We start from the raw sequence: 72,089 nt of genomic DNA on the forward strand, positions 1-72,089 counted from the left end.
GAATGATTGTATGGTTGTTGTTCGAATGGGTATGATTGATTTTTAATATAACTGGGGAATATAGATAGTTTATCTATAGTGATGGGTGAACTGAACCCACACAATTCGGGTCCGTACTGAATTTTGCGGTGTTTGGTATGCTGAACACGAACCTGAAATTTTTTCAAACTTCGGGCAAAGTTCAGGGTCTTGTTCGGCGTTCGGAGTTTTGACATCACTGGCAGGTTGCTAAGGATGCCAAGGTGATCTCTTCCTGGATTCCATGGAATCCAGGAAATGATCACCTTGGTGTCCTTAGCAACCTGCCAGTGACATCAAAGCTCTGCCCCCGGAATCTCTTCGTGGGAGGGATTCCCCGTTCGGGTTCGGGTTCGAGTTGGGGTTCGGTTCGGGTTTGGCCGAATTTTGCGTAAAGTTTGTCCGAACTTGCCAAACCCGATCACCGTTGGGTTCGCCCATCACTATTTATGTAGTTTTAATTAATTGGATTTATCTTATTGTATTCTACTGTTTCTTTTATATGCTGTAAGCTGCCCTGAGTCCTTGGAGAGGGGCGGCATATAAATCCAATTAATAATAAATAAATAAATAAATAAATAAATGTGTATTTATATGCTGCTCACTCCAAAAAAGACTCAGAGTGGCTAATATGACTAGAACTCACACAACTTTTAATCTGGGGCTTTAGCCCCTACACCAAACTGGCTCTTTAAGTACTGATAAAAATAAAAAGTTTGAAAACCCAGAAAATGGGGTCAATAATTTAGTTAATAATAGTGAATGAAGAAGCATGAGATGGTAAGGTCCTTCTTAGCTAACTTCTTATACTATATTTTCTGTCTCTTCAAACTTTTTCTTTGTATCAGTGCTACCCACTTAGAGACCCACTTTGGTGTGGTATTTAAAGGACCAGGCTAGAAACTGGGAGACCATGAGTTCTAGTCCTATTTTAGACACAAAGCCAGGCAGGGTAACCTTGGCCCAAATTACCTATGTTAATTTAATTGTTTAATGTATATTAAATACTAAATTCTGACTAGAATATGCTGATTATCATTTTCTCAGGATCCTCCATAGCTAAAGTTCTACCATCATTTCCAAAATCTTCAAGAAGATTGAGCAGAATTGTCCAACATGACTGGAATAGGAGGGAGTCCTTTCAGGAGGACATGCACCATTACCTCCTTCAATGCAGGTTGCAACTTTCCCTCACAGAAGCACTTCCTAATTCCAACTTGCCTGACCACCCAAAAATCTAAGTGGAAATGGATCCTGTTGATGTGTCACAGTTCATACCATAGAAATCCTACTTCCTCAATTTTACAATATATATCATTTCCCAACAAAATCTGTGTTAAAAAACATATACTGGAAAGATACTACTAGTAGTCTATGGAGATTCTTGGTCATCCAGGTCATGTTTGTCCCAAATGTGCTTTTTCAGTAGCAATTGGACTTTTTTTTTCCTTTGAAGATACTTTGCTTCTTATCCAAGAAGCTTCTTTGGCTCTGACTGGATGGTGGGGAATGGAAGGATTTATATTCCTTGCAGACAACTGGCCACTTGCATTCTTTTAGAGAATTGTTGAGGCCACTTGGACACAGATAAACCTAGAAGTTTATCACCTTCACTGTTACATAGAATAATTGCCCATAAGACTGCATTTCACATTCAAAATTTTATTCTATCAGGAGGCAATTCATAGTTATGCAGAGAGGGTGGTAAATTGCTGTTAATGCCATGTTTCTAGTATTTTATCAACACAGAAAAATCATCCTGAACATGAGAAAAATAATTGCATTTGAGATAAATCAAACTATGTCAAGGTTGCCCAATCTGTGTAAGTATTGCTAATTTTCCATTCAGTACATCTTCTCAGGTTCTTGACCTCTGCCACAGCTATTGATTGTAAATTTTGGTTGTAGGAGGGCACTTCATAACTTAATAGCTCAGCTCAGAGTCTTGTTTGTGCAGCATCTCTATGAGTTGTGATCTTGAAATGAATGGGAGCCATTGTAATCAAATGCCTATTCTTCTCTTCTAGACAGAATTGGTTTTACCTTTGGAGAATTAATATTGGAAATACAAAATTATATTTAGAGCTGCTTTAAATGTTATTATATTGGCGTTATGATGTTTATTACAAGTCTCATTTATTTTTTTAAACAAATCAGTTTACAGATTAAGCTATTAATGCCAAACCTAATGCCCCTCCATGGTAGGGAATTTCATTTACAGTGATCCCCCGAGTTTCGCGATCTCGATCATTGCGAAACGCTATATCGCGATTTTTCCACCCGATGACGTCACTCCCTTCCTTTCTCATCTTTCTTTCTCTCTCTATTTCTCTATCTTGCTTCTTCCTCTCTCACACTCTCTTCCTCCCTCTCTCATCTCTTTATTTCCTTCTCTCTCTTTCTGTATCTCTCCCCCTCTTGCTCTCGAGCGGCAAGCGAGCAGCCGGGCGGGCGGGTGAACGGGCAAGCGGAGCGGCCGGGCAGGTGAACGGGCAAGCGAGCAGTCGGGCGGGTGGGCAAACGGGCAAGCGGAGCGGCCAGGCGGGTGGGTGAATGGGCAAGCGAGTGGCCGGCCGGGCGGGTGAACGGGCAAGCGAAGCGGCCGGCCGGGCGGGTGAACGGGCAAGCGAAGCGGCCGGCCGGGCGGGTGAACGGGCAAGCGGAGCGGCCGGGTGGGTGGGTGAACGGGCAAGCGGAGCGGCCGGGCGGGCGGGTGAACGGGCAAGCGAGCAGCCGGGCGGGCGGGTGTATGGGCAAGCGGCAAGCGATCTTGGGGTTTCCCCTTTGCCTGGGTGGCGGGAAGACCCAGGGAAGGTTCCTTCGGCCGCCCAATAGCTGATCTGCTCCACAGCGCGGCAGCAGCGAGGAGCCGAAGATGGGGTTCGCCCGCCCTGGGTCTTCCCCGGGTCTTCCCCGGGTCTTCCCCGCCGCCCACACGCAAACTCCACCATCTGCGCATGTGCGGCCATGGAAAAAGGGGCACGCATGCGCAGATGGTGTTTTTACTTCCGCACCACTACATCCCGAAAAATCGATTATCGCGAGGGGTCTTGGAACGGAACCCTCGCGATAATCGATGGATCACTGTATATCTTTCATAGACACAAAAACCCCCATTCCTTACAATCTTACTGGTTAAAGCAGCAAGTGTATACTATACCTTGGCATATTTGGGTTTTTGAACTCAGTGCCAAAATGGTTCACCATCCCTGCCTTAGACTGTCTATTGTTGACCTCACCCTATTCCTAAGAGATCTGAAAGATGCTGCATAAGCGCAGCATCTTTACACGAACACCTGTTATCTTATACATTCTTTACAAAATGAATAAATAAATAAATAAAAATAAAATATATTAAAATTATGTAGCCTTTTTGCATGATTATGTATAAAAAGTACAATTCCATGAATGTTTCATAGCAAAGATGGAAGGAATAATTAACTACAATGCCAGTTAATTACAAATTACAAACTTTTTAACCAGAGTCATTTAGGTCTATATCTAAACTACTAATCTTTGGGGTTATGTTGATCTCATGGCTCTGCTCATAGCTTCAACCTTCCTTCATCTTATAACATGAGAAAGACTCTGCATACCATGGAGTAGAGTCCCCCCCTCCCCAATATCTTTTCAAATGAAATTTCATATTAAGTGTAACTTTGGGTAATACATCTAAGCACTTCCAGAACAATTCCTTTTTCTTTAATCCCATCATGCCTAAAAGTTCTAAAACTCAGGAAATGAGATGAGAAAGCCCAAATGTTGTTTTTGAACAAGGAAGAGTTGCAGTATTGTATACAGGAAAGTTTTCCCAGCTAAATTAGTGTTGAATATTGAAATCTTGCATCTTTTTCCCACCACTACTCATTCAAGCTGATGAAAGAGAACATTCTTTCAGAGAAAAGGAAAATGCAAAAGAAAAAAAAATTCTTAAGCGTGGAGGGAGTGTAGCGTAATTACAATTCTTTGACTTTCAATAGCTGTCTGCTACTCTCTTGCCTTTCTTCTTACAATCTGCTCTCCAGAGATTTTCAACATGGCTTAAATTAAATCCCAAAGAAAAAGATACTGATAGTAGCCCCTACTTTCACCCAGAGATATGACTGGTCCCAGTCTTGGTAGCATTCCACAAGAGTCTATATTTTCAGCCTGTTTGACCATTTGTTTAGACTGCTTTACTCCAAGGACACACTCAATATTTATTGATGGCCTGTGCGATATAGTGGACTATCTATTTTCCCCCCCTTTTTGACCTTGTCTACAATACCCTGGGTATGGACAAGTTATAAATAAACCAGCAAACTCCTACCTAGGATATTTTCAGCAGCCATGCTATTACTGTTACTAAAGGGGAGTCCTGTCATTGAGAAATTGTTTCCTGGAGAAATTAAGATAAACCATCTACCCATTTATTTATTTATTGCCTTCAGATCCACTGCTTTGAATTATTCTTTTCTTTTCCATAGTAATAATAGAACAATAGGCAATGATGGTGAACAACTCTTTTAAGGCTAAGCATTACCCTAAAGCAGTGATGGTGAACTTTTTTTCTCTCGGGTGCCAAAAGCATGTGCACACATACTATCATGCCTGCACGAGTGCCCATACTCATAATTCAGTGCCTGGGGAGGTCAAACATTGCCTCCCCTGCCCCTACCAGAGCCCCTCTGAAACAGCCCATTTCCCAACTTTTGGTGGGCCCAGTAGGCCTGTTTTTCATCCTCCCCAGGCTGCAGAGACTTCCCTGGAGCCTGGGCAGGTCAGAACCGTGTTCCCCCATCCTCCCAGAGGCCCTCCAGAAGCTGAAAATGTCCTCCCATAGCTTCTGTGCCAGCCAAAAATCAGCAGGCCAGTACACAGATGCGCCCTGGAGCTGAGCTAGGACAATGGCTCATGTGCCGGCAGATATGGATCCATGGGTCACCTGTGGCACCAGTGCCATAGGTTCACCATCATGGTCCTAGAGAAAGGGCATGAGAATTTGATGGAGTGGTCAAGGTCTCAAGCTAGAAATCCAAACTCCATGAGTTTTAGTCGTACATAAGGCACAAAACCAGATGGATGATCTTAAGCTAAATCACTTTCCCTCAGCCCTAGGAAGGAGGCAATGGCCAACCATTTCTGACAAACCTTGTCAAGAAAACTACATGGACTTGTCCAGGCATTGCAGAAGAGACGGAGTAACGACACGGACACCAGAGCTGGATTTAAACTTGGGTCATTTTTATTAAAATAAATTTGCATAATTTATTAATTAAATTAGCATGAATTAGCATAAATTTGCATAAATCAACATATTCAACTATGACCCGGAAACAGTGGACCTGCAGGGTCAAACAAACACTTCCGGGGCGGAAATGACGTAAAAGGTCAACATTCCTGGGCAACTAAGGGCGTAGTCGATGCTGGTCCAGGTGAGGGACCTCTCCCTCACCTGAGACCCTGCCATGCACTCGCATGAGGGGGGTCCCGCCGGCTCACCCCTACCCTGGGACTTCAATAGCGGGACCCAAAGACAGGTTCCCCCCAAGTGCGCAGGTAGCACCCACCATGAGCTTGGAGAGAACCTGTCAATCATCCCCAAAGATGCCCAAGGGAGAACGCGCAGTTGCTGAACCACCACCCAGATTTCCGCCCCTAACCTGCCACGGAGCGGGGGTCAGATCTCTATCTTGGCCCCCCGACTCCCCCCTCTAACTGCGCCAGCTCACGCAGAGACACTGCAGGTCCTGTAAAAAAGGAGTGTTCCTCAGTACTGACAGAGGAAGACCAGCAGCCAGGTAAAGCCACAGCTGATCTATGGTGATGCGGGGATGGGCCACAACCACCCCGCCTAACCCTCTGACTACCGTACCCAGGGCCTTAACTCCCCTCCTAACCCGGTGAAGGGCCCTAAGGGAAATGGCGTCCCACCAAGCGATCCCCGTGAGGATCTCGACCACCCCCCTGCGTGGAGGGCCACACAGTGCGAAGCCACCGCAGGCAACGCGAGCCTGGCAGATCTGAAGTAGACCCCCAGGCCCACACAGGTCCTTGCCACCGAGGTGCAAGACCCACCACCTGGGCGCCGCCAGAGGATGCAGCCCTCCCAGTACCATCTGGGCGCAGCAATGGGATGCCGCCCTCCCAGCACCAACTGGGCGCAGCAATGGGATGCCGCCCTCCCAGCACACATCCAGGCACAGCAATGGGATGCCGCCCCCGGCACTAACTGGGCGCAGCAATGGGATGCCGCCCTCCCAGCACCGACTGGGCGCAGCAATGGGATGCCGCCCTCCCAGCACACATCCAGGCACAGCAATGGGATGCCGCCCCCGGCACTAACTGGGCGCAGCAATGGGATGCCGCCCTCCCAGCACCAACTGGGCGCAGCAATGGAATGCCGCCCACCCAGCACACATCCAGGCGCAGCAATGGGATGCCGACCCCCGGCACCGACTGGGCGCAGCAATGGGATGCCGCCCTCCCAGCACCAACTGGGCGCAGCAATGGGATGCCGCCCTCCCAGCACACCTCTGAGCGCAACGATGGGATGCCGCCCCTGGCCACCGACTGGGCGCAGCAATGAAATGCCGCCCTCCCAGCCCAACTGGGGGCAGCAATGGGATGCCGCCCCCCGACACCACCTGGGCGCAGCAATGGGATGCCGCCCTCCCAGGACCAACTGGGCGCAACAACGGGATGTCGCCCTCCCAGCACCTCCTGGGCGCAGCAATGGGATGCCGCCCTCCCAGGACCACCTGGGCGCAGCAATGGGATGCCGCCCTCCCAGCAACACGGTAGAAACGCCCGTCCCACCGCACACCCCGTCTCCCCCGCCAGACACCAGGACCCAGCCGCCACAACGGCAGGGTCCCCACCCCCGATGGTAACTTGTTGCTGAGTGGTCTCGGAGCGCTCATGACCCCAAGCAACACCGTCGGACGCGTCCTGGCGGGTTGAATAGAAGGGGACCAAAGGAAGAACCTGGCCTAAGATCTTACCCGGACCCTCAACAGGCCGTTCGTACCCTAAAACAGGCCGTTGACCGCCGGCGAGCGACTTCCCGAATCCTCCGTATCGAGAACGCCGTTACCGCACTAGTGGCAGCGCCTCTCGAGAACGAGCGTTCCCTGATGGCGGGATCCATACTTGGCCTGGCCAAACCCTACATACTAGCACCCACCTAACTGAGGTAATGAGGTGGAAGGTACAAAATGACCTGACGGCCTGCGATAAGGCCCTGGCCCAACCTCCCGGCACCGTCACAATGCGGAAGTCACCGTAAATCAATAACCCCGCCCCCGCCTTAGACAAAAGGCGAAGCCGGCCAACCTGGACCATAATAGTCCTAACTGAAAGGCCACGCTGCCTAAGCTGGACACAAATATGGCCAGGTACACAACTGGGGCAGGCCAGCTATAGGGGTAACCCGTATACTGCCTGCAATCCCCAAACTCTTCACCTGCCTGCTGCTAAGCCCCCCAGAGTGCCAGACACTCCCGAGAGTGCCGTAGCCCAGCAAGCCTCTACTCTCACTGCCCAGGAGCCCACCCAGGCTCCAAAGGTGGACAGGAAAAAACCTCTGGCGACACACGTGCCCACGGGGCCAGGGTCCTAAACCGGGACACCGACCACGGGCCAAGGCGTCAGCAACCCCGTTATCTAACCCGGGGACATGCCTAGACAAGAACAATGTGTTCAGGGACAAGGACCTGTGCACAAAATGGCGGAAAAGCCGCATGACCCTGTCACTCTTAGAGGACAGGGCGTTCACAACGTGGACAACCACTAGGCCGTCACACTAAAATCACAGTCTTGCCCTAAACTGCTCACCCCAAAGCTCTAGGGCCACTATCAAGGGTAGGAGCTCCCGAAAAGGTCAAATCCATAACCAATGAAGAGGCCCTCCATACTGGAGGCCACGCAGACCAGCACCACTGGTCACCTAACACAACCCTGCACCTAACACGGGTCCCTGCAGCATCAGAACACAACTGCAATTCAGCTTCCAAAAGAAGCTCTTGCCTCCAAAAAGACAACCCCTTAAAACTTTCTAAGAACTCCCGCCACACGCAGAGGTCAGCCCTGACCCCTGCACATAAGCGGGTACGATGATGGGGCAAACGGAGCCCCTTCATCGCAGCATATAACCTCCTAGCAAAAACCCTGCCCGGCACCACGACCCGGCGGGCAAAATTAAGTATCCCAACCAGTTCCTGGAGCTGCCAAAGGGTGACCTTCCTGCAGCCCAGAACCGTACTAGGTTATCCCTAATTTTAGTCACTTTGTCCAGGGGCAATCTAGAAGATTGCACCCCTGAGTCCAATTCAATACCGAGGAAGGTAATCCCGGTGGCGGGGCCCCCGGTCCCCGCAGGGGCTAAAGGCACCCCCAACAGAGCCAAAGGGCTTCGAAGACCCGCAGCAGAGCAAAGCAGTGCTCTGCCCGCGCCGTCCCCGCCACCAAGAAACCCTCAAGGTAGTGAACGCCGAGCCCAGACCGCTGCGCCTCCTGAGCGCCCACTCCAATAAGGTGCTCGAGCTCGCCCAAAGAGAGCATGAGACGGAGCCACCCGTGGGTAAAACCCCGACCACATAAAAACACCTATGAAATGGAAGCCCAAAAGCCCGAAGCCGTCCGGGTGCATGGGGAAGAGCCGGGAAGCTGACTTAATGTCGCATTTATCCATAAGGGCTCCAACCCCACACTGCCTTACCATGGCCACGACCGCATCAAAGGATGCGAGCCGGACTAAATAAAGTTCGTCAGGAACGAATCCTTCACTGACTCCCTTTTAAGAAAAGACACGTGGTGAATCAACCTAAATTCACCACCCACCTTTCAGGGGACCCCCCTAATGGGGAGACCCCAAGATTCGGGAAGGGCGGCTCCGGGAAGGGCCCAAGGCCCCTCCCCATGGCCACCTCTTATGCTATTCCGGACCGAACAATGCCGTCATGCCCCACAACCAACCTGAGGTTGTTGAACCCAAAGGCTTGCTCGAACCCATGTAAGGGATCCTGAATCCCTTGGAGAAACCTAGCAAGAGAGCGGCCGCTCTCGAGCGAGGGTGGTCGTCCCTCAACCAACCCCAATGTTGTTGTTGTTGTTGTTTTGTAAATTAATTGGGCAGGGCCCAGCTTTCCCCCCAGTAGGTGGGGTTTGTACCCTGGACCCCCTCCCCTCCTAACCGTCCCCTTTTAGGGGCAGGGGCACATTGAAGCGGCATGGGAGCCCCGCCTTCCCACACGCATGGCTGTACATACAAAAGGGGCGAAAACAAGCCCCTTTGCAGCAAAGCCATGACATGCAGCGAACGGGTCCCACACCGTGGTGGCCCCCATACCCAATACCCCTGGCCCCGACGGGGCAGCCGTCAAAAGGGGCAGAGGCACTACGGCCTGCGTTGGCGGGGTCCAAACCCCCCCGCCCCCGACACACCCGTCCCTAGCAAAAAAGCTGCCCCAAGGGCCCGTGCCCCCGCAGTAGGAGCCGGCAGGGGGGCCAAACCTGGTTACAGGTGCTCCCCCCCAAAACCCCAAGAAACTGGGACCGGGTGGCACCAACCGCATTCCCCCCCCAGCAGGACCCACCGGGGGCCCCTTCCTGGCTAGCCCTGGCCGAGGGCCTCATCACCTTCCTCGGCACAGCTACCGTGGGGCTACCAAATTATTTAAAAATTAATGTTTGATTATAACTGTGTACTGAAGTTTAACTACGACTTCACTGAAAGAGTAGTAGATCCGTGGAACAAACTTCCAGCAGACTTGGTAGATAAATCCACAGTAACAGAATTTAAACATGCCAGGGATAAACATAGAGGGACCAAGAGGTCTTCACCTGCCATCAGACTTCTATGCTTCTATATAGATATATTAAATAATTTCAACCATAATTTCAGTCTCATTATTATTATTATTGTGTTGTTTTGTACCATGGTTCTTATTTTACACTGGAATGAACCGGGGCCGCCCAGGCCCCAAAAGAGGGCAGCAATGGCCTCTGCCCAAACAGGCAGCGCAGCAGCAGGAAGCTGCCGCCAAGGGCCTAACTGCCCTCCCTACAGGGGCCATGAACATGGGGGGGGCCGCACACGCGAGCCCTCCGCCCGATCCCCCACGGTCCTGAGGGGGCGACCAGAACGATCCCCTCCCCCGGATGAAATCGCGGGGGAAACAGCAAAAACGGCACAAGGCCCTGCCTTCCCGCCGGACCGTTCCATGAGCCTCCGATGAGGCTCTCAAAATGGCGACCGCAACACGCGGCCGCCTTCCCTAAGGGGTGGGGGGGCGAACTCCAACCTGAAGCCTGGTTGAGACTAGGATGGACAGTTGGAAGAGACCGTGCAGTCCAGTCCCCCGCCGAAGCAGGCTAGCTGCTCGCAACGAGCTGCAGCCTCCTCAAGCCTCCCACGAGGCGTCCAAAAAAGCGGCGGCCACCCACGCGGCCGCCGAAAGAGGCTCCAAGAGCAGACAGCCATGTGTCTGCTCCTTTGACTGGGTCCGGGCGAACAGGCTTGGCCCAGGGCCTGCGGCCCTTAAATAGGGCCAGCAAGCCCCGCCCGGTCCCCACGTCATTCCAGGCCACGTGGGCCTGGCTTTCCCGGCCGAAATCTCGTCTCGCGAGATTTCGGCCGAAAACAAAATGGCGGCCGCCATGAAGAGTCCGGTGTCTGCCCGGCCCTTCCGCAAAAGCGCCGTGGCTGGTAAGTCGAGCCGGCGATAATCTCCAAGAAATAAGCATGATTAAACAGAAGGGGCGGGGGCAGACAAAGAGTAGGGAATCTATAGTTCATCTCTCCATGTTGTCATACTGGTTGAGGGCAGCTGCTAGGAATTCAGGAAGTTGCATCTAAACCAATTTATCAAGCATAATTATTTTATTTTAGTTACTTATTAAATTGTTTATCTCCTATCATTATAACTTTATAACTAATTCAAGAAAGCAAATCTATCTAATGCTTCTTCCTCCAACAATTTTCTCCACAACAACCCTATGGGGTAAGTTGGGCCAAGACAGGACTAAAGTCACCCAGCTGACTTTTGTGTCTAAAGCAAGACTAGAACTCTGCAGGTCAACACCTTAAGCTTAGTACCCAAGATCATCTACCTTAATGTCCTACCTGTTAACAACTAATTTTAACTGCAATAACACTAGGACTATCAATAGATACAAACTAAATGTAATCCACTCTAATCTTGATTGCAGAGAATACGACTTCTGCAATGGAGTAGTAAATGTCTGGAACACTCTACCTGATTGTGTTGTTAGTTTCTCTAACCCCCGTACTTTTTATCTTCAACTTTCTACTGTGGACCTTGCACGTTTCTTAAGAGGTCCCTAAGGTTAAAAATATGGATTAATTCCCTTCATTGTATTTACTCTCTCCCTTGCAGAACATACTTTTTTCTTGAGGGGAGGCCGCATGTCAGGATGAAGCCATCATTTGATTTGGAGACTTTGGCCTGCCACCTATTAGAATGTAGAATTTATTAGTGCTATGAGAATTTGGGAATGGCTGTTATATGAGAGTTGTAGAGTTGTAGCCATTACAAACTCCTTCTAGATTCACAAGGCCATCCATTGTTCAGCACCTGCAAAGAAATTGATGGGAGGACTGGTCACGTTGGCAGAACCAGGCTGGGCCATGTGATGAACTTGTGGGTGTGGGGACAAGGGAATGAACTTTAAACTGGATGGAGAAACCCATGGGACTTTAGATTCGGGTTTCTCACAGATGTGCCAACATGGTTCTGCTAATAAATTGGAACTTTGAGGAAGATTATGCTTTGGACTTTGATTTAATTTCGGATGCTATTTTGAACCCTGACAGGGTGTGCATAAGTGCACCAGCGTGCCTACCATTTCTGTCCTACTCTACCCATTTGGATGTATTCGTTTTATGTGTTTATGGCTATGTTTTGCTTCCTTATATCCATTTATTTGTGCCATTTTTTCATGTGTCCTGTTTCCTTGCATGTGTTGACCAATAAATAAATATATAAATAAATAAACCATCATACCAAACTGTCTCTCTTATTTTATTTATTATTATTTAGTTTATTGTTTAAATTAGAATTATTTTATTTGAGATATTTTCTTATAAATTCCTTGTATAAATAAGGTGTAGCAATAGTAAACTCAAAAATATATATTTTAAATATTATTATTAAAAATAAAATTCCCCAAAATTATAATCAAGCAGTCTACAACTTGATATCATAAAACTGGCCTATTTTAAAGCCAGTCCTGTGATAAGTAGTATAAACACAATGACCTACTGTATAAATAACAAAATGAAATCATTCTTTTTATTACTTTAAACAATTTTATATTTTTAAATTATGAAAAATGTAGTTTGAGTAATTAATTCATTATTTGTGATTTATCACAGTAAGAATAAGATTGTTCTGAGCTAGTTATTGGTCACATCTGTGACAAATTTCTGGCTTATGTGTGTGGCAAGCAAATGGACCTTCATTCATTCTTCATTGCATCTTCCAACAAGTATAAAGAAGCAACTGTGATGCCACAAAGCTCTTGTGTTCAAATTCAATATTACATTCCAAACATTTTTGCTTTTAAAAATAGATCACATCCATGGCATACTTAATGTCCTGCTCCATGGGTCTTAGAAATCTTTTGATAATGAGTGTCAAGTCACTGATTGTCCAAAAGTAAAATGGAGGGCAAAATCCAGGATCCAGTTTAATTCTGCTATTTCTACAATGAAAAAATGTTTGGTGGAACTTGAACAGTTTGTGTTTTGTCATCATGTTACTCAGAGGGAAATATATTAACTTCAGATTTGTGACTTTAATTGGTCTGTGGGAGGAATGAAAGACATTCTATATGAAAATGAAATTAATCAGTTGCTCCACATACTCCTCCTCCTTGCCTTTCGTAAACTCCTTAAAACCCACCTCTGTCGTCAAACGTGGGGGAACTGAGATATCTCCCCCGGCCTATGTAGTTCTAGTGCATGATATGACTGTATGTATGTTTTTATATTGGGGTTCCTTGCTTTTAGATTTTTAAATGTACAATTGTTATCTTAGATTTTAATTATTAGATTTGTCAATATATATTGTTTTTATCATTGTTGTGAGCCGCCCCGAGTCTGCGGAGAGGGGCAGCATACAAATCTAATTAATAATAATAATAATAATAATAATAATAATAATAATAGATTATTAATCTAGTTTTCATGCTACCTGATTCTATTCAATTGGATTTTAGAATAATGTACGAGGAAAGAAAACTTGAACAAGAAGGAAGAGAGGTTCCTGAAGATGGGTTAGGAGTGCTGCACTAAAACCATTAATACTTGAAAAATTAATTTGTCCACAATCAAAGTTTATTTTAGAAAAATTCTACTTTTGATAACTCATTTCAATTCTAAATGTATGCTGATAGTAGTACGACTTCTTTTCCATATAATGCAATATATAAATGATTTGCCAGATGTCAGTAAAATGAGTGGGTTGAATAGGACTTTGAATTTCCACTACCTATGAGGTCCTTAAATATTACAAACATGTTTATATCCTTACATTTTCACTAATTAGTGAAACTATCCACTATGTCTTTATATATGTTGAACAAGAAAGTATATTTGATAATTAGCTTTGCTACATGGTTTCATTTTCTCCCATATAAAGCCACCTGTAACGAAGAATATTAAATTTGAAAGGAAGATCTCTAGATTGCATATTTTTAGCCTAATGTTCTCCCAAAAATGGTGAGCTTTATTCACCATAAATTGTAAGTAGTATGACTACTGGTAAGAGTATTTCAGACATTAAAGCCAATCAGGTAATGAGTGTCTAGGACAATTCACCATAGCAACTCACTGCAGGATAACTCAGCAAATACAAAAGTTAAATTAATTTCAATGGAACCATGGCCAATAATAATAAAATAAGGTCAATTCAGAAATAAAAGAGTTACAATAACTTTGACAAAAATATGGTCACCAATAATAAAAGTAACTGAATAAAATGATTAACACAGCGTTGGATTGTTCCATGTCAAGTTGGCCATGGTGAGTTTTTCTGTAGTGAGTAAATTCTATAAACAATTTTTGTAAGATTTAGGAGATACACCTAAACACAAACACACACACACACATTATGGACATATTTTTCTAGAATAATTTGAAATCTGACTTTATTATATGAAACATCTGCTAGGATAAAAAATCCACACTTTTAAGCTTTTAAGAACTTTATATAAAACTCAGATCTTGTTCTGTTTGAAATCAGGTTTGTTATTTTCAACATAGCATAATTTGGGGTCATTGTGAGTAAAGGTAATAACGTTGATGTGGTGGTGCATCTTGGCACAAATGATTTGTCCCAGAGAAATGTTAATGTAGTAAAAAGAGATTTTCAATGTCTAAGTGTGGAGCTGGGTAAAATAACTGATTCAGTGACTTTCTCAGAGGTGTTACAGGTTTGTGGCCAGGAGGATAAAACAACTTGTATCAGAGAGTTTAATGTGTGGTTAAGGCAGTGGTGTAAAGCTAAAGGTTTTGGCTATGTAAGTCATGATGTCAGTAGGTGGTCTAATAGGGAGTTGTTTAAGAGGGATGGTTTGCATCCATCATACAGAGGTACCCAGGTGCTCGGTGAGGAATTCAGAACTTTTTGGACAGGCATTTAAACTAGGTAAAGGGGACAGAGATGTAACAGATGTGGATGATTTCTGTCCCCGACCAATGAGGATAAATCAGTTTCTGGAAGCTTATGAAAAGGGAGCTGTAAATAAAATAGATGTAGTTGTTGATGATAAGGGGCAAACTAATAATGAAAATAATGTTCTTCGGGTAATGTGCACGAATGCTCGAAGCTTGAGCAACAAGCTCTGTGAGTTAATGGCCATAATATCTAGAGATAATTTGGATCTGGTTGCCATAACTGTATAGGAAGGATACACTGTATAGGAAGGATAGAATAGAGAGAAGGGGAGGTGGAGTAGCCATTTATGTTAAAGAAAGTCTAAAAACAATACTTATTCAAAATACATGTAAAGATCTGGAGACCCTCTGGATTTGCATACAAAATAAAGACGGTTCTGTCATTAGAATTGGGGTGATCTATAGGCCTCCAGGGCAATCTGAGGAACATGACAACAAGATGGTGGATGAAATTACCCTAATGGCAATAAAGGGAGATATTGTGGTTATGAGTGATTTCAACATGCCTGATGTTGACTGGAATATCCCCAGTGCCCTTACATGCAAAAGTAAGAATATAGTAGAGGCCCTTACAGGAGCAGCTCTGGCACAGCTAATTAAGACACCAACTAGAGGGGAGAATATTCTAGATTTAGTTTTTACAAATGGGAATTGGGTTTCAGAGGTCAAGGTGGGAGAAAATTTAGGTTGCAGTGACCATCTATGTTTGTGGTTTGATGTAAAAACTGATTGTGAGCAATCCTATACTGCAACCAAAATATTGGATTTCAGAAAAACAAATTTTAATGCAATGGGGGAATATTTAAATAATGAATTAAAGGGGAGGGATAAAATGGCAGGAGTGAGCACCCAGTGGACTGTATTAAAAAAGGCCATCTTAAAAGCCACAAGACTTTATGTAAAGCAAATAACTAAAGGTAAAACAAAGAAGAAACCGCTATGGTTTAGCAATGATGTAAGGGCTATAGTCAATGAAAAAAAGGCTGCCTATAGGAGGTATAAAGAGTCTGGAAGTATAGCTGATAGAGAGGTGTATAAAATGAGACAGAAGGAGGCAAAACAGATAATATATGCTGCTAAAGCCTCAAAAGAGGAAGAAATTGCAAAATCTGTAAAGAAGGGGGATAAAACCTTCTTCAGATATATTAGTGATAGGAAGAAGAAAAACTGCAGCATCAAAAAGCTTAGTACCGGGAATAATACATGCATTGATGGGAATAAGGAGATCGCTGACCATTTCAATAGCTACTTCTGTTCAGTTTTCTCAAAAGACACCCTACAAAATAATACTATAGAGGGATATAGCATTGCTTCCAGCTGTACGGATTCAGCTCCAGTGATCTTAGAAGCCGATGTCTTAGAAGAACTTGAACGATTAAAGATAAATAAGGCAATGGGTCCAGATGGCATCCACCCCAGAGTTATTAAAGAACTCAGATCTGTCATTGCTACCCCCCTGACTGATTTGTTTAACCAATCCCTGTTAACAGGAGATGTTCCTGAGGATTGGAGAATGGCCAGTGTTGTGCCTATCCACAAGAAGGGCAGTAGAGAAGAAGCTGGTAACTACAGGCCAGTTAGCTTGACATCAGTTGTAGTTAAAATGATGGAGACTCTACTCAAAAAGAGGATAAATCAGCACCTAAAAAACAATAACTTATTGGACCCAAATCAGCATGGCTTTACTGAAGGCAAATCATGTCAGACTAATCTCATTGATTTCTTTGACTATGTCACAAAGGTGTTGGATCAAGGTGGTGCTTTGGATATTGCCTATCTGGATTTCAGCAAAGCCTTTGATATGGTTCCACATAAAGAGCTGATAGATAAATTAGTGAAGATTGGATTTAATCCCTGGATAGTTCAGTGGATTTCAAGCTGGCTGAAGCATAGACATCAGAGAGTTATTGTTAATGGTGAGTATTCTGAGCAGAGACAGGTTACAAGCAGTGTGCCACAAGGGTCTGTTCTGGGTCCTATTCTTTTTAATATGTTTGTGAGTGACATAGGAGAAGGTCTGGTAGGGAAGGTTTGCCTATTTGCCGATGACTCTAAAGTGTGCAATAGGGTTGATATTCCTGGAGGGGTCTGTAATATGGTAAATGATTTAGCTCTACTAGATAAATGGTCAAAGCAATGGAAACTGCAGTTTAATATTTCCAAATGTAGAGGTATAGCTAGAGGTATAACAAGCAGGAAGAGGGAGATTGTGATCCCCTTATATAGAGCGCTGGTGAGACCATATTTGGAGTACTGTGTTCAGTTCTGGAGACCTCACCTACAAAAAGATATTGACAAAATTGAACGGGTCCAAAGACGGGCTACAAGAATGGTGGAAGGTCTTAAGTATAAAATGTATCAGGAAAGACTTAATGAACTCAATCTGTATAGTCTGGAAGACAGAAGGAAAAGGGGGGACATGATCGAAACATTTAAATATGTTAAAGGGTTAAATAGGGTTCAGGAGGGAAGTGTTTTTAATAGGAAAGTGAACACAAGAACAAGGGGACACAATCTGAAGTTAGTTGGGGGAAAGATCAAAGGCAACATGAGAAAATATTATTTTACTGAAAGAGTAGTAGATCCTTGGAACGAACTTCCAGCAGACGTGGTTGGTAAATCCACAGTAACTGAATTTAAACATTCCAGGGATAAACATATATCCATCCTAAGACAAAATACAGAAAATAGTATAAGGGCAGACTAGATGGACCATGAGGTCTTTTTCTGCCATCAGTCTTCTATGTTTCTATGTTTCTATGTTTCTATTGAGAGCCAAACAAGGGAGAACATACTTCACTATGTAAGTAGGCTAGGACAAAAACTAAAAGCAACTAATTTAAAACCGGAACTAGTAAAAACTATCCATTATATATAGTTAATATGATATCCCCCCTGTATGTAAAATTTCCTTCTTTACATATGTTAATATATTTACTGATACTATTGGAGAGGCACTGAATCCATTACTTCAATCTTTCAAGGCCAGATATGGCTTGCATTCCTTGGACCACAAGGAAGAATTAACCATTGGCTAAATTATCAATCTGAAAATGTTGTTAAATATCCTTCAGACTAAATTTCAGAATTTTGTGGGAGAAACATACCTTGAAAAATTTAGCATGCACATCATTTAACAAATGATATGCATCTTCAAATAATTTTGTCTGGAATATAAAGGGAGCCTTCTGACATGAATGAAGAGTCACAGTCTTGAATATTGATTTGGGTCTATAAGAGTAAGATTGAACTAAAGATGAATTCAAATTAATATTGGTGTCTCAGAAGTTTAAAACTAAAAAGAAATAATCCATCAAGTGGGTTTGTCATCATATTTGATCTGACATCTAATATAGTGTAGTTCACAAACATTTTCTTCGACAGCATTTATCTCTAGTTTCATTGCAGATTTCAGTAAGAGTGTCCCCTGAAGAAATTCAATAAGTTCAGTAATTATAAACAGATGTTTTATTGGAATGCGTGAACTGTTAATACCAGGAATATGTATGCCCCTATTTATCTATAGGTAATAAAGTTTTGTGCATTCTGGATATGTTATTTTCACCAATTTGATTATAGGAATTACATTTTCTTATGGAAGAAACTGCTTAATATATCTTAATTTAAATTAAAGTGATACACGGCAATTGTGAAGCATGAGACATTCTCTATAAAGATTTGCTCTTAAGATTATGAATTTTTTTTCTCCTTTTCATCAAATACAGTTACATATACCATATTTTTCAGAGTATAGAACGCACCTTAGTTTGGGGGAGGAAAACACAAGGAAAAAAAGCCTCTGTCTCCCAGCAAACAGCACAGATGATATACACTGTTTGCTGTGTATTTCTGTGCATGTGTGCCTGACCCATAGAAATAATAAAGAATTGGAGAAATGTAGTGTATATTAATCCCAGAAACTTTTCTTAAATGTAATCACACTAACTCCTCTCAATTATTTAAATAGCTCTAAACATGACTACGTCAGGGTTTAACTCAGGTGCCTTATCTTAATACTAAAACAAGACACTTACTTTTCAGATTATACTTTTACAGATCTTTAAAATGGAGGTGGCTTTCTGGAAGTATTCTCTGCGATTTGAAAGAAGATACAATAGCACTGAGCCTCTTCAAATAAAGCATTTATTTTAAAAAGCTTCTTCATTTTGTTAAATTATTAATAAAGGAGTCTTTAAAAATAAGTCTAATAATCTGAATATTCTATAGGCATTTATAGTTATTGACGTACCGCCTTGTAGCAAAAAATAAACAGCCAGTTTCAGCACAGTCTGATCCCTCCAGCAATTTGCCTCCGTGCAGCTTTAGTTTCACTTTCAGTTTAGCAAGTGGGCTTGCCAGCAACTTCAATCAATCACCTGAGTGTCAGGAGGCAGATAATCAGTGGCTTGTTCTAAGCAGCCTCTGCTGCTGTATGCTACAAGGAGGTAAATTATTGGCAGGCAGAGACCAAAGAGTGGGGATAGATGGGTGGAGCTACATTCGGTGTATAAGACACACCTAAGTTTTCACCCTCTTTTGGGGGTAAAAAGGTGTGTCTTATACTCCAAAAAATATGGTAACTGGAATATTCTATTTGTGTAACCATATAGTCTTTTGTAACAAATCAAGTAAGATTTGCTACTTCTTAGTTGATTCTACTATTGTAAAGAGTAAAAAAGCAATCTACATCCTCATCCAGTGGATTTTAGAGAGTCTCTGAGAAGGTCTCCTACTTCAAAATAGCATTACAATGGGACAGGAAATCTAGCTCCTTCTGCACCAAAGAATCATGATGACCAAAGTAGGGTGCTGTGCTTGGGTGCCCATAATGACATAGGCTTTGCATTGGTTTACCATGCTTAACCAATTAACCCAACTGCTGTTTCAGAGAAACTGATGTGAATATAATTCTGGGTGGGCAGTTTCCCATTGAAACTGTTCCATCTCTAGATTCCTGTGAGTTCTTCCTTCCTTTTGAAGCCAAGGTAATAGAGAAATAGTAGCAATACAAAAAGGGCTGCTGGGAATTTGAAGAGTGAAACTTGTGTTCCTCTTGGCACTCCAAATCTGCCATGAAATGGATCCATGCTTTTCTGTGGAACAAGCTACAGCTTTAAAATGAAGCCTTGTCTTCATGTCTCCCTTTTCTGTCCAATTGAGACTGCTTTGTATCAGATTCAGGCTCTGGGGCTTCATGTTATTTCAGTACCATCTCCAGTTCTATTTACTGAACTCAGAAAGATATTGTTTCATAATAAAAGTGAAAAATGGGTCCAAAGACGGGCTACAAGAATGGTGGAAGGTCTTAAGCATAAAACGTATCAGGAAAGACTTAATGAACTCAATCTGTATAGTTTGGAGGACAGAAGAGAAAGGGGAGACATGATCGAAACATTTAAATATGTTAAAGGGTTAAATAAGGTTCAGGGGGGAAGTGTATTAATAGGAAAGTTAACACAAGAAGAAGGGGGCACAATCTGAGGTTAGTTGGGGGAAAGATCTGAAGCAACGTGAGAAATTATTATTTTACTGAAAGAGTAGTAGATCCTTGGAACAAACTTCCAGCAGGCGTGGTTGGTAAATCCACAGTAACTGAATTTAAACATGCCTGGGATAAACATATATCCATCCTAAGATAAAATACAGGAAATAGTATAAGGGCAGACTAGATCGACCATGAGGTCTTCTTCTGCCGTCAATCTTCTATGTTTCTATGACTAAGCAAAACTTTTTTGAACATGCAAATACTGGTAAACCAGGGAAGTGGTTTGCCTACAAGATTAAGAAGAAAAAAGAAAAAGAAGTGGATTAAACAATTGAGAAGATTCAGAATATTAAATGTATGGGTGAAATTTTATGACTGGATAGAAAATGACTATGTATAGAAGTTAAGTAACATTGACTAAATGGGAGAAAAATGTTCAATGCTTTGCATGTCTCTTTTAAATAAAAGAAGCAAGACAATGTTAGACAAAGATTTAATTAAATTGGCTTGTTTTTTTTTAAATCTGTCATTAAATGAATGCCGAGAATTAACAATTTTTATTACCCATTGGTAAAATCTGCCACCACTTTAGAGCAAGGATTGCATTGTGATGTCACAATGCACATTTCATCAGTTTGCTGCACATCCCTTTGCATCAAAGTGAAGCAATTTAATTTTCCAAGACAAGCTGCTGCTACTGACAATCTAGATTTGAAGTGATGCCACAAGGCAGGTGGAGCCACTTCATTCAGAGTTAATACGCATACATTTGCATTACTTTAGATATCTGCCAATTTAGTACCAGCCATAATTTTTCTGCTTCACATTTTGAATTTTACAAGCTGCAAAACACAACATTAGACTGTTCTGTCTGGGTTTTCCCAGACCTCAACACCAACTGAAAAAACAGCCAGACACTCTGGTAAAAGCCAAAAGTATTTTATAGCTGGAAAAAATAAGCACAAAGGAAAACCTGTCTTCACAACAGACAGGCTATAATACGTTACAGCAGGGTCCTGATGTCCAGTCAATACCACAAGCTTCTTGCTGGCACCCCCCCCCCCCCCCAAGGTTTCAATAGTCCAAGGCACAAACCAGGATTGTAAGCCACCAAAGTTCACAGACAGGTCTCACGAATCTCCAAGATAAAACTCCACAAGCCAGGAAGGGTGGGTCCGCCTTTTATCCTTTCCCAAGAGCACCACACCCAAACCCAGCTGTGACCTCTAATGCTGGAAATACTTAGCCAATTGAGTCCGTCTCTGATTAGCTCTCCTTTGTCGCATATCTATGATGTCTTGAGCATTTTCCCCTAAGGAATCCAGGCTGCTTGCTGGGGAGAGCTCCCCCTGGTGGGACTCTGGCTGTCCTTCTTCTTCAGCCTGGGATTCCTCTTCCTCGTCAGTCTGCACCTCCTGTTCCTCAGCCTCTCCCTCTGAGCTGGAAACCGACAGAAGGTCAGCCATTCCCGGAGGGGTCCCAGACTGAACCACAACATAGACAATGCACTAACAATAGATGGCAGCTACAACAAATTTAAAATCCAGCCGTCATCTGTTTTTTCCTGGGCCCACGAAAAGGTTATTAGGTAAAACTGTTCCACAAATTCAAATGTATGGGATTTCCATCCCCCACCCCGTGACTTTTACTTGAAAATTCAGTCAGATTCAGTTCAAATTGAAATATTTTCCAGTCTTTTCTGCAGAGATTTTATAAATCCTCTTTATTCTTTTGACCAACTTTCAGTATGGATTCACTTAGCATTTTTCACATGATGTGAAATTGCGTTTCATCTGTCTTCTCATGCAACCTGCAACCATCCTGGAAATGTTAAGATTTTATAAGGGATTCATCAAAATTTTAAATGTGGATAGAGACAAAGACTATCCATATGTCCTATTTTATTCCTCTCCCCCCATTGTTTTCATAGCCCCTGTAGGTAGAAAGTGAGAGACAATCTGTACATGGAAATTTGTAAAAAAGCAGAACTCTTAATTTCAGTTATTTGTGTTAACTACAAAAACCAGAAGTTTATATTTTGAGATATAAATCACCATTATTTAATTATTTTTAGTTTGTTCTTCTGACCAAGCATTACAACTGTATTAAAAAGCCATAATGGCTCTTCTAAGTGAACAATGGTAGTATTTGAATTCTTAACCCCAACCATTCATTCTGACCAAATAATGTTCTATTTTATTTTGTACCTGAAAAGCCAAATTTTCCTCAGCACTACTATCCATTTGGTAGATCTTTCAAACATTCAGATAAGTCCATATATTCTTCTCATAGAACTACTAATGCTTAGTTAGAGTTTATGCTTTATTTTCTTCAAAGCTTTTCAAGTCTATGATTCAGTGGTGAATATCAAATATTTTGGCATTGGGCCAGAATATCTCCGCGACCGACTTCTGCCGCACGAATCCCAGCGACCGGTTAGGTCCCACAGAGTTGGCCTTCTCCGGGTCCTGTCAACTAAACAATGTCATCTGACGGGACCCAGGGGAAGAGCCTTCTCTGTGGTGGCTCTGACCCTCTGGAACCAGCTCCCTCCAGAGATTAGGATTGCCTCCACCCTCCTTGCCTTTCAGAAACTCTTTAAAACCCACCTCTGCCGTCAGGCATGGGGGAATCCCTCTTGCCCATGTAGTTTTTGTGTATGATTCGATTGTGTGCTTGTTTTTTATATATTGGGGCTCTTTTGGATTTTTTAACTTAAAACTGTAATTTAGATTGCGAAATATTAGATTTGTTACTATGTTTTGTTTACCATTGTTGTGAGCCGCCCCGAGTCTACGGAGAGGGGTGGCATATAAATCCAATAAATCTAATCTAATCTAATTTTTTACTACTGATTCTGTGGGCATGGTTTGGTGGTGTGTAGCAAGGGAAGGATGAGGGGTGAGTTCTAATTTACCTTGCTGCCAGTTCGCTTCCTCCCATGCCATAGGGGCATGTGTGCATTGCACATTGCAGGGGCACATGTGCGTTGCCTGATTCATGGGTGCACACATGTGCAGTGATGAAAACTTGGCCTCTGCGCATGTGCAGAAGCAAAAAACAGAAAGAGACGATTCAGGGCCGTAGCCAGCGAGCCATAGCTCCTGGTTTGGTGAGTGGGAAGAAATTCCCACTAACAGTTCTATAGAACTGGTCCAAACTAGGAGGAACCCATGTCTGGGAAGGATACTGCAAAACCTCCATTCCCAGCCACAGATGGTATTTGCCAGTTCTCCAAACTACTCAAAATTTCTGCTACTGGTTATCCAGATCCTGTCAGAATCTGCTGGATTTTTTCCCTGCTCGGATTCCATATTTTGCCTTTCATAAGAGATAATTCATCAGATTGGGTGAAAATCATCCTTTCATATTTCTGTTCTGGTTTCTGGTAGAATTTTAGCTATTACAAATAACTTTTATTAAATGCAGTATTTCATAAACAAAGAAACTCCATCTTTATTCTCTTCCTTCCGTATTCAAAATGCAGTTCATACTAGCACATTTCTTGTTCTCCTGTTATCTCTCCTAATTACATTCCTTTTGCATTCCTCCCAGCCTCCTATGTTCACCAAGATTTATGTACTCACAGCATGATTCAAAAACAGCAGAATAGAGTAGAAAATAACACAGAATGAGTTTGCTTACTTGGGAGCTGAATGGGAACACCTTCCATTTTTGTTCTACAATATTGAAACTCCACCCTTCTTCCCCACTGACCCCCTGACGTACCAAATACATCACTCCAGTATTTAACACATTCCTCCCCTTAATATTTATTTATTTACTTACTTACTTACTTACTTACTTACTTACTTACTTACTTACTTACTTACTTACTTATTTAATTTGTATGCCGCCCCTCTCTGTAGACTTGGGGCGGCTAACAACAGTGATAAAAAACAGCATGTAACAATCCAATACTAAAACAACTAAAAAACCCTTATTATAAAACCAAACATACATACATACCATGCATAAATTGTAAAGGCCTAGTGGGAAAGAATATCTCAGTTCCCCCATGCCTGGCGGCAAAGGTGGGTTTTAAGAAGCTTATGAAAGCTTCTTATCTTCTTCCAAACATTTGTTCCTTACGTTTTTGGACCCTTCTGAATTTAGGATCGACCCAGTGAACGTCTGATTCTTCCTTGCTAGATTCTGGACTCATAGCAACATTCTGTGGCTGGCCTCCCACCTGTTCTATGACCTGTAACCCTGGGCCTACCACTAATTCATAAACACTATTTGTATCAAGTTCTTCATCATCCTCCAACTGACCAGGAGTATGTACAACAATTTCCAGAAGGGTGATCTTGCTCATTTGTCTCCTTTTCCTCCATTATTTTTAATGATAAACAATAAGCAATAAAACACTAAATCAGATTAGGCATTTTTGATCCTCCTACCCAATAAGTGGTTACAAAGATTTACTACCAAACATAACCCCCCCAGACTTTAGCAACCATATGGTATCACTCTAGCACACACACAATGAAAGCTCTCCATAACATTTTAAATAATCCAAAAGATTGAATAACGCAAAAAGAAAAAAGCAGAAGAAATCTGCAGCACCGAATGTAAGAACTGTAGCAGCCACTGTGTAAGACAGGCAGGCAGAAGACTAGTAGATGCATTTATGAACACCCACAAGCAATCATAAGATGTGATGAAAACTCTTTAATCTCACGATGCATAAACAGACTCAAACATATTTTCACCTTGGAAACTATCAGCATCCTAGACTAAGCCAAATCCAAAAATGCTAGGAAATTCATGAAGGTTTGCCATTCAGAAAATCAGCCATCAATAAACACAGAGGAATAAATCGTATTTACACCCTGTTCAAAAGAAATAACAACACAAGACTGTGAAAGAAACAAAAAGATCAGAACACATTGTCTCCAGCAGCCTAAACCCAGATAAGTGAGAATTAATATCAAACAAAGAAGCAAAAAAAAAAAAATTATAATGAAGGAACTACCAAGGGAACCCCGCACTCCGACCAATGTTGGCAGGGCCAGTTGCTTTATATAAACAAACACTGCACTCACTTTACTTAAGATGTTACCTAGCCAGGTAATAAAAAGTTTTCAAGCAAAAATCCACTTTATAGAGCTGTGCAAATATACTAAAAACCCACTTTGAAAGCTGCATGGAATGTTAAAAATCTATTGATATTAATAATAGATTCTTATCTTGATGTTATTATTGTTTTATATTACGAACTCATGTATCTGCCTCAAAGACAAATTTCTGGCAAATTCCCTATTTTCTAACCATTGCTGAGATATCTTTTAGAATTGTATAGTATAGTAATTTCATGAAGAAAATATAAAATCTTATATTTGAAATAATATGACCATTAATTATAGAGCTTTAGTATATATTCAGGTGTTATATATAGCTTTTGTTTACCCCACAATCAAAAAGAGTTGTTGCAGGATTATCTAAAAGAAAATGTCTCCATTTCAATTTAATTTATTTTAACAATATGGAAATATTAATAACCATTGAGCTGCAGAATTATTTTTTAAAAAGCACACAGAATATAATTTCATCTTAGTTTTGTGTTTTTATATTATCTTGCATTTCCTGCTATGCTCTTCTAATTATTTGCATCATATCTCATTTTCTTAAATTACCTCCATTTATCTGGAATAGTCAGAATAGTTTGCAGATTTAGTAGCAGCAATTACAGGCTTATTCCAAAGGGACAGACTTGCACGTAATTACTAATGCAATAATAGAACAGCTAAAAGCTGACGAAGGTAGTTGGGAAAAACTTGGGGTTGAGACAGGATCAATTAATGAATGACAATAAAGTACATATTCAGGCAAAGTAAATTCATACAGGGCTGTATGGATCAGCCTAAATACATTCTATACTTGTACTACTTTATATTTTTAGTCCTTATGAGAAATAATATTATTTTTGTGGGTTTCTTGGTGCTCTCCAAGCTTGGTTATTTTCTCTAAGAGCACCAACGAATCCACAGTTCAACCCTGAGCCGCAAATATTCTCTTCTATCACTGATATTATTTTTAGATGAAAACACTTATATAAAATCACTGCAGTTTTTTCCTGATATTCCCAGTACATGATTCAAAACATCCATAATGGTCCATAATTTGGATGCATTTTTTTTGTACCGGGTCCTGTGCCAGTAGATTTTAATTTTTTTAATATCTTGCCTTTATTGTTTTTTTTATAAATAATTCAAGGCAGTGAACATACCTAATATTTTTTTCTATTTTCCAGACAGTAATACTCCTGTTGGGCCAAGAGAAAATGACTGGCCCAAAGTTACTCAGCCAACTTTTATCCTTAATGCATGACTAGAAATTGCAATGTCCTGATTTCTAGCCTGAAATCTTAACCTCTCGACCAAACTGGTTCACTCTGAATTATTTGTCCATATTATTTTTTATTTTGTCCCTCTTGCAATTTTTAATCAACTGAAAATCTACGACGGATGCCTTTTTACTTGTCTGCCTATGAACTTTATATCTTGCCTCTAATCTTTGGCAAGATGCCTTTGAGTAGTTTATAAAACACTTCTCTTAGAATTATTTATGTTCCTGTTTGAATGAACTGCAACTAAAATAATCCATAGAACATGTCCAGATGTATACATGATTAGATAAAGAATAAATATTCACAGAAGTATCTAAAAAGACCTTTGTGTGAATAAATGTTAATTGATCAAACATTTGACATATATCTTCATAGATGCTGTATACAATTTTTATTGTTGATTGTCAGATTTTTAAATGGATACATATTTTAGTTCATTATGTTGGTATAACAAATAGAGACAGTTTCAGAGTACTCCAGATTATTGATGTCTATGCTGTAATATTATTTTCCCCTATTTGCTAAATGAAATTAAATCTTATCTGAATTAAAAATTATACACCAATGCTGTCTAACAACGAAGCACACAGGAAACTGTGAAATTAAAATAATTAAGATGTATGAACTGCATAGGGATTTCAAACAAATATTTGAGGCTACTGTAGATAAGAGTTCAGCAATTCTTCCTTAATTGTCCTGAAATAATTACATTAAAAACATATTTGATTTTTCAGTTTGAATTCACATTACACATTATAAAAATGATTTTGACAAAGGAACTATCACATTATTTCTAAATCCAGAGCCTTTATTGAAGAAAACCTAGAAAGACTAATTAATGCTAATGTTACCTTGCTGCCCAACCCAAAACAGTAGATTTACTGAGAGATCAGCCGATATTGGGATACTGGGAAAATTGAATAGAAGGGGCATTTTCAAGAAAATGAAATAACTGCCAAAGATAAATGCAAAGTTAGGAGGCAATTACTGTTTAAATTACTGTTTAAACATGAGATACATATGATTTAATTGCAAGTTACATGAGCTTGGTTGTTTTCTTGCAGATGTTTCATTGCCCAACTAAGTAACATCAACAACATAGTAGTTCATGAAACTATTGAAAAATCTGAAATAATCAATATTGTTCCACTTTTCTTATCTATTCATATGCCAACTTAATTAAAATAATTGTGAATGCATCTCCTAGAATGTTTAGTTAGTCCATTCCCACTGATCATGCTGGCTGAGAATATTGGAAATTGGAATCTTAAATTGGGCAAGTTTGCTCTTTGTTGGGATATATTTGTCTTTGCCATTTCTCCCACCTTCTTTTTAAAAAAAGAAATAATGCTATCAAAGAAATTATTATTCGTATCTTAATTTTCATATATTGTAATATTCAAATCACTTTTTCTGATGGTGCTCTGTTGACTTTATATAACTTATATATATAAGTTGAAAGATTTGCTGGAAGTATAGCATACATATAATTATTATTTATTATCATTATATATATCACCCTCAACTTGTTGTTTTCCAGAGAGCTGATGATTAATAGCATTAGTTCGGTTGTGTTAGAATTTGAATTAAGGAAAGAACTGCTTTGAACTACACCCCCTTGAAATGCTCAATTTGTTCTTATAGATATGCCATTTTCTACACTGTTTTCTTATAGACATGCTGTAAGCAAACACATCAGATATATAGAGTTAGAAACATAGAAACATAGAAGATTGACGGCAGAAAAAGGGTTGGTATTTCAACAGTTTTGTATTGATTTTTAAAACATGGACATGATTCTCAATTAAGCCTGATCCATTTTTTTTTTAAAAAAATGTGTAAATGTAGATGCTAGTATGATCCATTCCATACAGCACTTAGGTAGGGGGAGGGATGTATGGCACAAAAGAGATTATTATTAGTGAAAGTCTTGTTTTCCTTCAATATAAATGTCTTCCTTTGCCTTTTCGAGAACAAAAGGCAATTAATTATCAGAAAGAGCTTTGTGAACAAATTATTTTATTTTTGCCTAAAGGGATATTTTCATGATTCAGGAAAGATTCAAGAAGGGATTTTAAACAACTGTTTTTCATATTAACATAAGAGCATCCAACCATCTTGAAATAGTGGCAAATTAGAAAAGAACAAAAATCCAATTTCTAAGACTTTATAGGATATTTTAATCCTATAAAAAGAAACATGAGAGTAGCTAGGTTTCAAAGAACATTACAAATATTAGACATTGATAAACAATTGAATGTATTATTTTCCTCATATGTACATATGCTTACATAGATACTGTTCTGCCGGGCTCTTTGATAGGAGCCTCCCGAAAATTCAAGGGTACAAATTTCAGAAACACACACATTTGAAAATCCAAAACAATGTTCTTTATCACAAAATTCAAAATAAACAAAGCACTCTTTTTGTATTGCAAAGAGCACTCGTCCCAAAACAACTGGGTAGTCTGTACAATTACCTACAACCGGGTAGTCTGTACAATTACCCTTAATCAGTCATTAAGTACTTAGCTAGCAGCTGTGAAGAAACTTCACACCCCTTCTTCAAACAAAGTGACACACACACACACACACACATTGCTCTGCTTTGTTTTCCAAGGCGTGAAAAAGCAACAAAGTCCAGAAGACAAAGGATTCCTGACGAACTCCGATCAGATATTCTTCCACAATGGCCAAACCCATATGCTGCTATTTATAGCAGCAGCCCTAATTACTGGAGCCCCACCCAAACACAGGTGGCCTCCCTTATTTCCTGTAATATGTTCTTACTTGGTCTCTTCTACGCATTATTCTGCACTTGCATGGGTCCAAAACATCATCATCTGAATCAATGGAAGATAAGGGAGATTGACTGCCTGGGCTATGTGCCAAGCCTTCCTCTGCCGAGTCACTCCCACCTTCTTCTTCGTCCGAGGAAACTAAACTCTGAACTGATTCTGTCGGCAATAACACAGGCCTGTAACATGTTGAATTTTATTTATTTATTTATTTTATTTATTATTTAGATTTGTATGCTGCCCCTCTCCGCAGACTCGCAGAATTTTCCCCTGCATCCACCTCCCCATTCCCTGGGACAGGAGCTGGGCCAGAGCCAACCACAACAGATACATTGTTGGACCATAAGAAAGGCCGAGTGCCAAAGAATTGAAGCCTTTGAACTATGGTGCTGGAGAAGACTCCTGAGACCCTTAGATTGCAAGGCAATCAAACCAGTCACTCCTAGAGGAGATCAACCCTGACTGCTCTTTAGAAGACCAGATCCTGAAGATGAAACTCAAATATTTTGGCTACCAAATGTGAAGGAAGGATTCACTGGAGAAGAGCCTAATGCTGGGAAAGATTGAGGGCAAAAGAAGCAGGGGATGAAAGAGAATGAGGTGGGTGGATGCAGTCACTGAAGCAATAGGTGTGAGCCAGAGGATGGTAGAGAACAGGAAGACCTGGAGAAACATTGTCCATGGGATCGCGATGGGTTGGAAGCGACTTTGCAACTAACCACAACAAAGATATGTACATTGTACACTAGTCTGTTTCCTTTTGGGACAAGCAATATTATGCATAGATAAGAAATAGAAAATAAATTAAAGCTGTGGAATAATAATTAAAAAGAAACATAGTTAACAAGCATGTTTGCAAACAAGCATCCATGCTTCTACCGCATCTATACACTGCCTTCTGTTCTTTAGACTTTTGTTATGCTATATACACTTCCTAATTATCTCAATCCCATTGCATGCTACTTACATGACATGGGACCAGATTACTTATGGGACCACCTTCTGCTTCATACATCCCAGTGCCAGTCAGGTCTCACAAAGTCGGCCTTCTCCAGGTCCCGTCAGCCAATGTTGTCTGGTGGGGGCCTAGGGGAAGAGCCTTCTCTGTGGCAGCCCCGCCCCTATGTAATGAGCTCTGTCCTGCCCCCACTGTCCCTGCTTTCTGTAAACTTTTAAAGACTCACCTCTGCGGGCAGGCCTCGGGCCATTGAAATTTTGACACTTTGCTCCACCCAATGAATGAATGTGTGACGTATGATGTATGAATGTGTTGTTAACTTTTAATTATGTGGATTTTAATATTTACTGTTATTTAGATTTCTGCGTGCTGTGAGCAGCCCTGACTTCCCGGAGAAGGGCAGCATAGAAAATGAATGAACGAATGAACGAATGAACGAATGAACGAATGAACGAATGAACGAATGAACGAATGAACGAATGAACAAATAAACAAATAAACAAATAAACAAATAAACAAATAAACAAACATACATACAAACAAACAAACAAACAAATAAACAAATAAACAAATAAACAAATAAACAAATAAACTTTGTGCTTTTGTAAATTCTACGAGGAAGACCATACCAGGAGACTTCCTCCTTGTGAAGGCAATGTTTCTCAACCTCAACAACTTGAAGTTGTGTGGACTTCAACTCCCAAAATTCACCAGCTGGCATATGTTTAAGTTGTTGAAGTTGAGAAACACTGGGCTATAGTAACAGAATCTCCCAGATTTGTTTGGGCTTTTCCTCCCCTGCTCTCCCTCTTACAACCTTTTATAAAACCTAGTGAGTCAAGGACAAGTCAGCCTGTCATCATCTTATTTTTAATAACCCGATAATCCCTTGTGGGGTGGAATCTGGGTAAATGAATGGAGCTGAGTGTTTACTGGCAGGATGCCCTTCCTGTTGCCAATGTGGAGATGGAAGACTGAGTCAACCTTGAGCTGCAGTACTGCATTCTAACCACTGCGCTACCATGGCTCTGTAAACAAATAAATAAAAGAAAAGACACTCAAGGAGTCACACTATTATACATACCAATATTGTTCCTTTCAGCAAATATCCTGTTTTCACAATAGATTGCATATTACCTGCATATACATAGACTCATTTGATTCTATGTATGCATTTGATTTCTTCTATTAAGCTGTACCAATTCATCAACTTGCTGTAACCTGCAACTTTTCACTCAGTTTTCCCCATCAAACACAACTATTTTGTGGTTTAATATATTAGCATTCAGGTTCATGCTCTTTACTCCATTGTGATATGTATCTAAGCAGAAAACAGTAATCATTCCTATGCAAAAACATAAAGTTCAGTGAAGTATTTGACAACTATCAATGACATGCCAATTAGCAAGACAAATTTATTTATTTATTTATTTACTTACTTACTTACTTACTTACTTACTTACTTATTTAACTTCTATGCCGCCCAATCCCAAAGGACTCAGGGCAGCTATGAGTTTATGAGCTGAATGACAACAGAATGATATAAAACTATACTTCAGAGTTTAGAAATACTTCCTCATTTTACTGGGGCAAGATACCACATCCAATTACAAAAAGATCCATTCTAGATTCCCTCCAATAATTTTGTTAATGATTGGAAAGAAGATGCAAAGGGAATATTTGTCGTATTTTTAGAGGATACCAAATAAGATTCTGTTAGTGTAACTTGCAATAAAAATTGATTAGTCCATCTAGTTCAGTTTCCTGTCTGGTTTACCTGGGAAGGCTGAAAGCAACTCACTTCATTAGATGTATGGAGGGGCTAGATCAGACTTGGCCTTTTACAATCTGTGGGCCACAATTGGCTATCCTACTCTGGCCTTTTCTGTACTATAACAGAGCTTTTCTGGCCTGTAGTAGAAGAGCAATGGCTGAGCTGATTCAAGGTGAGGTGAGACTCCATGCTTCTTCCTCTCTCAACACATTTGTGCCGGTGGCAGAATTAAGTTCAGTCTATTAGCTTGGTTCTATACAACAATCCGAGTTTCTCATATGGCCCCTTTGGAAAATTAATTGTGTCTCCCCCACCCCCAGCTGGATTAATGCAGGGTTTCAATTGCAGTGAGGTGTCTGGATAAGAAAGAGAAAAACAGGTCAGTTATGAAGGTGTAGATAATAATGATGCAAATTTGTATATTTGTTCAATGATGACAGGACAGTTTCTCTGAGATGATTATAATTTCAAGTACAGCATGAAACAATGGTACAATAATGCTGACTAATACAGTGGTCCCCCGATTATCGCGAGGGTTCCGTTCCAGGACCCCTCGCGACAATCGATTCTTCGCGAAGTAGCGGTGCGGAAGTAAAAACACCATCTGCGCATGTGCAGATGGTGTTTTTACTTCCGCTGCAGCAGCGAGGAGCCGAAGATTGGGGTTTCCCCGCCGCCCATGCAAACTCCTCGCTGCTGCCGCGCCCGCCGCTTGTCCGCCCACCGCTTGTCCGCTGCCTGCCTGCCCGCGTGCCCGCCGCTCGCCCGCCCTTCACCCGCCCACGCCGTTCGCTCGCGCCGCTTCCCAGCTGAGTCCTGAAGCCAGAAGGAAAAGGCGAACTTCCACGTTTGGCTTCGGGACTCAGCTGGGAAGCGGCGCTGGGGTCTTACCGGCCACCCACGCAAAGGGGAAGCCCCGGATCCTCGCTGATGCCCACCGCTCGCCCTCCCGCCAGCAAGAGGGGGAAGACCCAGGGAACCACCCAGCAGCTGATCTGCCGGGGGAACGCAAACTCCACCATCTACGCATGCGTGGCCATAGAAAAAAGGGGCGCGCATGCGCAGATGGTGTTTTTACTTCCGGTTGGGAAAAAATCGCGTAATAGCGTTTAGCGAAGATCGGGATCGCGAAACTCGGGGGACCACTGTATAGGAAAAATAGATTTAACTTTAATCAGGTAGAAGAATTTGTAAATCATATCTTGTCTTGGTGATGTAACTGAAGAGAATGCTTTAATATGATATGAAAGCCTATGAACACTTATATAAGAGTAAATATGAACTCAACCAGATTTGTTCCTGAATAAATTTAGAGAAGACTGCATTAGAAAGAAACTGTTTTGTCGTGTGTTCCATGCAGGCTATTTTGTTTAATCAATGTTTGTTTCAACTCAGTTCCTGCCTAAAAGCACAGGTGTTGAAACACTGGCACTGACAGAAAAATGTATCCCCCCCTTGAAAGTTCTGAAGCCAATGGTTACAATTTTGTGTGATCAACCACATAAATTAGAAACTAGTCACTGTAAAAAAAATTGGTTAGTATTATGCTAATTATTGGCTATGGTATATAGACTTTATTTATTTAGTAAAATTTTATTTATTTACAGTGCAGTAGTTACAACAATAACAACAACAACAAAATCACATACAAATAAGTTCAAATACAATAAGACCAATGAAACCACTGTATAGACCAGAGGTGGGTTCCACTTACCTTCCCTACTAGTTCGCATCACGACATAAGTGTGCATTTTGTGTATGTGCACTAGCTTCGCTCATGCTCATGTCCCCATTATGTTGTGCAAATGACCCTCTGTACATCCACAGAAGCCTCTGAGCATGCACAGAGGATTCTTTGCACCACTGCAGTGACCGGTGAACTGGTTCAAGGATGTGGACAGCCAGCCATTGTTGCTGGTTTGGCGAGCAGGGAAAAATTCCCACTAATGGTATGGATGAACCACTATGAACCGGCAGCAACTCCCCACTGATATATTCCTATCAGTTAAAATGTGCAAGTACAAGAAGAAAGCAAAAGTGAAGAAAGCAAGACAACAGATAAATGAAATAAAAATATAATTAAGATTTTAAAATTTCCTAGTAGGCTTAGAAACATAGAAACATAGAAGATTGACAGCAGGAAAAGACCTCATGGTCCATCTAGTCTACCCTTATACTATTTTTTGTATTTTATCTTAAGATGGTTATATGTTTATCCCAGGCATGTTTAAATTCAGTTACTGTGGATTTACCAACCACGTCTGCTGGAAGTTTGTTCCAAGGATCTACTACTCTTTCAATAAAATAATATTTTCTCATGCTGCTTTTGATCTTTCCCCCAACTAACTTCAGATTGTGTCCCCTTGTTCTTGTGTTCACTTTCCTATTAAAAACACTTCCCTCCTGAACCTTGTTTAACCCTTTAACATATTTAAATGTTTCAATCATGTCCCCCCTTTTCCTTCTGTCCTCCAGACTATACAGATTGAGTTCATTAAGTCTTTCCTGATACGTTTTATGCTTAAGACCTTCCACCATTCTTGTAGCCCGTCTTTGGACCCGTTCAATTTTGTCAAAATCTTTTTGTAGGTGAGGTCTCTTGAATTTATTGCATTTATAGCAGGGGTCCCCAATCCCTGGGCTGCGGGCTGCTACTGGGTTGCAGCCTGTTGGCATCTGGGCTGTGGAAACTGTAGGCGAGCATGCAACGTTTCATTTCTGCATGCTTGGGATTTAGGTTGCGTGCCCAAAAACATTCCCCCCTGCTGCTGAAACCACTAAAATCACTGCCACTGGTACATAGAACTGAAAAGGTTGGGGACCTTTGCTTTATAGAGCAAATTCAATATCTAATGTTTGGGGAATTGTTGATTGTTCACATAACTTATTTATTAGGAAGGCATAACTTCATTTATATATCTGGAAATGATTGGCTTGCTCTTGCCCCAGCTTGGACTTCTTGGAGTCCAACGGAGTGGGTTTATTATTAATTTTTTTCTCCACTAGTCAGGGATGTCAAACTGGCGCCCCATGGGCTGGATGTCCGCAGGGAGGCGGAACCAATTAAGATGTTCCGCCCCAGACGCCTGATGGACCCAGAGGGCTTTCAGACGGCGCTTGGGGTTATTCCAGAGGCACTTGCCCACAGTTCGGCAGAGTCTCTTGCGAAAGCCTGGAACGAGGCTGCAGCAGAGGCTCTTGACCGGATTGCGCCTTTGCGACCTCTCCGTGGCGCTAGACCCCGTAGAGCTCCATGGTTCAACGAGGAGCTCCGGGAGTTGAAACGCCAGAAGAGACGTCTAGAGAAGCGATGGAGGAAGAGTAGGTCTGAATCTGATCGAACACTTGTAAGAGCTTTTATTAAGACTTACAAAGTGGCGCTCAAGGCGGCAAGATGCGCGTACCATGCCGCCTTGATTGCATCAGCGGAATCCCGCCCGGCCGCTCTGTTTAGGGTGACCCGCTCCCTTCTTAATCAGGGGGGAGTTGGGGAGCCCTTGCAGAGTAGTGCCGAGGACTTTAACACGTTTTTCGCTGATAAAGTCGCTCGGATTCGGGCCGACCTCGACTCCAATTGTAAAACAGAGTCGACTGACAACGAGTCAGTCGAGGTGACTGGGGCACGTACTTGTCCACCTGTCTGGGAAGAGTTTGATCTGGTGACACCTGATGAAGTGGACAAGGCCATTGGAGCTGTGAGTTCCGCCACCTGTTTACTGGATCCGTGTCCCTCCTGGTTGGTTTCGGCCAGCAGGGAGGTGACACGGAGCTGGGCCCAGGAGATTACCAACGCTTCCTTGGGGAGGGGAGTTTTTCCATCACTCTATAAAGAAGCGCTTGTGCGCCCCCTCCTCAAGAAGCCCTCCCTGGACCCAGCCGTACTTAACAACTATCGTCCAGTCTCCAACCTTCCCTTTATGGGGAGGGTTGTCGAGAAGGTGGTGGCACTCCAGCTCCAGCGGTCCTTGGAAGAAGCCGATTATCTAGGTCCCCAGCAGTCGGGTTTCAGGGCCGGTTACAGCACGGAAACCGCTTTGGTCGCGTTGATGGATGATCTCTGGCGGGCCCGGGACAGGGGTTTATCCTCTGTCCTGGTGCTCCTTGACCTCTCAGCGGCTTTCGATACCATCGACCATGGTATCCTTCTGCACCGGCTGGAGGGGTTGGGAGTGGGAGGCACTGTCCTTCAGTGGTTCTCCTCCTACCTCTCTGGCCGGTTGCAGTCGGTGTTAGTGGGGGGCCAGAGGTCGACTCCTAGGTTTCTCCCTTGTGGGGTGCCTCAGGGGTCGATCCTCTCCCCCCTGCTATTCAACATCTACATGAAACCGCTGGGCGAGATCATCCAAGGACATGGGGTGAGGTATCATCAATATGCGGATGATACCCAGCTTTACATCTCCACCCCATGCCCAGTCAACGAAGCGGTGGAAGTGATGTGCCGGTGCCTGGAGGCTGTTGGGGCCTGGATGGGTGTCAACAGACTCAAGCTCAACCCGGATAAGACGGAGTGGCTGTGGGTTCTGCCTCCCAAGGACAATCCCATCTGTCCGTCCATCACCCTGGGGGGGGAATTATTGACCCCCTCAGAGAGGGTCCGCAACTTGGGCGTCCTCCTCGATCCACAGCTCACATTAGAACAACATCTTTCAGCTGTGGCGAGGGGGGCGTTTGCCCAGGTTCGCCTGGTGCACCAGTTGCGGCCCTATCTGGACCGGGACTCATTGCTCACAGTCACTCATGCCCTCATCACCTCGAGGTTCGACTACTGTAATGCTCTCTACATGGGGCTACCTTTGAAAAGTGTTCGGAAACTTCAGATCGTGCAAAATGCAGCTGCGAGAGCAGTCATGGGCCTACCTAGGTATGCCCATGTTTCACCATCACTCCGCAGTCTGCATTGGTTGCCGATCAATTTCCGGTCACAATTCAAAGTGTTGGTTATGACCTTTAAAGCCCTTCATGGCATCGGACCAGAATATCTCCGAGACCGCCTCCTGCCGCACGAATCCCAGCGACCGATTAGGTCCCACAGAGTGGGCCTTCTCCGGGTCCCGTCAACTAAACAATGTCGGTTGGCGGGCCCCAGGGGAAGAGCCTTCTCTGTGGCGGCCCCGGCCCTCTGGAACCAACTCCCCCCGGAGATTAGAACTGCCCCTACTCTTCCTGCCTTCCGTAAACTCCTTAAAACCCACCTTTGCCGTCAGGCATGGGGGAACTGAAACATCTCCCCCTGGGCACGTTTAATTTATGCATGGTATGTCTGTGTGTGTGACTGTTAGCATATGGGGTTTTTTAAATATTTAAATATTTTAAATTTGTCTGATTGCTTATGATTTGTTTTTACATGTTGTGAGCCGCCCCGAGTCTTCGGAGAGGGGCGGCATACAAATCTAAGTAATAAATAAATAAATAAATAAATAAATGTCGGCAGGCATGGGGGAATTGAGATACTCTTTCCCCCTAGGCCTTTACAATTTTATGCATGGTATGTCTGTATGTATGTTTGGTTTTTATAATAATGGGTTTTTAATTGTTTTTAGTATTGGATTATTATTATATGCTGTCTTATTATTGTTGTTAGCCGCCCCGAGTCTCCAGAGAGGGGCGGCATACAAATCAAATAAATAAATAAATAAATAAGTAAGTAAGTAAGTAAGTAAGTAAGTAAGTAAGTAAGTAAGTAAGTAAGTAAGTAAATAAATAATAAATAATAAATAAATAAATAAATAAATAAACAAGCAGACAGATAGACAGATAAATAGATAAATAGATAATAGATAATAAACAAACAAACAAACAAACAAATAAATAAATAAATAAATAAATAAATGTGTCACATGCAGGCCATGCCCACCTCAGTTTCCTGAATGGGGAAAATGTCATGAAACATCACATGACGCCAATGTGACATGGCGGGTTTGACACCTGTGCACTAAAAAAAAAGGTAAGAAAGAATTTTGTTCCATCTTCTGCCTCTGCCGGTGAGAGATTTGGAGTTGATGGACAATCCTTTTCTTCTGCAGTTATCCTACTTGAGAGTCTCAGGTAAAAGATCTCACTGAAAAGCACTGGGCTTCAGAGCTTTTCACACATGTACAGTAGCTGTTTCCCTGTGATCTTGTTCCATTTGCACAGCTTCAATTAATTTTATTCCTACTGAGAAGAAATATTCATTTTGAGGAAAACAAAATACACACAAAACACAAAGCTATCAGGTTAATGTTAACCCAGAGTGCTCTCACCTTGTCAGAATGAATATGCAAATCAAACCTTTATTTGCCCCCTGAAAAAAAAAATCACAAAAATATATGATTCATTTGAAGTACGACAACAATATATTTATTCCTCTGGGAAGAAAAATATTCTCAGCTACATAGAGCTAATACTAGATCTTATTTTGAAAAAGCAACATGAAAATATATTAAATAAGATGGCACCTTAAGTCAGTGGTGGGATCCAGCCGGTTGGGACTGGCTCAGGCGAACCATTAGTTACGACCTGTGGGTGGACCTGCCACCCATCCTGGCCTATGCCATCCTATTTAGCCATGTTTTGTAAGCCACATGCAAGCCATGTTTGCAAGCAAAACACATACATGGAAGGCTGCATGCACAGAAGACACACACACTCACATTTTCAGTGCTGGGCAAACCGGTTGTGAAATTATGTGAAGTCCACCTCTGCCTTAAGTGTAAAGTTGTGTGTTTTTATGCGCAGAAAATAGTAAACTCTAAAGATCAAGTCGATTTACAAACCGGCAGTGTATTTGTTAATAGGATTTCGCTCTCTGTGCTCCTTCATGGATGCACAGTAAGGAAGAGAAAATGTGTACAAACAGAAATAAGGTATTTTTGTATGCATTGTCGGAGAATAGTGGTTGATCATTTCAGCAAGTAGCATGCTTGCCTAAGTTGCCTAGCAACACTAACCTATCACCGATGTTATTCTGATCAGGGAAATAGAGAAGCTATAGATAGAAGAAAGCTTTGCTTGTTCGGGTTATTGAAAGAGCTATGATTAATACTAAATAAAGCCAATTATTTAGATCCGGTGAGACCAAAGAATCTCCCTCCATATTTCTATTCGTTACTCAGCTGATTCAAACAACGTGATTCTCAAATCTGAGCTGATATTTATCAGCTCTTACTCAGGAACTCCGCAATAATTTTTGTTCCCCACTAAGCATACCTCTGGCAGGACATGCAAAAAAGCTTGGCTTCTCCACATTCTTTATATAGATACCTAAATATTTTCCTGATAATATTTTTACACCTTTGGTGGCTATGTTTTGTCATTTACAAAGTGGCACTATGCTACCTGTATCTTACTCATTTGACAAATAATCATGTTGTTATTCCAGAAGTGCTATTCAACCCATTCTCAATGTTGGCCATACATTGAGCAAAAATATCTTCAATGAAAGTTCTGTACAGGAGCAGCTGCTGATGCCCTGGATAGCATATAAAAAGAGCCACCAGTTACAAAGGTATCTGGCTGATGTGACAAAAGCAATCTTGTTGACTTCCTATAAGATGATATCATATCCCTCCGTTTGGTGCAGAGTTCATGATATTTTATAATAATGGTGGCTGTGGAGACTTCTATAGTTCTATTTTTTTATATATATATTGTCATACTAGTGACATTTAATCTTTTAAAATATATTTTGTTTCCTTTTCTTCTAGTTTGTTTGCTATTATTTATAATTAATGGTATTTTCCTTTCAATTTTTTATTTTGTTCCTCATAGTTTGTTTTTGCAGTAAATTGATTTCTTTTTGTCTTTTTTCTTGTTTGCACTTTCTTTTAAACTTCTTACAAAATAAATGAAGTAATTTTTAAAAAGCTGTTTGGATGTTGGGAAGCCCTGAGGTACTTGCACATGTGCATATTCTTTCATGGCCATATGTACTCAATATATGAACATCAGGAAGCTACCTGGGAATGCAATATCAGGGATCGTAACAGTAAAACTGCTCACTTTGTAGCAAAACCTCTCAGGACATTTGATAATTATAATATGAAAATTAGAAGATTGGTAGTCTATTTCATATTTATTTATTTACTAATTTTTATTACACCTTTACTAATTTTTAGGTAAGTCAAGGTGATGGATGTACATAATACTCATTCCTGCTCCTCTTTTTCACACAACTCTTTTTCACCCTTTTTCACAGGGTGGAGATGAGAGACAATGCCTGGCCCAGCTGTCTTTCCTGACTAAGGTGGGGCTACAACTCACAGTCTTCTGGTTTCTAGCCAGGTGCCTTAAATATTATTGTTGGTTTTTCTGTGGATCTTTTGTGCTCCATCATAAGCCAGGGCACTCACAGCTGAACTGGAACAATATTTCTTCAGCTCTAGGACCAAAGAAATCATGATTTCATCATTACACCATTACAGAATCATTGATTCTGGATCAGTTTAAGCAATATCAGGGAGCTACAGTACCTTCAATTGATAAAGTGGGCTCTCATTCCTGATTCGGTATAATCCCTCGTTAGTTATTCAATATCAGCATTGATAAATCACTGATGATAAGCATTCTTCACTGGTTAATTTACTGCTGTTATTTAAATTTATTTGCCCACTGACTCTCAGTCTCCGGAGAGGGCCGGCATACAAATCCAATAAATAAATAAATAAATAAATAAATAAATATTGAGAGTCATGCATTTATTAGTTTGAGGGATTTATTTTAGTTTGTTAAAATATATTGAAATAAATTCCCAGTTAAGAATAGTATATATAGAAAAAAGAAAAAAGAAAGGAATAAAAATGCTGTACTGTGATAACAACTAAAAGAAATAAATATCTTGATTCAATTTACAATTATGGAAAATGCAAAAACTAATCTAAATAATAGTTTCCTATTGTTTGATTCATGTTTTTTGTTGACATTTTGTTGCCTGGGGTAAGTAATTTAAAGGGCAATACATAAAACCTTTTCCTAAAAATTAATCAAATGTCACACAAAAGACTATTGATTCTGCACTGTAGTAGAAGAACCACTTTATTGTTGTAGTAAAACATTGTTATGGGAAATGAATGCATCAAGCTCGCAAATAGTATCTACAAATGAAATGATTGCTTGTTTATGAATGATGTGTCCTTTACGATCAATCTTTCGCTGTATTTATAGATGATCCATTTATTCTTTCTTTCCAATGCACTTTTACAAATCAAACATTGTGTTATCCATAGATGGCTACATCTTTATTCATTTCAAACATTACTATAGAAGTACTGCTATTACAACAAAGGAAGCACCACAGTTCTGAGTTGTTTTGAAGTAAATCTACCAAAATAGTGTTTTGAACAATTTGAAATCTCTTACAGCGCAATCGGCTTTACACTTGCCAGTAGATGGTGCATTCTGCAGGCTAATTCTTACAGCTGTCTGGAAATGCTCTAAGTGGGTTCCCAAAGTACCCTGCAGAGAAAGATGTATTACTATTATTGGCTATGCTGAAATGTAGATATGTCTTCAAAGCTCAGGATGCTGTACATATGCTCTGGTCTCTAACATTTGGACTGAGTATATTAAAGATAATGCACAGGAAATATTTTTCCCCCCTGAGTTTGTACTCATCCTGACCTGGTCTTAAATATCATATAATATCAGCATATTTAATTATTCAATACTGTAACTTTTTACGGCAGAGCTGAATGAATGGTAGTGATACGAGTGTTGTTTCACTAGCCATTGCCGTGTCCCTGTGTCAACACTTGAGTGCTTGACAGCACACTTGTACTTATAACCTCAGTGTTTATTTCAACTCCCTACCCTCTTATCTTTTCCCCATCTCTGCCACTGCCCCCATCTGAGCTTTGCCATATTCCTCCTCTCCCTGTTGCTGTCTGGTTGGGGTTATTTATTTCTTTAGTGTATGGCCAACATGAAAACCAGAAGTCTATTGTGTTACTACCTACAGATTAGTAGTTTGTCGTTTTCTGATTGCTACTTCATTCAGTTCATGCTCACACTCTATCCAGGGTACACCACAAGGGGCGAACTAGCTCAGCACGCAAAACAGTTGATGGCATTCAGACAATCTGTAGGATTGTCGGCATCATCCAGGAGTTTTGCTCCACTGGTTACTGCCTTGCATTTTTTTAAATTATTATTATTATTTTTAATTATTATTATTATTATTATTATTATTATTATTATTATTATTATTATTATTAATTGGATTTGTATGACGCCCCTCTCCGTAGACTCGGGGCGGCTAACAACAATAGTACAAAAGTGTTGGTTATGACCTTTAAAGCCCTTCATGGCATCGGACCAGAATATCTCCGAGACCGCCTTCTGCCGCACGAATCCCAGCGACCGATTAGGTCCCACAGAGTGGGCCTCCTCCGGGTCCCGTCAACTAAACAATGTCGGTTGGCGGGCCCCAGGGGGAGAGCCTTCTCTGTGGCGGAACCAACTCTCTGGAACCAACTCCCCCCGGAGATCAGAACTGCCCCTACTCTTCCTGCCTTCCGTAAACTCCTCAAAACCCACCTTTGCCGTCAGGCATGGGGGAACTAAACATCTCCCCCTGGGCACATTTAATTTATACATGGTATGCCTGTGTGTGTGTCTGTTAGTATATGGGTTTTTTTTAAAAATCTTTAAATATTTTAATTAATTGAATTATTTATGATTTGTTTTACACTTGTTGTGAGCCACCCCGAGTCTTCGGAGAGGGGCGGCATACAAATCCAAATAATAAATAAAATAAAATAAATAAAACAGCATGTAAATCCAATACTAAAACAGTTAAAAAACCCTTATTTGTAAAACCAAACATACATACAAACAAACATACCATGCATAAATTGTAAAGGCCTAGGGGGAAAGAATATCTCAGTTCCCCCATGCCTGACGGCAGAGGTGGGTTTTAAGGAGCTTATGAAAGGCGAGGAAGGTGGGGGCAATTCTAATCTCCGGGGGGAGTTGGTTCCAGAGGGCCGGGGCCGCCACAGAGAAGGCTCTTCCCCTGGGGCCCGCCAAATGACATTGTTTTGTTGACGGGACCCAGAGAAGGCCCACTCTGTGGGACCTAACCGGTCGCTGGGATTCGTGTGGCAGAAGGCGGTCTCGTAAATACCCTGGTCCGGTGCCATGAAGGGCTTTATAGGTGATGACCAACACTTTGAATTGTGACTGGAAATTGATCGGCAACCAATGCCAGACTGCGGAGTGTTGGTGTTACATGGGCAAAGCCCATGATTGCTCTCACAGCTGCATTCTGCACGATTTGAAGATTCCGTACACTTTTCAAAGGTAGCCCCATGTAGAGAGCATTACAGTAGTCGAGCCTCGAGATGATGAGGGCATGAGTGACTGTGAGCAGTGACCCCGGTCCAAATAGGGCCGCAACTGGTGCACCAGGCGAACCTGGGCAAATGCCCCCCTCGCTACAGCTGAAAGATGTTTCTCTAATGCACTGGTTAGTTTCCTGATTGTGCCATTGGGGTGAGGTGGGGTGATGGAAGTTGACTAGCACAGAGCGTGAGCTTTGTAGTTGAACAGAGACCAGAAGCTATTCTTTGTCAATCCAAATTGAGTACCTTAACCTCTATCTTCCCCTACTTCTTGATAGACATAGGATATGGCATGTGTTGGTGCCCTATGACAGAAAAACAGAGACATGATTTAATAATGTTAAAACCTTCCTTGATTCTATTTGCCTGGCTTACTTTATCTCACTGTTGCCTTAATACATTGCAGTTATTGCAAAATTCGCCAAGCCTTTGCAGTGATAGGACAAAACTGATCCGCACTTATTCCCCTCCCCCTTCAATGCCCTTCACATGCCCCTTCTCTGTCTCATTGGAGGCTTTCAGGCAGATGATGAAGAGCTGATCTGACCGGGTGGAAAAGCAGGTTTCTGGTTATTTTTTTCACTTAGACATCACAACATGGTTTTCACCAATCACGTTCCTTCAGCTCCTGACTTTTTGCAAAATTAATGGTTTTGTGTCTTGAAATATTAAAATCTCCTACCAGCTCTACGCATTTCAAATGCTCTCGCCCCAGCCTGTGTTGGGGCAAGGACAAAAGGGGACAGAAGAAGAACATATGAAGCACGTCGTCACTTTTTTGGGGGGGACATAATTCTTTTGCTTGGCTGTTACTTCTTTTAATACGTTATTTGAACTGTAAAGGCTATAAAAACATGTGGGGTAAAAGCTACATATGTATATAAAGGGCTGTGTGAAGTGGGTAGGATTTATATGGACCACAAAGGAATGCAACTCCACTCAAGGCGAGACATGGTTTGCCTCAATGAGGATTTCACTTCACTCCTGCAATTGTGGGAGGGCAGTTTGCTTTGGGAAAGGACATAACTATTACTGGAAGCAACCCCCTCGTCCCCTTGCAATATCTACTCAACTTTGAAGGATTAAGTCATCTCTGCTCAGTTCAGCAGCTCCAAGTCCCATCAATTAAACAACGTCACACTGTAAGATCTTTGCAATTTCTTGTAGCACCTTGCAATTCCTACCTTCTGGAATCATCTCCCCCCCCAAGATCAGTATGGCTGCCAATCTGGGATTCTTCAGGAAACTACTGATAAACTAATCCCCCCAGTTGTGGGGTTTGTGAGTGATCATAGAGGCCCTCCCTTTTTTTGTTCTTCTTTTTTTTTTTTGGTTTGTTAACTTTGCTCTTTCAGTTTGTTTCTGAAACAAATGGTGTAGTTTTATATTGTTTAATAAAATACCAGTGTAGCAGAATACCTTTTACAACCATGTATACTTTTTAAAACCATGTACATTTTTTACAAACTTCAAACTTGACAACTTCAAGAATTGTGGACTTCAACTCCCAGAATTTTTCTGCCAGTCTTGCTAGCTCAGAAAAGGGAATTGAAGTCCACAAGCCTTGTTTTTTTAATCAATCAATAGCTCAGGGTTGATATGAGGAGTCTTTGAGCTTGGTTATTTTCTTGTGGTCATTTCATTTCACAGACTAAGTAACATCATCAATGCTACTAAGGAGTGTTTGGTCTCAGTTCATATTCTAGTGGTTTGTTCTGGGGTGATGTTAGAGGTTCTTTGGTTGGGCTGTTTACTGTTGGCTTGTTTGGCAGTTCCTTGATTGGGATATTGTTTAATTGACTGTTGGTCTGATGTTAATCCTGAAGTTAATCTATGCTCATCTATGCTCATCTGGGTGTTGATTGCTGGAGGGGAGGTCTTTTTGTTGACTTTTTTTGCTTGTTGATTGTCTCTTTTGCATTGTTGGTGTCTGTGTGTCTATATTGATGACTATATTGTCTGTGTGCTATGTTTTTAGAAATTCCCTGAAGTTTTGGGATTTGGTTTGCTCAGTGATGGGCTCCTACGGGAACGGTTAGGAATGCAGTTCCAGTAGCAAAATTTGGAGCTCCACCCCAGAGCACCCAATTTGCACTGAAAGATGTTGAAACAAAATGCATAAGCCATGCCCACAGTGTGGTAGTAAAAATTTTGGTAGCCCATCACTAGGTTTGCTCTAGGACATGTGCCAGATGTGTCATGTGCTAGCTTCACCTTGTCCAGTTTAGCGAAGGGAGAAAAAATCCAAATACATCACATGATGCCACTGTGATGACGCCAGTTTGACACCCCTGCTCTAGGATGATCATAGTTTCTCATTACATTTGAAACTATGGTTAGGTCTATCCATAGTTTGTGAAATTAAAGAATTTTCATCATGTCTTCTAACTGCTATTGGTGTTCATGTATATTTTATATTTATATTTTGGTTCCTAGTTGTACATTGCCCAGAGTCCTATGGTGTTGGATGGCCTATCTCTCTCTCTCTCTCTCTCTCTCTCTCTCTCTCAACCTACCTACCTACCTACCTACCTACCTACCTATCATTTATTTATTTATTTGACTTCTATGCTGACCATTCATCAATCCATTCACCTATCCATCCATCCATCCATCCATCACCTTTTTAAGGTTGCACTCAATAATTCTGAAGGTTAATGACTCTGATGATTTGTAGATTTGTATGCCGCCCCTCTCCGAGGACTCGGAGCGGCTGACAACAGCAACAAAATACAATATGATACAAAACCAATATTAAAACTAATTTAAAAACCCATTATTACTAAAAAAAAACATTCAATTCGACACAAACACACCATTCTCAAATGCTAGAGTCAGAAAGATGGGGTGGGGGTGGGGGTTGTTAACTTCCCAGCAAACAATTTTTAAATAAACTCTGTCTATTGTATCCTTAGGAATGAATGGGTCTTCATATCTATGGAGCTAGAACCTGTACTGAAGGAAGCTTTACACATAAACTATACAGACACTGGCTTCCTCATTAGAAATGAGGAAAGACTTCTTTGAAGGTCTTCCAATAAAGGCTAGATGCCATAGATATCATACTGGATTCTGTCTTGAGCAAGTGGCTGAATTTTATGATGTCAAAAGGCTGCAATAACAAAAATAACTTCCCCATATCCTACCTTCTAGCAATATTGGAATTAAGTGTTTTTTACACACACACAGCAGTTAGCATGGTCTAAACTTAGAATAAGTTAATAATATATACTTTAAAATTGTGCTTGATAACTTCTTTTAAACAGATTTAACTACAGAACAAGTTATGTTTTATTTCTATTGATTTGTTACTTGTCCATACTCCATCCACTTATACCACCCACCGCCCACACCATAAAATGTTTAAACCAAAAAGGGAAATATGTTTCCCTTTATTTATCTGGTTTGCAAATTTCAAAGTAGCTAGAAACATGACTTGACTGAAATAGTTATTTTAAATGGGCTGCTGCATGACACCTATGCGGACTGATAACTCCTGGAATATTTTGTGGAGATTAAATATGAATACTTAATGGTAATATAGTAAAGGATAATCTGTCATGGGCAATAAAATATTCATGGAAATTAACATGAAGATTTTGTTTTTGTTGGCATGAGGTCAGGACCAACTGATCAAGCTCTAGTTTCCCTGGCTATTTTGCATATATTTTTTAATCAACTACTTTTAAATATGGATGTTTCACTTAAGTACCCATACTACGTATGGATTCAGGAGAGCACTAACCCAGTTCACAAGGCATTTTTAGGTTATAGAAAATCTCAATATTTATTAAGGAAGGGAGGAAAAAACAACTTTTTAAAATATCAGTTTAGAAACATAGAAACATAGAAGACTGATGGCAGAAAAAGACCTCATGATCCATCTAGTCTGCCCTTATACTATTTCCTGTAATTTATCTTAGAATGGATATGTTTATCCCAGGCATGTTTAAATTCAGTTACTGTGAATTTAATGCTCTTTGACAATATATGGATATTAATACTTCAGAAAAAATGGAAATGTTATTCTTTGCCAGTGTATCAATGTATAGAATTAATAATTCAGTGATATCAGTAAAGGTCTTGAAAATAAAAATGGTTTCAAGCAACTAACTCTCTACTTATATGATATACCGTATTTTTGGTGTATAAGATGCACCTAGATTTTACAAGAGAAAAGCAAGGAAAAAAGTATTCTGAAACAAATGGTATTATATTGTTTAATAAAATAGCAGTGTAGCAGAATAGCGCCGGTGGTCCTTACTCACCGGCGCCTTTTGCTGGAGGCTCGGGCAGACACGAGTCACATGGCGTAGCCGCCATCTTGTTTTCGGCCGAAGTCTCGCGAGATTTCGCGAGATTTTGGCCGATGATCAGGCCAGAGTGGCCTGCTCGATGACGTGTCCGGGCGGGGCCTGCCAGCCCTATAAAAGGGTGGGCAGGCGCAGGCTCAGCCTTTTCGGCCAGACCAGTCATCGAGAGCAGACACCCGCCCGCCCTCCCTATTTTGCAGTGTGCTAGTTTGGGTCGCCCTATGGGGCCAAATAGGAATTTTTGGCAGTCTGGCCTCTTAGCCGTGACCGTTTTTTCACTTATTCCACACTGTGGAAAAGGATAAGCGGTTAGGGGGTGCTTGCACCTGTTAGGTTAATTGGCTTACCTTTGGTCATTTGGGTAGGCAGGTTAGGGGTGGAAAACTGGGTGGTGGTTTAGCAACTGCGTGTTCTCTGTTGGGCATCTTTGGGGATGATTGACAGGTTCTCTCCAAAGGCTTGTGGTATTGGCGACCTGAGCAGTTGGGGGGAACCTGTTTTTGGGTCCCACCCATTTAATTCCCCTTCTAGGGGTTAGCCGGCGGGACCTCCCACATGCAAGTGCATGGTAAGGTCTTAGGTGAGGGAGTGGTCCCTCACCTGGATTAGCATGGAGCTATGCCCATAAGTTGCCCCGGAAGTTTATTATACGTCATTTTCCGCCCCGGAAGCAATTGTTTGACCCTGCGGGTCCTTGTTAGGGTCATAGTTAATTATGCTAATTTAATTAATAAATTATGCAAATTTATGTTAATAAAATTGACCCAGTTTTAAATCCAGCTCTTGTGTCCATGTCGTTACTCCGCCTCTCCTGCAATACCTTTTACAACCATGTATACTTTTTAAAACCATGTACACTTTTTACAAACTTCAAACTTGACAACTTCAAGACTTGTGGACTTCAACTCCCAGAATTTTTCTACCAGTCTTGCTAGCTCAGAAAAAGAAATTGAAGTCCCCAAGCCTTAAGCTTGGCAGGTTTGAAGACCCTTGCACTCCTCACCCCTAACTCAGGGGTCTTCAAAATTGACAGCTTTAAGACTAGTGAATTTCAACTCCCACCCATCAGGCTTCTCCCAGGACAGGAGCAAAACTGTCTGATGCTCTCGGGCTGCCACTACGCACCCCACCTCACCTGTCTGGCAGAGGGCATTCCTTTCCACTTCTTCTGTGCTTATCCTCTGGTTTCATGCAGAACTGCATCGCTTACTGGTTTTATAGCCGGCCGAGCAGATTGACTCCTCTCCTGTGCTCCAGGTTTCTCTGATCTCTCTCTAAAAGGCTCCACCCCTCCGATTTCAGCCACTGCTACAGGGACCCCCAAGGTCAAAACACAGGGGCTGCATGCCGCTGTGGAGGCAGCCCAGCCCAAGTTTGCCACCCAAAAACATGGCGCCAGTGTGAGCAACGGCTCTTCCCCTTCAGGGCCTGTTTGCTGCCCTACCCTGACCTTGCGATTTGCTGGAGACATGGACATGAAACTCCTGGTGCTGCTCCTCCTCAAAGAGAAGCCACCGAAGCTGCCTCAACAGTTGCAGCTGTCTCTGCTGCTGCCTCCGCTGCTGCTGCTGTCTCTGCTGGGACCAGCTAACTCAGGTGGCACAGCCACCTTGTCCCTGCTAGACGGAGGCCCCGAGCAGCCACCTGGAAAGCGACACTTTGCTTCTAGGGGTTAACCTGGTGTGGAGTGGAGCCTCTGGGAGCCCCTTGCGAGCAAGCTCCTCTCAGTATTCCCCACAAGCTGCTGTGGAAAAGTGGGTGGGGTCTCCCCTCAGCACTCTGCACATCCAGCTGGCGGAGAAGGCCACAGGGCAGCCCTTATAATCCGGCAGGAAGGGGCTCAGCTCCATCAGCCCCCACCCCAATCATCTACCTTTGGGGGCATCCCCAAGACTGAGCTGCCAGCCTCCCACTAAGGGCTGCTGGGCAGCCTTGGCAATATTCGGTGTATAAGAGGCACCCAGTTTTTGATGCACTTTTTTGAGATAAAAAGGTGTGTCTTATACACCAAAAATATGGTATGTAAAAAGGTTTAGCTGAATGCCCCATCTCCATGGCTTCTGTCAATTTGTATACATCTAACAGCAAGGCAAAATGTGTCTGGACTTAAAACTTTTGCAAAGGACAAATCAGTTAACTAACCAACTGCAGTCTTATGGAATATCTCGTGGCAAGACGTAGACATAATGGGAAATATTTAAATCAATGAATCTTGTGCTTTGATTGGCATTGACTGGGTTTGCTTAGTTATTTTTTTTCATATCACAGTACTATAAGTTTATATTTTATCACTGTATAATTCAGCCTTCCCCAATCTGATGCCTTCTGGATGAACTGGATTATGGCTGTCAGAATTCCTAGTCAGAAATTTGGGGATTTTGAGTTATCAGGTGGATGGATGGAAACAGTTATTTTCCTTTTTAAATGGAAAAGAGATCTCATTGTGAATGTGTAAGTTATAAACTCTTGAGTTTCATAGCCACTTAGCTTTGCGCCATTCTGTTTGTCTACATCCAGTAATGGGAACGGTCAGGAACGCAGTTCCGGTAGCAAAATTTGAAGCTCCACCCCAGAGCACCCAATTTGCACTGAAAGATGTTGAAACAAAATGCATAAGCCACGCCCATAGTGTGGTAGTAAAAATTTTGGTAGCCCATCACTGTCTATATCCATAAGTGAAGAATGGTTCTTAGACATTTACAGTCAGAATTCCCTGCCCTCCATTCTTCTGCTGGAAATAGGAAGGAATTTGGCTTTTGAAGATCTATGTATGTATCTTCTCCTTTGTATCTCTGACTAACATGGAATCTTTTCAAGATAATGGAGGAAGGGCAGATAAACAAAACAGACAAACTTTTGCTTCAGAAAATTACCTACTCTACATAAAGGTAAAATTTACGTTGAATAGGTTTCTTTCTTTCTTTCTTTCTTTCTTTCTTTCTTTCTTTCTTTCTTTCTTTCTTTCTGTCTGTCTGTCTGTCTGTCTGTCTTTCTTTCTTTCTTTCTTTCTTTCTTCTTTCTTTCTTTCTTTCTGTCTGTCTTTCTTGTTTCTTTCTTTCTTTTCTTGTGTAATGTTGAGTCAACTCTAATGTTTTCATTTCATGGTATATTTTATAAAATTCAGTTGTGTTACAGAGTTTTATATATACTTCAGGCAGGACATGAATATTTAAACTTTTGGTTTTCTCCTCTCTCTCTCTCCCTCCCTCCCTCCCTCCCTCCCTCTCTGAAACAAGAACATAAGCATTAATGATTTGATAGCTAACTTCAAATCCAATCAACCGACCAATCAAATTTGTTATGTTTGTATATGTTGGGGTTTTTTCCTTTTCTATGAAATGAAGTAATTTTTATTTAGATTTTTATTTTGTAGTTCCCAGTAAATATAGTAATCAAGGAAAAAGAGCACAGATGTAATGTTCAAGAGTTTGATCTATTTATATCTTTGTTTCATCAGGGGACCAGCTAGCAGGAAACACCAAGCTGCTTCAGGAGTTGTTAGTGACTAAAAGAGATTACTTTGTGGAAAGACTTCCACTTCAGGGATCAAATCTGAAGAATTTCATCATTCTGTAACAAAATGTTGCATGTTCACTTCCTAGATAAGAAGTTCTTTTTTCACTGGTAATGTGGAATGGAGCTGTTTTTGGTCTAGGCCTTGAAATTCCTAAGGATTGTAGAGCAATTTATGATTAGGCCTGTGTGGCTTGGTCTCCACCTCATCTTGAGGTGGTCTGGATCACTACAGAACTACATCCTTCTAAACATTTAAGCTGCTTTTCATTGTGGTGAGCGCAGAAGGAGGGCAGTGAATTGGATGCCTTTCCTTATTGGAAGTTATTGAACATGCATGAGCACATATGCAAATCCCCCCTCTTCGAGACTGAAGCACTGTGACTCTCCTTTAGGTACTTTGCAGGACCACCTCAACAGAAGGAACCTCTTTGAAGCTTTGTCAAAGCAAAGTGCTTCTTTGAAGATCTACATAGCCCTACTGGCATGCCCAAATGCCTCACAGATGGGCTGCTGAGTCAAAGGGACTGAAATTGTAGTTTTGAAGTCTCTTGAGATAAAAAGGGCTACAAAGGGAAAATCAATGTCAGGCTTTGTGAATTCAAAGAGAGAAAGGACAGAACTTTTCTGTTCTTACAAGGTGAATATAAATTGTGTGTGGAGTCCGCTATCATAATATTACCTATCCCCCATTTACAATGCACGTTCATATCCTCAAATATTATATCAATAATCATCTGATGATTATATCAATAATCTGGTGTTATATATGGTATTATATCCATAATCATCTGATACATAAAAATAAATCAGGGTGCTTGATGTTAAAACAGATTCTAATATAAGATGTTTGAAATGTGTCTTCAGTGCATATGTGTTCAGATTGTTCTTGGCTTGTAAGCATCCATACAATGTAGACCAAAATAATGCTTAAATTTGGTGAAATATATTTATGCTCCAAACACACTATTATTTGCTGTCAGTTGAACAGCAGGAACCCTGAAAGTAATTGGTTTTAATTACACAGGGAAGAGTACAGCGGGATGAACAGATAGACTCATTGATTTTGGGATGTGTCACAGTGTTCTATCCTTCTTCTCCCCCACCACCTCAAAGTCAATAAATCCATCTGTCTCCCATTTAAGCATCTCCCCAAGGGGGATGACCTCTTGCATTGCCTACTGCAATGGACTGTTTGAGGATGGTGCCTCATTTGTTTTAAAGGACTAAAAAACAATACACAGCTAACATTCATCCTCCCAGGCAGCTTGCATCCTGAAAGATGGCTGGTATCAAGGTCATGAGCTAATAGAGCCAAGATCGGTGAGCTAAATGCTCAGAGGAATGACAGTCTGAAATTGTAACTTGAACAAATGAAATCACGTTGCACTCAACTAATGAAGCTATGAGTGTAATTTTAAGGAAACATTGAAAAGATAAATGGCCGTCTATCCAATCCTCTAATCGCCACAATCTGCTAATCTTGGAAAGCCATTTAGAGTTTGAGCAAGATCCACCATGCTGTGTTTGTGGTTAGACTATGGTTGTTTGTATCAATTTATTTTCTGAGTTAAATGGCATTAAGTTGATAGATTTTCTTAGCCCATATTTTCTTGATTTATGTATAACTTTAGAAAGCAATATATTAGTGTATAAAGTTGAGTGGATACAGGGAATTAATATTATATATTCATTTTTTTAATTGCCAGAAATTCAGTAACATGTCAACCCCTTCTCCACCCCCCCCCAAATAGATTATAATATATGCATTTTTCTCTTTAAAAAACAAACATGATCACAGAAAATATTATCCATTATTAAATAGAAAAGTAAACTGCCTGGAGGAAACTGTTGTAAAAAAACTAGTTTTAGATTTTCATTCATTGGTGAAAAAAATACCCTGCTGCTAAATTATAAGTTTTTATTTTAAAGTATTATTTTCAACTGTGCTTTCATTTATAAATCAAAGTGAGCACAAGAGCACATATATTTCACAGCTTTCTTTTACAAAAGTAGGTGAAATATTTGCTGTTGATTCAAGTAATTTTAACTGGAAATGTCAAACACTGAATCTGGGAGTTGGAATATACAAAGAATGTGATGTACAGTGAGTTGGGTAGTCTTACCTGTGCATTGTTACTGTTGTGGTTGGCTCTGGGCCAGTTCCTGCCCCAAGGACTGTTGGGGTGGATGTGGGTGAATCTTCGCAGTGTCACAGGCCAGTGTTACTGCCGTCTGCTGCTGACAGCGAAGTGTCTGACACAGGGAGTGAATGTGAACCTCACAGGGAAGCCTGGCAGACAGCCCATTAGGGGGTAGTTCAGCATCATTATCCTCACTGGGATCGGATGAAGAGACATTCATTGACGTATGCAGGTGCAGGGCAATGACTAGAAAAGAGCAACTACGTAGGTATTACAAGAGATAAGAGAGTTCACTTGTGGTTGGGTGTGGTTCCACTAATTAGGGCTGCTGTTGAATGGGCAGCGTGCCGGCCTCTGAGTGTGGAAGATTATCTGTTCGGAGAAAAAGGAAGTGGCTTTTGTCTCAAGGACTCTCTTTGCATCGATCCCAGGACTTTGAAACTAAACCATAGTCAAGTGTGTGAGTTGCCAACGGTTGAAGAAGGGTAGCTGTGACATTTTCACAGCTGCTTGCTAATTGCTTTGTGTTTGTTTATTGCTTTTCACTGCCTTCAAGTCTGTTGCTTTGAAAGTGTGCCCTTTGACTGCAAGAAGGGTGTTTTGCTTTTCTTTTCTTTTCGATAAAAACTGTGTTCTTGACTTTTCAAGTGTGCGTGTCTGAATTCATACCTTTGCACTTAGTTGGGAGCTCGTGCCGTTGAGCCCGGTAGAAGAGTTACATTGCTACAATTGGTTGTTTGGACCGATATATAACAAGGGGTCTTTCTCCACATGATCTAATCAGTGCTTGGATACATATGCCCTGGCAGTTTTATTTTACCTCCCATGTCTTGACTCCAGTCCATATATGAGACATCTTTAAACTGTTCTATAAACTCTTTCACTATTTAAATAGTGTTTTCTCCTTTGAGCAGTTAATAGCCTAGGACACTTTTACTATGGCTACAACCTGATGCACTACACTGGCTGTTTTGTTAGCGATGTTGGTAGATAGCCCCTTGTGTATGTGTGTGTGTGTGTGATGTCAGTTAGTACCTACTGGCCATTTTACTGGCCTTCCCCTCCAGTCCTGGAGTACTGTTCCCTACGCTGGAAATTTGGGAGAGTGTATTAGCATGGAGACCAGATGTCCTTCAATAGCAATTGTGATGGCATTGTGGTGACTTGGCATTGTGGTGACATTGTGGGAGCAAAGGAACTCCATGTCTCTCCCTCCTGGTTCATAGTGCAGGCTCACCTCTATCACACTCAAATCAAATTTAAAACGTGAGGGATAATGCCTATCGATGGGGAGCTCATGTGATGGGCTATAGTAAAGTGGCAGTTTCCTTGGAAGGATGGTATATATATTCCAAGGAGGGGACCAATGTAAGAGGCAAGACAGCCTGGAGCTGGATAGGTGGCAAAGGGAACTTTGCAAAGGGCCATTCTCTAGAATCTCCCAAGGCATATCCTTTAGGGTAAGAGCAATAAAGGTTAGCCAGGGAAAATTCTATCTGTTGGATGTAGGCAAATAAAGAACTGAAGTTTGGCTGGATTGTTCTATGTTGTTCTTGCTCTGGGCATGACAATCTAATTGTAAACAGAATAGAAAATGGAATAGAATAGAATAGAATAGAACAGAATAGCTTTATTTTGCCGAGTGTGATTAAAGATAAACAATACCAAGAATTGTAAAACAAGACAAAATTAAATTTATAAAATGTGCGTGTCTGAATTCATACCTTTGCACTTAGTTGGGGGCTCATGCCGTTGAGCCCGGCAGAACAGTTACATTGCTACAATTGGTTGTTTGGACCAATATATAACAAGGGGTCTTTCTCCACATGATCTAATCAGTCCTGAATGGAAAAATTTGTAATTTTTATGCTAATGGTTTTTATTTCAGCCATGTACAGTTTGGTTGGCTACTGCGTTGATAGTGAGACATAACCTTTTGATCAAAATAAACTTGGTTTATTTTGATTCTGAATGGACTTAGTCCTACCATTCCTGCAACAATAGCATAGCTAGAATCTGAGAGGACAAAACCTGTGTAATGTTATTTTTCCTGGGAGGCGGATGTATAATCCTTGCACAGAATCAAATTCAGATTCTGTGCTGGGGATTGGTTCAGAAGCCTAGATTGTAAAGAGTCTTCTCTCCCACTTTGTCTGCCACCCCTCCGTCCCAGGCAGCTGACCCAAAGGCTGACAGAGGTGGCATATGTGCAGCGGGTGAGTGGTTATGAGATGACTGAACTTGTCAAAAACATTGTGAATCATAGCAGTGAGTTGTTTTTCTACCAGCTGCTGAAGGCTTAAAAAATGGAAGGAAGCAGCCTTTGCAGCATGGAAAATCGTAATTCAGTCCTCCAGCTAAAACCCAGAAGACCAGCAATTAGGATTATGGCAAAAGTTATGAACTAAACAGGGTGGGAACTGTAAACTGGACAGCAACTTTTTCATTTTTGGAAAGAACTAGATCTGTTAAAACATATTGCCTGGCAATTATTGACTAAACTTGGAGTTTCTCCTTTTCTCATGTCAAATAATGTTTGTAAATTGAAAAAAGGTAGAACAAGTAAACAGTTTCTTAACAGCTCTCTCTCTCTGTCTCTCTCTCTAGCAGGAATCTCAGGAAGAAACCCGAATCTGCCAATGTACTGTATTATGTATGTATGTATATATGTATGTATGTATGTATGTATGTATGTATGTATGTATGTATGTATGCGTGTGCCTGTGTATGTATATATATATACATATATACATATACACATAGTTTGATATATATATATATATATATATATATATATATATATATATATATATATATATATATTCAACTATATTCAAAGCAGCACGAAGCTAACAACTTCAGCCTGATGATGGTGAATGTGATTTCAACGAAACATTGCACATATATATATATACACACATACATACATAAATATGAGAGATATATATGATTATATATATATATGAATATATAAACATATTTTTTATATTTTTTATACTTTTTATATATATATATATAACATATTTTTGCTGATAATGAAAAGGAAGGAACATTATATCTACAATGTTATATATATATAATGTTTTTTTTTCTGTTGAGTCGCCTGATATACCCAAATATAGGACACTAATAAATCCAAGAAGGAAATAAAGTCATTTTATATGTGGGCCAACTCATTGTTTCATGATGCCAGCTGTCAGAAACTAAATGCAGCTGAATTTTAACTACATCTTTAATTTTCTGGTGTAAACAAGAATTTCAAAGTGTCTGTCACATCATCTACTCTAAACATGTATAGAAAACATTATGGAAAGAAAATTACAGTTGGGAGATTGTTCATGTCAATCATCATTTTAGACTATTTTGTTAGGATGTTTTCTCAGTGCAACTGGTACCAGGGATGGGTTGCTATAGGTAGCGATAGCGGCCGCTAGATAGCGGCCGCCAGATTGCACAATTTCTGCACGACTACTCTGGTGCCAGTTCTATGGACACCACCATAGATGCTGTAGTAAGGTATCTACCAATAGTAATTTGAAGGAATATACATTGGTACCTCTACTTAAGAGTGCCTCTACTATAGAACGTTTCTAGATAAGAACCGGATGTTCAAGATTTCTTTGCCTCTACTTAAGAACCATTTTTTACTTAAGAACCCGAGCCCAGAAAAATTTCCCAGGAAATTTGAGAGCGGCACGAAGGCCTGGTCAGTTTCCTACCATTCACCCTGGGTTTCTCTCTCTGGCGCAGTGTATGGGAGGCAGCCTCGCACCAGGTATATGGGAGGCGCATGCTCCTCCTTGCCACCTCAGAGTCCCTCTTTTTTTTTAAGCCTTAAAGTTTTGGATTTTTTTATTCCCCTCACCTTGGCAGTGGCTGTCCTTCTCCTCTTCTTCCCCCCTCCTCACCCCCAAATTCCAAGCTTTTATTTCTTTCCTAATGGGTTTGCACACATTATTTGCTTTTACCTTGATTCCTATGGGAAAAATTGCTTCTACTTAAGAACGTTTCTACTTAAGAACCTGGTCACGGAACGAATTAAATTCTTAAGTAGAGGTACCACTGTATATCTAAATTTCTTTATAAATCCAAGTAGCTCAAAGCATTCCAATTTCTTTCCACACCATTATATATATGCTTGAACATTTACCTGATCTCATTACTTTCTCCAACATATGGAATTCATATTAAGACTCATTTATGTTGCCAGGATTGGGGCAATTAGATCTTAGGCCCCCTGGCCAATGAATATTATGTATGGCTGAGGTCTGAATGTGTTCAACTGATTTTTAAAATATTAGAGATTTTTAGCTTAGGTATTTAGTAAATTACCATATTTTCCGGTGTATAAGACACACCTAGATTTTAGAGGAGGAAAGCAAGGAAAAAAGTATTCTGAAACAAATGGTGTATAATTATATTGTTTAATAAAATACCAGTGTAGCAGAATACTTTTTACAACCATGTATACTTTTTGAAACCATGTATACTTTTGAAAACCATGTACACTTTTTACAAACTTCAAATTTGACAGCTTCAAGACTTATGGATTTCAACTCCCAGAATTCCTCCACCAGTCATACTATTTTAGGAATGGGAGTTGAAGTCCACAAGCCTTAATCTTGCCAGGTTTGAAGACCCTTGCACTCCTAACCTCTAACTCAGGGGTCCTCAAAGGCATTCTGGGAGTTGAAGTCCACTTGAAGTCCGATCAGGGCCGCCTGAGTTAGCCAGTCCCAGTGGAGGCAGCAGCAGACGTGGTGGCAACTGCTGAAATGGCTCTGATGGTTTGCCTTCAAGGAGCAGCAGCATCTTCAGGGCCTGTTCACTTACTTCCTCAGATTCGTTGCCAGCCTGGGACATGGACGTGACATTCCCGGTGCTGCTGCTCCTCATCAGTTGCCCCACCACTGCCTCCCATCCCACCTTGGCAACATTTGATGTATAAGACGCACCCAATTTTTAAAAATAAAATTTTTATTATTTTAAAAAACAAAACAAGCCATACATACAAACCCCCCCACACAAAACATATAACACAGAAGGAGGAGCTCTAATCGCTCCAGTCTTGGTTGAAGTCTTTAGTAAAAAGCTTTTGTTGATTAGATCTAATCAAAGGAAAAGTAACATATTTCATATCACTGTTATATACGATTTCAAAATAAAATACTTTGTAATCTTTAAGTTCATTGAGTATTTCTTATATTCGGCCAAGTGTAGACCCTAGCCCAAATTTTATAATATTCCGACTCTTCTTGATCTTTCAACCGCCCCAATTTTTAAAGCACTTTTTTGAAGTAAAAAGGTGCATCTTATACACAGAAAAATAAGGTAATTGGTTTGCCACTGTATTTTGTTGTTTTGATTATATGTTATAAGCCACTCTGAGTCTTTGGAGAGGGGCGACATAGAAATCCAATAATCAAACAAACAAACAAACAAATATTAATTTACTATATGTATGAATGGGTTTTTAGGTTCTCTTAAGTTGAAGATGCTAGGAAGGATGGTTGAAAGAAATGCTTTCTAAGATGTCTTCATTATTAAGTTGATATAACACTGCATGAAATGTACAAGTGCCTCTTTCCCTCTTGAATAGGAAAACTAAAGTAAAGATGAATTAAATAGCTACTATTTACTGTCTGTTTATTATACTTGGTATCTGACGCTTCTATATTCCCAGGCTGTGAATCTCTATGAAGTTCAGCTTCCAAAAGTTTTGAAAATATATTTAATTTTTTGTTTTGTAGCCCAAGGCTTTGCAAAATTCTTCTTGTATTTCCCTGCCAGTTTCACACTATTTTGATTGAAGCCAATTGTCAGCTTTATCAGTAAATAAGAGTTAATTTGGCTTATAGTAATTATGATGCTTGGGGGGAAAAGCCACGTGGAGTCCTCTTGATGATTTCTATTAACTTTAGAAGTAAGGAAACAGACAGGAGCCATCAAATGTTAGCAATCTTCCTTTTTTGTTCTACTCTAAAGAACTGATTATCTCACTGGCAGTCTATAAATCTTGCTTTGCGCTCAAGATAAAAGCAAACAAGTGAAGCAATAACATGCAACACAGTTTATTACTCCAGGTCAAGGCATGCTCTTCGTATTTAGGTTCTATAGCAACTGAGCATGCCCAGTCTTGACTGAGCTTTTTTTTTTTTTAAACCCAACTACCTTGAAAACTCCAAGGTCTATTAGTACTTTCTTTTCGTGCCTGAGTACAATTTAAATGGACTACATCTTAATATGTTTGTGAAAAAAGACTCAGGCTCACACATATCTATTGTGGATATTGATTTTGCCAACCTACATAACCCCCACTGCCATAAATATTATTATCTATGCAGTTCTATAACAAGACAATTTGAGGAAGAATGCATATATTCAAGTTTAATCTAATGGGTTAGCAAGTGGTATGCAGAGCAGAAGAGATGGGTTTTTATTAGTAGTTGCAACTAATAAGTGCACTGGTACTGAAGAGGGAATATAAAAAACCCTGCTGAAATACTGCTCGTATTTTAACACATGCATGAGAGGAGGGAAGTATTTACCAGAAACAGCCTTCTTTAGCTATTGTTCCAATAAAAATTATCTTCTATACTGTAAATAAGATTTTAAATGAAATTTCTATTTTCCATAGATCACAAAAAGATAATTCTCAAAAGGCTCTCACAGCTGGAATGAAACCACTCAGTACTTATTCAAAAATATTTCTACTGTATTTTTTAAATGATATGGTATTTTTTAAAAGTTCTCATAAATATGGACAAGATTGGAACCAATGTGTCTTTAAAGTACCTCTAGAAGGTGAACTTTTTAAAAAAAATTCATCACCTTACCTCAAGAAATACTGGCCTGATTTTTATGTTGCACCTTAAATTACAGTACCTCTTCTGTCGGGCTCTCTGGTAGAATCCTCCCAAAAATTCACAGGTACAAATTTCACACACACACACGTTTGAAAATTCAAAACAATGTTCTTTATAATGAAAATTCACTTAAACCAAGCCCTTTTTTGGTATAGCAAAGAGCACTCGTCTCCAACCAAACTGGTAATTTATACAAGTCCCTTATCAGTTCTGTGATACTTAACTTGCAGCTGTGAGGCAATTCACAGTCCTTCTTTCACAAAGTGAAACACACTTTGCTCTGGTTTAGTTTCAAAGCAGGGAAAAATTAGCACACAAAAAGTCAAAGTCAGTAAAGCAGTCACGAAACACAACGATCAGATAATCCTCCACAATGGCCAAACCCACAGGCTGCTATTTATAGCAGCCTCACTAATTACCACAGCCCCACCCAACCACAGGTGGCCTCATTTTCTTTGATAATAATCTCTCAGTTGTTGTTGCCTATGCATCGCTCTCCACATGCATGGCTGTATCATTAACTCTTGTTCTGAATCCAAGGAGGAGCTAGATAACTGATCTCCTTCTGAGCTGTCTGCCACACTCTCCTCCTCCCTGTCACTCATGTCTTCTTGGTCAGAGGAGCCTTCATCAGCAGATTCCACTGGGGGCAAAACAGGCCTGCAGCATGTGGATGTCTCCCCCACATCCACAGTCCTTGGGGCAGGAGCTGGGCCAGAGCTAATCACAACAGTACCAATGATCAAGCCTTAGGAATGTCCTTATTGCAAATAAACTTTTGATATTCCAGATATTCCTCAAGACCTGATTATGTCTTGAGGAGTATCTGGGGGTGATGTCCCAGGCAACTGGAGATTTATTAGATTGCTCCATTACTGAGGTGTTGTATTCACTTTCCTTGTTTGCCTGGAGTCTGTGTATATTTTTAGTTTTAATTATATTAACTTTTAATGCTGAATTTTTCGTTTTAAATGTCTATTTTTATGTATATATTCTTTTTATTGACTATTGTACACTGCCAAGAGTCTCTTCTCATGAGCTACTTAAATGCGATTAAAATAAGTAAAAAATTTACTGCCCTCATTTTCATTGCTACTAAAGCCATACACTTGTCTCATAATAAATAACAAAGTTCTAACTGTAGGTATATGATAAACATTTTAGAATATTTATTTAAATGTTAGGAATTGCTTACTTTAAATTTATGTAACAGGATGATATTAGAATGGTCAGAATTATGTAGAAGTTTAGATGTTATTAATTTGCATTCATTGTTACTTGCTTTAGAAGAATCAGTCTTTGCCAAGTAGTCCAGTGATGGCCTGCTACTGGAACAGTAAGGTTCTCCATTCCAGTAGCAATTTTGGGTGGTGTGTGTGTGCAGCTGCACTCCCCTGATGTGTGCATGTGCACCTCTATGTGAGATTTTGCTTCTGTGCAAGCACAGCAAGTGAAATCGTGCATGAAAACACTCACAATATGCGAGATTTCGGTGATTTTCACCAATTTTTTGTTTTTGCGCATGCACGGAAGCAAAAATATTCATGTAAATGAGGGAAGATATGATATTGTTATCATTACAGAAACTTATTTATTTATTTATTATTAAAATTTGTATGCCGCCCCTCTCCGTAGACTCAGGGCGGCTCACAGCAGTAATAGAAAAACAATATACAATACAAATCTAATAATTAAAACTAAAAATCCATAATTTAAAAAACATGCACACAACATGCCATACATAAACAATATAGGCCTGGGGAAGTTATCTCAGTTCCCCCATGCCTGACAACAGAGGTGGGTTTTAAGGAGCTTACAAAAGGCGAGGAGGGTGGGGGCAATTCTGATCTCTGGGGGGAGTTGGTTCCAGAGAGTTGGGGCCGCCACAGAGAAGGCTCTTCCCCTGGGTCCCGCCAAACGACATTGTTTAGTCAACAGGACTTGGAGAAGGCCAACTCTGTGGGACCTTACTGGTCACTGGGATTCGTGCGGCAGAAGGCGGTCCCAGAGATATTCTGGTCAGATGCCATGAAGAGCTTTATAACCAACACTTTGAATTGTGACTGGAAACTGATCGGCAACCAATGCAGACTGCGGAGTGTTGGTGTAACATGGGCATACTTAGGGAAGCCCATGATTGCTCTCATAGCTGCATTCTGCACGATCTGAAGTTTCCGAACACTTTTCAGAGGTAGCCCCATGTAGAGAGCGTTACAGTAGTCGAGCCTCGTGGTGATGAGGGCATGAGTGACTGTGAGCAGGGACTCCTGGTCCAAATAGGGCCACAACTGGTGCACCAGGTGAACCTGGGCAAACGCCCCCCTGAAAGATGTTTCTCTAATGTGAGCTGTGGATCGAGGAAGACACCCAAGTTGCGGACCCTCTCTGAGGGGGTCAGTGATCCCACCCCCAGGGTAATGGATGGACAGATGGAAATGTTCTTGGGAGGCAAAACCCACAGCCACTCCATCTTCTCAGGGTTGAGTTTGAGTCTGTTGACACCCATCCAGTCCCTAACAACCTCCAGGCACCAGCACATCACTTCCACTGCTTCGCTGACTTGGTGGGATGAAACCAATCAATGGAATATACAAATGGACTGTTTCTTCCCCTTTGTGTAAAGACAGATTAGTAACAGTTAAAAGTTAAAATAGGAAAGAAAATGGTCTAGGCAAAACATCCTAACCAATGAGTTTTTAAGACACTGGGAATGGATCACCCACAATCTATCAGCCAATGAAAGTTGAAAATATGCTCATGGGCTGGTGTATCATATACTGATTTCAGTTATTCTCTCATTCAGTAGCTGGAAATCTGATTCAACTTAAGATAATTGCTTTCTTCAACATCATAGCAATAGTTTATTAACAATTACAGTGGAAATAAATAAATAAATAAAACTTCCAAACATGATTCCAGGTATGACTATTAAGCTTTAGAGAAACATTTTTATGACAGGATTTTTTAAAACAGCAGTGACATGATTTTAATTGTAGTTATATACATTCAGCAAAATGGGCAATATACTGTATATGATTCAACAAATGTATATTGCTGAATATATTCACTCTCATGTTTTATCATTTACATTGCCACCGGTGTTATTTTAAATATATGTATAATGTTTTCCTCCAGCACTTTACTAACTTTCATTTCATTTGGAGTAATTTCCTACTCCCCCCACATCATTCTAAGATATTCAGCCTTATCTTCTCAGCCTTGCTCCTTGCAGGTTTCAAGGGTGATTGCAAAGGAAAGCACAGATAAAAACATAACTAAATCTCCAATATTCTGAACTCTCTTATCTTGCTACAAGTAGTCCAGCCAAATTAATCTACTGCCCTGTTCTTTATCACCATAAATATGCATTTTCCTCATCTCTGGTGAAGTTAGATTCCATCTTCAATTCATATATACAGTTCATGCCTTTAAGAACTGATGTGAAAGCTTATTTCATTCTCGTTCATACAATTTCTTCATCCATTCCTTTGGATTAGTGGGGAGGAAACAGTGTTTCCGTCAGGCACTTTTCAGCTAAAAGAAAGCAGTAAGCAACAAAATAAAAATTTCACATAGGGAGAAATATTGCAAGACATTGTAGGCCATTTAGGAAAATAAATGACTAATAGATATGTAGGTAGACTTCATAACTGCATATAGTTAAATTCACATTTTTATTCTACCATAAAGTTTTACTTTCCTTAAAAGCAGTAGAGAAATAAACACATATCTGCCATATAATCACAATAAAATGTGCTTTCATGAGACAGCTACTGTACCAACAATATCTATTTATTCTGTTCTTGCCCCCTTTCTTCTTTACCTTCCCTGACTTGTTCCTAAGAATCTTAGGAATTGTAGTGTTATATAAAAGTATAATAAATCTTCAATGGCTCTTCTCACAGATAGAATTTCCAAAATTACTGTATGAAGAGAATAGTAAATTAATCAGATTATTTCCTATGTATTTTCTGATGATACCTATTAACATTTTAAAAGTCTAACCCCCTCAAATTTAATTGCCCTGCATGCTGTTATAATAGCACCATCCACAATTTTTGTTGAAAGAGCATAACTTCTAAAATATGAGTGGTATCATCCTTTCCTATGTATACTTTCTCCATCCCATTTCTCCACACAGAAGTTTACTCTGACAGAACTTGTATGAGCCTAATTTCATTCAAAGTTCAAGAAAGGGTCAGAAAAATGAAGAGGTCTAGAATCTTAGCTAATCCATATATGGCTTCACCATTATTCTGTTTTGTGCTTGATTATCTTCCACAGTAGTGCAAACACTCCATTTTGATTCAAATAGTCTCAGCAGAACTTTATTTTCTTAGAGATAGAGACAAAGGTGGGATTCAGCAGCTTCTGACTAGCTCTGGTAGCAGAAATTTTGAATAGTTCAGAGAACTGATAAATACCATCTCTGACTGGCCTTGTCCCCCCCCCCCTCTGTGCCTCTCAAGTACCAGCTGATCATGAGGAAAAGGTGATTTTGCAGTAACCTTCCCCTGGAATGGGGAAGGATGGACATCTTACATTTTTTTAGAGACTAGAGGATGATAATTTAACCCTGCTGTTCTGTTCGGGTCGTATGTGACCCAAAACCAAGTTTGAGTCCCTGTAAAACATTTTCCCTGCATATCTGAAACTTGAAATTCCATGAGTTTTCATCATTTCAGGGGTTCTCTCTATGAGAATTTTTTTTGGGGGGTGGGGGGTTTCTTTCTTGCTGAAAAAAAAACCTCCCTAATGTTATGTTCCCGGGTCTATTTGACCCGGACTGCAAATTGATCATTTTAGGTACTTATATTTGGTCTTTTTGAAAGCTTTTTTCACCTGGAAACAGGTTTGAACATTTCTGCACACAATGATATGAAAATTGAAATGAAAAAAGTAAATCTTATTGGTTTATTTCGTGGATATAATGCATGCCCCCCCCCGTTTTTGTGAATTTTTTTCAATTTTTCCAGTTCAATTTTTTCAATTTTTCCAGTTCAATTTTCATATCATTATGTTCAGAAATGTTCAAGCTACCAATCCCACACCAACTTTAGTAAAATAGAATGGATTTTGCTAGCAAAACTATCCATAAAGTGAAGACTATTTCAAAAAAACGGAGGGGCATGCATTTCATCAACAAAATAAACCAATATGCATCAATTTTTCCAGTTCAATTTTCATATCATTATGTTCAGAAATGTTCAAGCTACCAATCCCACACCAACTTTAATAAAATAGAATGGATTTTGCAAGCAAAACTATCCATAAATTGAAAAAATTCACAAAAACGGGGGGGGGCATGCAATATATCCGCAAAATAAACCAATAAGATTTACTTTTTTCATTTCAATTTTCATATCATTGTGTGCAGAAATGTTCAGACTACTTTCCAAGTGAAAAAAGTTTTCAAATTGACCAAACATAAGCACTTCAAATGAAGAGTTTTTGGTCCGGGTCGTATGTGACCCGAACATAACATTAGGAAGTTTTTTCGAACAGAACAGCAGGGTTAAGTATACAAGTATATTGACAATCATATTCCTGTAATTTTATATACCATTTCAGAAAGATAGTCAGAGAAAGCAATGCTTATCTGTTAAAATATGGGTCCTCCCTTCCTATCAGAAATTGAAGGCAGTTGTTCTATTCCCCTCACCCCATAACAATGTAATGAGATAAGATGGAGTGATGAATTGGCTCAAAATCAGACAGTGAATGTAATTGCCTGAGGGCAACTTGATCTGGGTGTCCCTATATTTTAGCCACCGCATGGCAATAGCTTAGATCTCTGCTTCCACCCTCATCTTCAGTCCCTGATTATACAAACTATTGTATTGTTGTGCAAAGAAGGTGCAAAAAAGAGCAACCAAGATGATTAAAGGATTGGAAACCAAGACTTACAAAGAGAGACTGAGGGAACTGGGCATGGATAGCCTAGAGAAAAGGAGGGCCAGAGCGGACATGATAGCAGTCTACAAGTATATGAGGGGATGTCACAGAGAGGAGGGGATCACTTTATTCTTCAGGGCACCAGAGGGCCGGACGAGGAACAATGGCTGGAAGCTGACCAAGGAGAGATTCAACATGGAGATAAGGAGGAACTTCCTGACAGTCAGAGCGATCAACCAATGTAACAACCTGCCAGCGGACGTTGTGAACTCCAACACTCTGGACATTTTTAAGAGAAGATTGAACTGCCACTTGACTGGTGTACTATAGGGTTCCTGCTTGGGCAGGGGGTTGAACTTGATGGCCTTGATTGTCCCTTTCAACTCTAACAATAAATAAATAAATAAATAAATAAATAAATAAATAAATAAATAAATAAATAAATAAATAAATAAATAAATAAATAAATAAATAAATAAATAAATAAATAAATAAATAAATAAATAAATAAATAAATAAATAAATAAATAAATAAATAAATAAATAAATAAATAAATAAATAAATACTTCTTCCTTGTCCTCGGAGAAACAACAGAAAATTATTCTTGTCTTTAAATATTCATCACATGGAAGCAATATTTGAAGTTTAACTTCTGTAATAATAAAACAATAGCACTCACCTTGTCATGAAAAGACAAGGAATGATGATTGATGAGTTTTTATGCAAACAGATTCTCTAGGAAATGTAGAGTGGTATCAACCAAAGTGCTATCTATTTATTTGAATTAGTTGGGCTGTGTAGATTGGGCTTGAAATGCTTAATGCAGGTACTTCATGTGTCTGAAGCAATATCCTTCCACAAAGCATCAAGGCACAGCCCCTTTGATTTGATTGGCTACCTGAGTCTGATAAAAAGAGCTTTTTTGCATGTTCAGAAGATACTCCTATTGGGTGAAATATTATATACAGATGTTTTGCAAAGTTGTTTCTAAAGGGTATTTGAGAAGATAATCTTTCCATCGAAGTGAAGTATCTTCCAAAGATTTATATAGTTATTAGTGTTTCTTCTGGATTTATAGCTAGCTATTACTGGAAGGCCAATTGTTATAAGACTGAGTGTATTTTAGTAGGGTGCCCTTGGGAGACCAAATCTTGGTTGGCTGAAGTCACAGAGGTGAAAACAAAGTGAAGACACATTTGGCCATTTTTTAAATCCATTTCTTGTTTTGTGCAGATGGGAGGGGCTTTAAATATTTCTTTTAACCTCATTTCATCTCTCAGCTATCTGATCAATTTTGGAAACATAATCTAGAGTCATAAAGTCTATCCCAGAAATGATTCAATATAATTCCTGAATTGTAACAAAACTCCATCTCCCATAAAATAACTTAGAGAAGCATAAATGGATATTTGTGTTTTGCATTATCATGGATTCCTCTATATAGGCACATTTGAGAAGATAAAGAATTTTCACATTTCATAGAAATCTGTTCAATGGTTTTTGAGCTATAATTCATTATGTCCAATGTTTTGTGAGGGATGTTGATGGTCCTTCTGGCATATGGTAGAAATGATTGCTATGGCTAAGGGAGAAGTGTAAGGAATTTATTCTCTAAGCAATAAATTAAAGTTGTCCAAATCAGTTAATACCATTTGCAAAACCATATATTACTAACATTCAGCACAAGCTACCCCAGGCAATACTGAATCCGTAAGCATCTCTCTCAAAACCCAAGAATTCTTTCCCCCAACTCCAAAAAACAGAGCTGGTTCAAACAAAAGCACCTTGATTTCAAGAGTCACTTTGATATGAAGATGGGCTTGTGGGTTACTGACTACAGGATTTCCTCCTCTCCTGTATTTCAGAGAAATGGCTTTGTTCCAAACAGTGGTCATTTGGGCTTTGGTTTATAATTTAATGCATTATTTTATTGGGATTTTATGAGAGTGGGATTTCATGGTATCTGGCTGAGTTTGCAAATACCTGGTTATGAACAGATACCAAAAGATGATCAGATATGATTCCTCTCTCTCTTGTGGACCTTAGGGGAAAGGAATTGGGGGATTCAATTTCCCAGAAGCTGTAAAGAGATGTGCATTGGATATAAAAAATAGCTGAACATTATATAAGCACTTTCCATAGACACAAGAGCAAGGTTATTAATCTGTAGCATCTGGACAATATCTCATTAATTACAAGGTGTTCATAAATGGACATGAAGTTATTTTTGAAATCAAAATGATTTATTTTTTGCATGCATTTTCCAGTCTTTTTTAGTTCAGTCTTGTCTCTGAGGACATGATTGTAGGTTGATATCTATTTTTAAAATATTTCTTATTGCTATTCTTTTACATGTGCGATGTGCCAATCCTCTGCCCCATTGTCTAAATGTCATATTTATAAATACACACAAGCACACTCAAACACACACACACACACACACACCATATGTCAATACTTAGACTTAAAACCTGGAGTTATAAAAACACATCTTTTTGGAATGTGATTTTACAATTTGGAAAAGATTGACAAAGTTTTCAGTTTTTCAGTCAAGTAGGAGACAAAGAACTTTCTTTCTTAGTAGTGACCAAAGGTGAGAAGGAATGTGAAGAAGTTATTGCTTCATCTGCATGACCTCTCACCTTTGGCTCAAAGATGTCTTACTAAATATTTTTTAAAGTTGCATCCTCTTGATTCATCTTTTGTCTCATCTCCGCGCCAACACCTGAGGCTCCCTAAATTCAGAACTATCTTCTCTCAGAAACAACTATGTTGATGACACACAGGGTTTGGGATCTCTCCAATCCCTATTAGCCAATTTTGGCAAGTCATTGGCATTTGCTGAGCGAAGCAGATGCCAATTAGGACATTTGTTTTCTTCATGAGTTGACATTCTGTCACTTACCCAGTGGATCAGATTTTGAAAGTGATCATTGGGGATGGGGCAGGTGCTTTTCATGAAGCAGGAATGGAAAACCACCCTGCAGAGCAGAATATGAGAAATGGCTAAGATCCAGAACTCAAAAGCACCTCCATATTAGGGAGAGTATATGGTGCATGTCTTTCCTTTGCTCAGGTAAATCCCAAACGGCTTCATTTTAACATACCCTAATAGCAAATAGAACACCACCACTCCACAGGTTGATTAATGTAGTAGAATATAAATTAGTTACGAGGACAAATCAAATACGGTGTTCCAACTCATGGACTAGGGGAAACATGCTAAATGTTTGGATGTGCCCTAAACCTGCTTATCTTCTGCTTTTAAAAATATTTATTGAATGTATCCTTTTTCTACCACAAAAGACATGCAACATATCTACAGTATCTTTTTCCATTTTCCAAGTTGTGAAACTAACCTTGCAAGACAACTTCCCATCCATGAATAAACCCTATGGAATGCAAGGGGGCAGAGGTGGTATTCAGCAGGTTCTGACCAGTTCTGGAGAACCAGTAGCTGAGTCAGGTAACGAGTTCCACGCTTCGACAACTCGGTTGCTGAAATCATATTTTTTACAGTCAAGCTTGGAGCGATTAATATTGAGTTTGAATTTGTTGCGTGCTCTTGTGTTGTTGTGGTTGAAGCTGAAGTAGTCATTGACAGGCAGGACATTGCAGCATATGATTTTGTGGGCAATACTTAGATCGTGTTTTAGGCATCGTAGTTCTAAGCTTTCTAGACCTAGGATTGATAGTCTGCTTTCATAAGGCATTCTGTTTCGAGTGGAGGAGTGAAAGGCTCTTCTGGTGAAGTATCTTTGGACATTTTCTAGGGTGCTGATGTCCGAGATGTGGTATGGGTTCCAGACAGATGAACTGTATTCAAGGATGGGTCTGGCAAAAGTTTTGTAGGCTCTGGTGAGTAGTGTGAGATTGCCGGAGCAGAAGCTGCGTAGGATCAGGTTAACAACTCTAGAAGCCTTTTTGGCGATATTGTTGCAGTGGGCTTTAGCTATTTTCTTAATGAATGAACTCATTTATTATAACAGAAGCAAATAGCTCTATAAGAATTGGAATGCCCATGCCATAAAACAATGAACAATATATAATAAAACAGATATTAGCATAATAAAATATAACAATATAAAATAGGATTGTTGAGAGCAAGATCTTCGGCTGGGCTGTAGACCCTTTGTTATCTCATGCACCACCACCATATGGGTGCTGCAGCAGTTTTCCTCACTTATGGATATGGCTGGCTGTTTTCCCACAACTAACAGGGTGAGAAAAACTGGATGCCCAGGGACATTCCCTAACATGCAGTATAATTTTACTCTGTTAAGACCTACATTACTTGGGGTACATAGTTTGATGACATAGGCAGTACACCTATTAAATCTTCTGTCCTATTTTTTAATATACCGTTTCATTAAAATTTGCAAGGGGATGTATTTTCACAGGTAGAAATGTAATGCTAATGAAAAAAGAATGTAGATTTCACTTTTCAGTTACTCTATTATTGATGTTCCTGGTCTATTGGCTGCATTAAATAATCTTTTTTGCTCATACTCTCGCAAGTAATTAAATGTTGTAAGTAAATAAATATTGTAAAAATATCTAATGGTCCCTCACATCTTGGGCATAAATTGTTTCAACTTCTACCCTCAAAACAATGTGATAGGGCATTGCACAGTAGAACAACTAGACACTCTGCTAAACAACTAATTCCAAGAACACTGTCAAACTATTTACAAAGACTTTATTACTGTTATTCTTCTTTTCTTTCCTATTACCTACCTCCTCCCACTTGTGACTATAATCTTGTTGCTTGTATAACTACAATTTATATTGTTTTATTTGTTTCAAATAAAATAGGATTTGATTGTTTATTTAGGAACCTATGACTATCTATCACCAAATGTTGTATCTTATGATTCTTGATGGATGCATTTTTCTTCTTTTTATGTACACTGAGAGCATGTACACCAAAGACAATCCCTTGTGTGTCCAATCACACTTGGCTAATAAAGAATTCTATTCTATTCTATTCTATTCTATTCTACTCTACTCTACTCTACTCTACTCTACTCTACTCTACTTTATTGTTGCTAAATAAAAATGTAGAGGAAATATAAAACAATATATTTTTTTAAAGTGGTGGTGAAATGAAAAAGAAAAAAGAGTTCTGAAACGAAAAAGAAAAAAGTTGGTGTTCAGATTAATAATATAACAATACTTACAGGTATACATAGTACAGTTCAATGTTTCATTGCATAGTCATTATTCTATATATTAGTCTACATGCAAATGAAATGCCCAGGGTTTTCGTTTTGTTTTGTTTTTTAACATATCTACAAGACTTTTCCCTTCTTAAATGTCTCTCTTCTTATTTTTAAGAGAAGAGACTTATATGTGACTGAATGACAGGAAGTCGGATGGTGGGAATATTTAATTTCCCTGATGTCATCATTTTCAAATGTACTAAAGCAGACCAATCTCACATTGTCTCTTTGAAGATTTTCTGCCACAGAGAATAAAAATAGAATAGTTTGACAGTCTAGTCAAGATACAGCTGAGAATGAAAACATTGGAGAACTAAGAGAATGATAGCTCTACCACTATTAAGGAAATCCATGGCTTTTATTTCACCTCTATCATGAATATACTATTGATCCATCAGCAATAATTTGTGCTACAATTTGGAACAGAAGGTCTTTCAAACTTCTCCATCACATTTGTGTACAGAGATATTGGGTGAACAACTTCCTTGAATTTCTCAAGGCAAAAAAAAAGTTGATGTCCAACAATTTTTCAAGAACAAGTCTTCTTAGTCATTAAAGTACTATTGCTAAAAATGCCCAATAGGAAGTGTTTCCTAATGAGTTCTTCCTTGAGATTTAATAAAAGATTAGGAAGCCAAAAAGCTGTGTAGGAGGCTGTAGAATTACTGGGGAGATGAATAGAATAGAGAAAGACAGCTGTGACATCTATAACAAGCCAAAATGTCGTAACCAAAATGATGATACATCATGTCA

Source organism: Erythrolamprus reginae, chromosome 1 (genome assembly GCF_031021105.1).
Source record: "Erythrolamprus reginae isolate rEryReg1 chromosome 1, rEryReg1.hap1, whole genome shotgun sequence".
NCBI lineage: Eukaryota > Metazoa > Chordata > Lepidosauria > Squamata > Dipsadidae > Erythrolamprus > Erythrolamprus reginae.